The 59,013-nt window shown below is 49.5% G+C and overlaps 1 protein-coding gene across 1 annotated transcript; it reads right to left on the bottom strand.

Moving 5' to 3' along the window:
• Window positions 1-8,072: 8,072 nt before the first annotated feature.
• Window positions 8,073-37,091, bottom strand: RTN4R (reticulon 4 receptor). Its single transcript, XM_009282109.2, has 3 exons — window positions 36,839-37,091; window positions 10,446-10,484; window positions 8,073-10,112 (listed from the first exon to the last, which is right to left on the bottom strand). Exons 1-3 carry the CDS (start codon window positions 37,089-37,091, stop codon window positions 8,683-8,685), a joined length of 1,722 nt encoding a protein of 573 aa, XP_009280384.1. The 3' UTR covers window positions 8,073-8,682.
• Between the last annotated feature and the right edge of the window lie 21,922 nt (window positions 37,092-59,013).

Raw genomic sequence — 59,013 nt, 5'->3', positions numbered from 1 at the left:
GTAGATGAGGTGCTTAGGGACATGGTTTAGTGGACATGGTGGTGTTGGGTTGAAGGTTGGACTCGATGATCTTAGAGGTCTTTTCCAACCTCAATGATTCTATGATTCTATGATTCTATTCCTTCTGGGATGGCCCCTGTTTCACCCAGTGGTTGGAAATAATCTCTTAGGTTGTTTAAAGACCACGGCTCTGGTGGAAATAAGTAATATATTCCAAGGGTGGAAACAAATCAGAAGCTGAATGCTCCTCTGACTGCACTTAAATATTCCTGACCCCTCCAGGTTACAAAAGTTGGCCAAGAACAATCTGGTCAAAGACCAAAGCACCTCCCAGGTCCAACCAAACCAACAACGCTGCAAGAACTTACCCATGTGGAGTCTGGAGGACCTTGGTATTGAAGCTCTCTGGTGAGATGCCGTTGCTGGAAACACTCCTGAAAGTGACACACAACCTCAAAACACACATAGTAAATTTAAACATCCCAGTATACTTTCCATTCCCACCCCTAACTCATAGAAATTAGGTGTGCATATGAATGCATTCCCAGACTTCCTTGTTTGGGCGACTTCAAGTTGCTTTCGCTCCAACACCCTTCGTCCCCATGAGCCTCGTCCCCACAGTCCCAGCAAGGTCAGTCTGACAGCAAGGGAGGGGCAGTGAGGAGCAAAAAAAAAAGCATTTAGCAAAATACAGAATTTAATAGTCTTGCTTGGAAACCTTGTTAAAATTTCTATTTTTACTGCCCAAAGCAAATGGGAACATTTAGTCCTAACGTCTTGAAGTCAACTTGAAATTCGCATGAATGTCTGACATCGCTGGGTAAGGAGCGTGCCTGTTATCCAGCCTTGCTGCATCTTCTTTGAGCTCAGTCTCTAATTGTCATGCAGAAAGGGACTGAGCCTTCCAGATAACCTGGTGTTAATTTCACTGCGGGGCGGAGGGGAGGATGGAGACAGCTAATGAACGAGCAAAAGTGATTGATTCCTGTCTCAGTGTCAGGACACTGAACGGCTGTTTGTCAAGAAACAAGAAAATGTCACTGGGATTTGTAAGCGCTTGTAACTGTTACATAAAGCACTTTGACTAAGAATCACATAAGATAACTTTCCGAGACTGCTGCTCTGAGAGTGTGTTAATACAACCACTGGCTCTTCTTGACATTTCTGCAAACAACTTATAAATATTCCATGGGAGCAGCTGCTCCTGCTGCTGCTGTTGTTGAGGTTTGAATGGAAATATGGGGGGAGAAAAGAGCAGCTCTGCCCTTATTTAGCAAGCATGCAGCTACATAAGAGTCCTCAGTCAGCCCACTCCAGGGCTTTGCCCCAGTGAAAACAAAAAGCAGTCGAGCATCCTGCCCTTCTCCTGCTGAAGGAGAAGCTTGGACGTGTGTGAAGACCCAGCACAGTCTCCTCCCTAGAGGGGCTGGTGCCCCTCTGCACCCAGATGGGCGCTGGGAAAGAGGTTGAATGACTCACCCGAGGTCTCATATTGTGCTTGTGGCACTGCTGGAAATTGCATCTCAGGCAGAGCTGTCTCTGTTGCTTTACCCCAGAGCTCAGAGGCTAATCACAGAGTTCCTCAAGCAGGGCAAGGCAGCGATGGGGAGGCTGATGTCTGGGGGTCTGGGGGAGGCAGCTCCATGTGTATTTGGGGACTGTCCATGGTGGGTGCTGTAAAAGAAAGATGCCATGCCACTCCTCCCAGACATGGACATGCTAGTGCATAATGCGCCTTTCTGCTCACGGGCAGCAGGGAGGATCCCCGGCCTGTTGGGGCGATGGCAGGGATCACGCAGCATACCTGGTGAGAGATGCTGCTGTGCTCCTGGCAGCCTGCTCCAGGGACAGGCAGAACCACATCAGCTGTCCACGCCATGAAGCTTACGGTCCTTCTCTAGAGGTGCTGGATTAAACTGCACCCAACAAGCTTGTGCAGAAAGCAGAGCAGGATCTTACAGCTCAGGCAGCAGCAGGCACACATGCAGTGAGTTGCAGGAGTGCTGGTTTAAGCCCCACTGACCACAACCAGCCAATAGGTGCAGCTTCACTGTTTTAAAATGTTAGCTACCCACTCACATGGAAAAGTCCAGCACTCCCTCCTCATACTGGATTTTGCAGTCGTTCCCTTTCTGCTTTAAATGCAAGTGATAATACTCAAAACCAGCCACAGAACAACAAATGCAAGTGGGAGCCAGCCACAACCACACCACCACAGAGGAGGTGAGCCATGAACAAACCACTGCCAACAGACCCGACCCACAAATAAATCACTGCAGATGGACCCTGACACAAGCAAACCACTGCAGATGGAGCCACCCACTACCAAAATGCTGCGAAGAAGCCCAGCCCGTGACTCATCCCAGCTAGCACGCCTGTGTTGGTGCCATGCAGAGTGCGGCAGCCTATCAAAAGCTATGATTTCATCCCAAAAGACGTTACTGTTTTTATGCTTGATGACAGCTGGGCCTTTTTGGTACCTGCTGACCTAGAACAAGTCTCTCAAACTGTACTGAAGGTGGGTCATTTCAAGATTTGAAGTCCCTTATCGTTTAGTGAGTGGGCAGTGTATACCTTTATTTTCATCGTGCCCCTCCTTTGCCAAGTCTCCATTCTCCCTATTTATAGATGCCCTGGGAAGCAATTCCATTAAGTCTCACCTGCCTCAGCATTTCCCCATGCAGTGCCCTAGTTACAGCTCAAATCAAGGGGTCTCTAATTAGTGTTTCTGTCCCTAGCCAGATTCAAACATTTGGGCTTGGCTTTATAGGGAAGGTCTCTGCATAATTTCACAGATTCCTTGCCCTCACTATGGTTGTACCCAGAGTTCGTGCTATCTCTGGAGCTTCCCATCAGCAATCGTGACACTGTGGTCCAATACCATCCCTAAGAAACCTTTGCCTCTCCTGCCTGTTCTCTGTTCTCCCGCCCACCCCATCTCTCAATGACTCTGGGTTTTTTTATCCGTTTCTGATTTTGAAAAGGAGGCAGAACGGCAATAGCTCTTCTCCCTCACTAATGACAGGGAACTAACCCAGAAACACAGTTTCGAATTAGAAAACCTTCCGGCCTTTATTTTTTCTATGCATCATGTTTGTTTGTAGCAAAACTTAGCAGCTCATATAATCTTCATGTCAGGGCAGAGAGATGTGGGAACACCACTTGCTCACAAGGTTTAGGAGATCTTGTTTAGGAGCAGAGATCTCAGCCCTGTGGAGTCACAGGCAGTTGGGCATTTGCTCCATGATCTTCTATGAGCTATTGGGGAAGGATGGGGCAGAGATGCCATCTGCCTGCAGCCCAGGGCCAGGGTTACAAACAGGTACTTGTCCTCACAGGCAGGTAACTGCAGGCACTACTGCCAGAAGCAGGTTCCAATCCCTGACACAGCATTGCCAGCTCTCAGCACTGTCCTGAGTCTTGTGAGATCTGGTGTTTCTCTGATGGTTCCCCGACTCAGAGTAAGACTGGGGAGACTTCAGCCTCAGATGAGAAAAGCTTGGAAACATGGTCTCCAAAACCAGTATGCAGTAAGCAGAACTCAGATGAGCTTCATTAAGAAGCCCCACAAATTTAAGCTGATTTCAGTTTGGGGACCTGAGTAATGTTTTTCAGCAGTTGGAGAGTCACAGTGCTGCTGTCTGGAGGACCAGCTTGGAAATGGGAGTCCCCTGTCTCAGGAGAAAGGCAGAAGAGGCAAAGGCAACTTGCATGTCCTCTCACATCCAGTGAAAGAGGGGTAAGAGGGGAGGAAAGCAGCTGCCACAAACACATTTGAGGCAACTGTAGACTCCTGAAGTCTGAAGCCAAGAGAGACCATTAGCTCTGCCTGAGCTTGTCTCCCTCCAGGCATTGCACTTCTAGATCCCCTGCATGCAGCAAAATGACTGTTCCTGAAACACTGTTGAGAGCGCAATCTGCTGTGGGCAGAGAACAAAGCTACCAAGGTCCAGTGCCAGGCCATGGTCAGCTTTGGCTGGTCTTGTCCTGCTCCCAGCCTCTGATGATCATGGTCATCTGATGATGTGTTTCCAGCAAGGCTGATTCAGCAGCTATAGCAATGAGGTTTAGACCCAGCCCTGTGAGGGACTTTCAACGCACAGACCCAGACTGTTCATCTTTTGCAGGCTTGGAGGGGCTCTGGACAGGGAAAGTGAGCAATCCTCAGGAGACCACAGCTTACGCTAGAACCGCTTGAGCTACATGTGTCAGAGCATCTAAGTCCTTTCCAATCAACATCTAGGATTTCTTATGAACCAGGCCATTAGTGGGGTTTCTTTCACACTGCATTACCCCTCTCTTCCTCCCTGGCTTTGATCGAAAAGGTCTTGCTGATGGAAATGGCGTCAAAGCCACAGCATCCCTGTATAAAGTTTTGATCTCAGTGAATCACAGTTATCTATTAAAAAAGAAAGCTTTCAAAACCAGTTTGATGAAATTACTTTTACATAAAATGTGTCCATGTCAGATGTTGCACCTTGGCAGCATTAGATGGGGATGACAGAGACGGGGACCTTTGGAGTGAGGCTCACCATACCCGTGTCAGGCACCTCATTTAGGATGGGACAAATCACCACCTGAGGGCACACGCTTTTGGACTCCACTTCCCCATCCATAGGCAGAGGTACAGTCCCATCTCCCTGCTCTCTGCAGGAGGATGGCAAGATGGAGGAAGGGGGCAGAGGATAAATACACTTCACATGTTACCACGAGAAGGAGGGGCATAATCATTTCCTTGGCGCCTGGTGGTGCTTACAGGTGGACCTGAAAACCTGGAAAAAGTGTTTCTCTTTTGGTACTGTTCCTGCTTGTTGCAAGGACAAGTGTGGAGCTCACAGCAAAGTATAAGTGTGGATCTGTGGAGGCAAATGCTGTCACAGAAGCAAGCATGAACACAATGTCCTTCCACCACTGCTTGAAGGCCTGTGTTTTTACTGCACCTTCAATAGTGGGCACTGCATTATCAAGGGTCTATATGGTGACAATGCGTAGGGGACACTACGTGCTGAGTTGTGCAGCGCTGCGCTCTGTGATGGGGAGTCCATTCTTCCCAGGACGGTCTGGACTGCATCCCTCATCCATCCAGAGCCATTCTGGCTCCTCCCTGTTGACTTTGTTTATTTGATTTCACTCCTGGCATAAAGGACGTGAGCAGAAAATTGACTGTGACTTGCACAGCGAGAAAGGAAGAAAGAGAAAGTATCATGAGATGAGGAACAGTCAACAAGGTCCTGAGCCCTGCTGGGTAAATCCCATTTAACTCAGTGACATCTGAGTGTAAAATAGGTCTAGGAATAGCCGGAAGACTTGTGCCAAACCCAGCAAAGCACAAAGCAGAAGCAAAACTGCCTTTCTTTGAAGTCCTCAAACCCTCCCTACCCTCACCAATACCAGAGCTCACCCTTTACCTCTTCCAACCTCCTACAGGTGTTCCTGCTGTCCACTGCGTCCCCTTCGTCAATAATTTGTCATTCAAATGGCCTTCTAATGCCTGTAAACACAGAAATTGGCATCTGGACAGCAGGAAATCTAGGAAATTAGCACAAGGGACTCTTCTGGGCTTGTGGCCAATATATAGTCCTAGGAGCCACTGAAAGCACAGCAGACTCAAGCTCTAGAAAGCAGGAAGAGTGTCACTACGTTGGCATAAAGCGACTCCTAGCCCATGCAGGATAAGTGACAGTAATGCGCTAGTCTGCTTTGTGTTAACCACAGGGAGCATCAAAGCCAAACTCCCCGTGATACTGATTTGGGCATGGACAAGCCCAGATCTCAGCTCTGTTCAGGGCCCATTTAGTTGCTGTGGGGAAATGCCACAACACACAGCTGTTACCTCTTTTTTTTTTTTTTTTTTTAATTTCAGGTTCATCCTGTTTTTTGCCACCTCGTCTGGTTTCCTCATGCCCATAGAGCTGTGGGCACTGGTCCAAGCATTTTGACCACAAGACTCACTAACTACTGTACAAGGGAGACACGCGGTGTGCCCTGACACTGTGACCAAAACGGGAGTTTCCACAGCAGCCCGTCACAGCATCCAGCAATTCTCCTTCTGGCTTTTCTATGGGCTTTGGAGTGGTGCTGACCCCGTGGCCAACACAGGCTGAGCTGCTCTCTGCTACTGTGCTTCAACTTCAGGGGTAGGTTTGAATCCCTCAAGAGTCTGAATGATGCTTTTGCATGAGTAGGAGAGGACAGGTCCTGCTTTGGGCATGCAGGACCTCGGAAAATCCTTCAGCACTGGCATGAATGGGACAAATCCTAGCAAGTATGACAGAAAGCAGCTGTTAATGTACTGAACACTCACCTGCGTGTGTGGATAAGTATGCACACAAACTAGACATGCATGCAGGCATCAGGATTGTCAAGGCTGTCTAGCCTATCAAGGCACTTAGGAATCCCAGCACAGGGCACTGACTTCTTGCTTCATCCTTTGGGTGGGACAATGCATTTGCACCGAAACATGCCTGGCTCCTCTGCAGAGGCTGATGCTGGTCATGGAGCTGGGATGGCAACAGTCAGATCTGCTGGGATCCCAGGGCCATGCTGCACGGCATCTCCTGCCCAGCGATACAGAGGGTACTGACAGATCAGTCCCCATCTCAGTGCCAAGAGTGAGCTATTCACCAGTATGGGTCTATGCCACATCTTTTTGGCAGCCCCAGTGATGGATTTGGAGGAGACAGATCACAAATGCAACAGTTTGGGCATTGCCCTCCCTGACATTCACACAGGTGGAAACTGGCTGTGGCAGAGGTAGAAAGTACCCAGAAACACCCCATGAAGTTGTTGCAGGTGGGCCTCAGATACTGCCACACTGGCTGCCCAACTTGCAGCATCACAGACTCTCTGAGATGTGAGCCATCCAAGCATCCTCCCCTGCTTCTTCCCATGGTCGCTGTTCCCTTCTCGTGAACCATCAAGCCTAGAGCAAGGCTGGCACTCAGTAATGGCCCTGCTGATGTCCTTCACTCCTGGCTTGCGACGGTCCCTCCCTCCTCCACATGTGGTTGTTCTGTGAAGCTGAGCACCAGTCCCAGTGCTGTGAATCCCAATGGTGGCCAGTGCAGCCTGGAGACCCTCAGCCTGACTTGCACGCATAGTCCACTAGTGCATGTTCCCAGGACCTTGGTACACCCATGACACCGCTCTTACCCTTCTCTGGCCCACACTACATGCCACCGCATGTGACCAGCTGGTCTTGCATGCATAGACCTCAATACCTCAACAGTCTTCCTGAAGGGAGGAGCACAGAAGAAAATCTATAGTTTGATAAGGAAGAGCAACCTCCTGGCAAACTCTCTGCACAACCCTGCTGTAACCTGGAGTACATGCGGAGTGCACAGAGGGGCTGTCTGCAGTACAAGGAGTGCACAGCTAGATCTAGGCAGGTGCTTTATGGCCCACTGTGTGGTATGGGGACACCCAGACATCAATGGTTTTATTTTCATAGCATCCTGAGGTCAAAGATGGGGGTCATACAGAAGATGAAGTCACTTGCACAGTGACTCCATGAAGCACTGGTGGCACAACCAGGAATGGACACCAGCTCTCCAGCACAGCCAGCCTGAGCTGCAAGGCCAGGAGCTGCATGTTTGGGGAGATACACCCTATTTCATAAATCCAAGCCTGAGTGCTGCTCCACTCTGAACTACCTTCTGGTTCATTAATCACAGAGCTGAGTCTAGTTATCTGTGCATATCAGAAGAAAAATGGCCCTGCCTGACTTCTTGGGATTGCTTACTAACGTTCCTCTACCTGCAACCTGGAGTCCTCAGCTCCAAGGGGCTGGGCTAATATTTCCTGCTATTCTGAGCATCCTGAAATATGAATGATGTTGGGCGAATGCGTGGGACAGTTTGAAGGGAAACAGGAGCATTAGCAGAGCATGTTTCATGCAAGGAAACCCTTTGTTGGCACCAGTTAAAGATTGCATAACCATGCTGAGTATGTCTTATTTATTACTGTTGTGTTAAATGCTCAACCTGCCTTCAGATCACGGATTACTCAACATCCTTTTAATTTTTCAGCTTTTTAGCTGGTTAGCGTACTTCACCCCTTGCAGATGACAACCATTTAGGAAAAAGAAATCTTTATTTTATATTTTTTTTGTATACTTGTACACAAGTAAAATAAAATGCATATCTATATATACTGCAATCTCGTGAAGGAAAAGGTAGCATTCTTTAACAAATGCTGCCCGTAAACATGGTGTGATGGAATGAATACGGAAAAACTGCAATATTCATAAACATAGGATTAAAACAGCATCAAATTCATTACCTCTGCAAATGGGAACCTGCAATATTGTTCAGTGTGATGTCAAGTTACAAACAGATTTTAGACATTCTTTTCAGAGCATTTCTTACACTTTTTTTTTTTTTTCCTGTAAATAAACCATATTTCTTTACCATCTGCTGTAGCAAAAGCTGCTTTTTGGGCAAGTGCAGTTCCGAAGACCAAAGGTATAATTCACAGGATTCAGGACAAATAAATTATGTACATCTTGGTGTTTGTCTTTTTTGTTTTGTTTTGTTTTGTTTTTTTTTATAAAGGCATCCAGTTAACTTTTGTGTAACAAAGCTTTCTCAGGGTGGATGGTAGTTTTGCTTTTGTTTGCAACATTTATGGAGGTCAGCAAAAGTCTAGTATTAAAGTGTCATCAACCCAGGAAAAAAGTTAATTTTAGCAGAATAACAGTAAGCTCCACACCAAGGGGGGGATCAAAAGGCTTAGGCTGAGCTGTAACGTGGAGCTGTTTCCTTGCTGGGTGAGGCGGCACTGAGCCTTTGATTTGTTCTTTTTAGAGCAGCCCTGCCTTTTTTTGGTTGGGATTGTGGAAGGTTCAATAGGCTCTAGAAATTCTGGTTTCAACTTGGTCAATGGAGGGTCTACAATGCTGGGGAAGGTCCCAAAGGGGGAATCGTTTATCTGCTTGTTGCTGCCATTTTTGGAAGGGTCCGTCTCAACATACTTGGTTTTGGACATGTTCTCCTTGTCCTTGAGAGGGTTGTTGGAGGATGGCCGGCTGCTGTGGGAAGAAGGACCTGCCTTGCCTTTAGCTTCATAAATAAAAGATTTATCCGTTTCTGGCTGGCAGCACTTCGGGGAGCCATTGTGGGAACCAAGAGGGGGGACCCCAGTTGGCAGTTTACCAGATCTGGTCTTAGTGCTAAAAACGCTTGTTCGTATCTGGTTGAAGGAGTCGACGCATCCTTCCAAGTCGGCGCTCTGCAGCCTTTTGAGGTCTCTCCCTGCCAAGCGAGGGGGAAGGTGGCACTCTAGCTCTGAAGACGATCCTTTAAACTGTTTAAACCAATTCCAGAGAGACCGAGCCTGGCAGTCACAGATCCACTGGTTACCATTCAAGCGTAGGTACTGGAGGGACACCAGGGGAGCCATGGTTTCCCCCGTGAGCACTGTCAGGTTGTTGTTAAACAGATACAAGGTCATCACTTTCCCAAGGTCATGAAAAGACCGGCGGTGAACCAGGCTGACCCTGTTCTGGTGCAGAAGCAGCCGGTCAAGGTTGATTAGCCCACGAAAGACATTCTCGGACAAGCTCTTGATTTTGTTACCATGCAAAAACAGGTAGGTGAGGTTTGCGAGATCTATGAAGGTGTCATCCAGCAGGTTCTGAAGATTATTATCCTGAAGGTAGAGATATTGCAAGGAGAACAAACCTCGAAAAAGCCCTGTGGAGAGCTCCAGGAGCCCACAGCGATCCAGGTGTAAGGTATGGAGGTGAACAAGACCCCGGAAAGTGACAGGGTTGATAGATTTCAGGTTCGTGTTGTCGCTGAGATCTAACTCCTCCAGTTTGTTGAGCCCATAGAAGGCTCCAGGCTCAATGAGGCTGATGTTGTTGGAGTGGATCCAAAGAATTGTCATATTGCGGCAGGAGGTGAAGCTGGTGGACCTCACAAGGGTTATCTTGTTGTTGTGCAAGAAGATGCGCTGGCTCTGGATGGGTATCTCAGTGGGGATTGCTGTCAGTCCTTGCTGCTGACAACTTATTGTAATCTTCGGTTCACTGTAGCATACACACGCCCCGGGGCAAGACTCCACTTCTGACTGGATGTTCAAGCAAAGCACCAAAATCAGCAGTTTGCTTCCTAAAGGATAACAAAAATAGTATGCAAATTAGCCAGGGTCATGGGAGAGCGCTTTCCTTTGCAGCTAATAGATGAGCCTGAAAATCACCCTTCTAAGTGCGTTGCCACTAACCACAAACAACATATGCCAGGGGAGCCAAACAATTAAAATGCAGAATTAAAAATGCTCTACTGCTCAACACAATAGCTAAAATCAATATACACTTGTAGTGACAAAGTCTGAGCACCTCCTCAGCCTTTCACACTTTGGTGGTGAAAGAGAGTGATCGTTATGTATTTGCATTGTGGGTCCTGAATGCACATCTAACATAAGCCCTGTTCCAAAGAGCTTACCTCTGAGCAAAGGGGCTGTCTTCTGGGGGCCATTTGTCTCTGCCACAGGCACATTTAGCGCAGTTCAGCCTATGGGAAAGCATCTGCCCAGCTGTGGCTGATGCCTGCAGCCACGGGGTTGTACTAGGCAACTCTGCGTCCCATTCCAGCAGTGCCACCAGCTCCTTGCTTTTCGGGATCATTGAACAACTCTCCAAAACAAGCAGGTGTCCCCAGATTGCGTTCAAAACGTAAGATGGAGATGTGGCTTTTGTGACTTTCCATGAACAATTTCTGACTGACCTGGTCTTCCTGTAAGAAATAACTGTGAGGATTCCCAGAATAACTTACAGGTCAGACCTGCCTGTAGAGGTCTCAGGGCCAAAAGCATCCTTTCCTTCTCTCGGTCAAACCTTTACACCACATAGTCTTGCTTTCCCTTCCTCTGTCACCTTTTTCCCTTTGAATCTGGGCAGCCACCAAGGAAGAGGAGAAAACAGCATGTTTTTCCACAAAGGGCGGTACTGTTGTTGGAGGAAATCATGTGAAATGCTTGATTCAGGGATTCCTCAAAGTTTGCAAGGCAGAAGTAGGTTTCGTGTGTCCCAAGTGTTCAGGCATCCCATTGGGGTTGAAAAGCCCCTGAGAGGAACATTTTTTCATGGCGATGACCACCTCCTTCCCAGGAGCTGGGCTGCACAGGAATCACAAGGAAGCATTTTGATTCACCAAATTCACCAGCCCCAGCTGGGCTGCTGGGAAAGGGCCTGGAGGATGGGCAGGGATGGGCAGAGGCTGTGCAGCCAGCATCGTCTTCTGAAAGGGGACCTGCGAGGGAGGGTCAGCATGAACCTCCAGCTGAGACACCTGCAGAGAGACCTGCTGTTTCCTACCCAGGGTGGGGAAGGCAGGGAGGAGAGGCAGTTTCAGCAGTGCTTTACCAGCAATTAGCAGCAAGTAATTAGATTGCTTCCTCTAAACCACTTACAGGAGCTAAAATGAATGGGCAGCAACTCTAGCAGTGGGAGGCTCTGTTTGTGAAATACCACGTGCAAGCAGGGACACGTGTGTCTCCTTCCCAGCTCATCACAGCACCTCTGGCAAAAAGGCATGTTCCTCCCCATCACTGGGGATCCCCAGCCCAAGGACAACAGCAGCTTTCCCTCTTCACTGTTGTGGGAGGTTTTTTCCTTCCCCGAAAGACTGAAAATGTTGTTCAGGCATGTTGATGCCTCATTACACCTTAAGGTAAAATAGCAGAGTTCAAAAAGTCAGGAATGAAGAGACAATGATGCAGACTGGGGCAAACTGGGGAGACTGGAGAGAGCCCGGTCGCTTCCAGCCACGTGTGCGTGGTGCAGCATGCTGGCTCCCATGGGGCCAAATCCTGGAGACAGCAGTTGCATCTCACAGAAAAGCCTGAAAGGCAATCACGGAGCTAATGAAACCACATCATCTCTGCGTCGAAGTAGCAACTTCAAACCCCAACAATAAAGGAGTAAATCATACGGAAATCTTACCAAACTGTTTACTGAAGCAATAACAAAGGTATTGGAGAAGCCGCTTTTCTGCAATAACAGGCTGGGATCCCAGGCCTGAGTTTCACGCTAGTCAAAATAATTCACCGTGTGCAATTAATAAATCTGTGGTGATCCAACGGTCCAATATAGGTGGGAGACTCCTATATATCATAGTCCACATGGGAGAAAAAATAACAGCTCGGCATGCAGAGATAATTTGAGTCTGTTATTATTAGCTGCTGAGCATCCCTGGAAGGCAGTGTGTTGAGTGCAGTATTATGACACATTCTGGCTGGCTTGTCATGTTTTGACATATCACGTCCCATTGTATGGAGCAACTGTAACAACTGTATGGAGCAAAGTAACACGAGACAACTGAAATCCCCTGCTGGAGACATGTCACACCAAGAGGAGCCTCCTGGGAAATTAAAACAATGCTGGCAACTCTCTGACCAGCACGATTCCTCTCCAGCTGATAATGAAAACCTGTAGCCAGAGAAATATGACTTTCTGGAGCCTCTTTCTTCAGTTTCGTGATGCAGATGATGTGGGCCGGGGTGGCACTGGAGCAATGGGATTCACCTCACTACGCAATACCACCTGCTCCAGCAAAAGAGCGCTCGGACTGCAGACAATGCTGCAGGCTCCATGGCTCTTCCCAGCTGCTCCTCCCTGCCTTGGCAATACCGCAGGGGCTACAGCCTACTCGGGGAAAATCCAACCACAACCCAGATGCATCCCACATGCCTTATAACTATGCGACACGCTCACAGTGGAGTGAATGCAAAGAACCATTCCTATGGGAGAGGAATCACAATGACAACACTCCTGTTCCACCTCCAGCCAGGGGAGGCAAGTGTAGAATAAATATAGGTATACACGAGGAGAGAAAGAGAGAACATGAAGCAGCCAGCAGGGAACAAGCCATGCATATGAATACCGCCCTGCCCTGTGCCACCCCCTCCTGACAGCCATGCTCCTGCACCCTCTGGATCACTTGATTGCTTGTGCCCTGAGCGTGCACCACCAGCCCTTTCCTATGGACACAGCCAGGCAGCAAGGTCCTGTCCCAGCCTCTGGGCGTGTGCAGAGCTGGAGGCATGCTACAGCTTCTCCCCAGCACAGAGGAGCAGAAGGGAAGGGGCAAATCCTGCTCCACTCTGAAAAATGGTTTTTCTTCTCCTGCTGCCGATGCGTCTGAGGCTGTTGGGAGCTCTGAGTCAGTGGCACTGATAGCTGGCTGCCAGTGGAGCAGCATAGGGAAATTAATTACAGGCAGGGCTAGCCTGTGTGCTTTAATTAGCGACCTGGTGTTCTTGAGCTGCTCGGATTAGCTCCTTCCACCAGAGACAGTTACTGTCAATCATCTCCCAAAGCTTTTTTCCAGTTAGTTTCCCACCGTGCAGCTCAACCATGTCCTGACTGATCCATGACAAAGCTCAGCACCCAGCAGTTGTCAGAGAGTCTCTGGCCAGCACAGAGCCTGAAGCAAGTGCAGGAGTGGGTGCAGCCCACAGACAGCCTTGGGAAGTCAAGGTGATGCTGCAGACCCTTTCTTCCTGAGCCAGATTGGGGTGTGCTGTGACAAAGACCAGAGGGACCATGCCTTGGCCTTCCCCTGTTGCTCTAAGGAGCTTCTCTGTCACTGGTGTTCAACCAGTAACTGTGCCTTGTGCTCAGTGTGTCCCAGACCGCAGTGGTCACCAAGTGCCATAAGCCATCCAGACCTTGCACCAGGACAGTTTCATCCATCCAATTCCAGCCAGATATTACCTTGCTTTTTCTGACCAGGTGCCAAGTGACTACTTTAGGACAGGGATGAGCACAAGGCAGGGTCCTGGGACAGGAAGGTTGCTAAGACCTGGCATCAAGCCACATTAACACAGCCACACAGTTTTAGGATGGTTTGAAGCACAGCAGACCTTGTTCCTGTCTGCCTGGAATACACCCCCATATTTTCAGGTAATCTCTTACTCTAGACCAAGTCCGGCAAGATTGAGACAGGCCAACTGTATCACTGCCCTGTGCCCCCAGGGCTGGAGCCCATCACTTGGAAACAGGCATCTGTTTTGGGGCCCAACGTCGTGATGCAAAGCACAGACACAAGCCCTTTTATGCTGAGCTGAGCATCGCAACAAAGCCCTTTTATGCTGAGCTGAGCATCGCAGCATGGTGTGGACCATGACCTCACTGAGCCTCATGCTCTAGCACAGAGCTGGGGCCATAACACAGAGAAGGAGCTGGAGCACTGATCTGAGGACTGTATTGCAGCGATGGGCAGAGGAACCAGGCACCCCAAGACCCATCAGCCGGGCACCCTGGCACAAAGCCACGTGCTCCACCTTCTTCTGTTCTCCTCTCCACCTTCCCTTGTTCCTCCCCCTCTTTGATTACCTCCTCCTTTCCATTTTCCTCCCCTCCTTCACAACCACCATGTCCCACGGCTTGTCCAGCTGAGGTGAAGGCAGCACCCAGGCAAACCAGTCCGTCCCCAGAGAGGCTGGGACACATCCTGGCAGTGCCCAGAGCCTGTACACTGTTCTGTACACCACACTGCAGCTTGTTTCCCTTGGCACAAAGCAGAGGGGAAGGATGAAGACCTTCAGAGGGTAGCCAGGCAAAGATCACACAGACACAGCTTAAAACTTGCCAGGAATAGTGTGAGTGTCGTGGGCTTCTGCTCCTCTTGGAAGGCACCAAGTATCCATGATGCTGAGGGGTCCCAGTGGGTGCTGCCCTGAGGAGAAAGGTCAAAGCCCTGGTTGAGGGCAGATGACAACAAGAATCCAGAGGACCTGGGCAGAAAGAGCCCAGCTGCACTGCAGCCTGGCTGGCACAGGCAAACGCCATCGTTTGTTTTCCTGGAGTGCTGGGTTCAGCTCTGGCTGTGGGCTCCTTCTTTTTCCAGGAAAAACATACCCTGCCCTTAGCCAGAAGTACAGGAGATATTCACTGGTGGCACAGGGAGGAGGGAGGTCAGAAGGTCCACTGTGTGTCCATTCCCAGAAATATGTGCCAAGACCAGCTCCCAGTGTGGAACTACAGCGTCCTTCCCTTGACCTGCCAGATAAATCCATCCAGAGCTCTGCCTACGCAGTGTGCTCCCACCACCACTGCCAAGTGATTGACACCGGACCCTCCACCACCTGCTGGACTCTTCCACCTGCAGGACTCAACCTTAGTGCTCATCCCTGAGAAAAAGTGTCTTGGCATAACATCCATTCCCTCATCCCTTAGACGAGAAGCCATTCCTACCCCTTCCAGAACACGATTAAAACTTAACTGGATAGTTCCAGTCAAATGCAGAAGATGAAAGAAAACCCAGTACCTGGAACCTTCAGTCCCTCCAAGACTTTGGCTTTGAGTTTAGCATTTGTTCCTCCAGAGCTTTCTTAAAAGCCAGATACCTCCTTCAGTCAAACTGCCGCACTTCCCCTTTGCCATCTCAGAAGTGTTATGACTCATGGAACTGGGAAGCAATTAAAGTGGGTCCATTATCTGTCTTTCCGCTAGTCCCCTGTGCGATCGCATTGTCAAACATGGCAATTAGAAAGAAAAGGCTCCGGGGGCCTCTAATAGATGCTTTGCAAACTTTTTAAGAGGCCAAAGCAAAATGCAATTTTCTGCAGTTTGCAGTGCCGTGGCCTTTCTCTGCCGCTCTGCACTTGTCTCTATTGATTTGGAGATATTATAATGCTGCTTTCCTACAGTGGAGGGTCAATAATCATTTGAATTCTCTCCTGGTTGGACATAAAGGGAGTACTTTACAATACAAAGCCTTTTGCTGATGCACACAGCATTTTGCCTTTGTTTATAGTACGGAGACACTATAGCTGCTATAATTCCCTGTTCTGAACTGATATTGTTTGAAATTCAGCACATGGCTTTGAAAGACACTCTGCAAAGCAGCTTCAGTGTCTCCTGCTTTGTCCTGTGGCCAAAGGTGGGTCTGTGTGTGTGAGTGTGTGTGCGCCAAAAGGAAGAGGGCAGCACTTTTATGCATTTCAAATCAAAGGCGAATCGAGAGGTGAATGAGGAAGGAGAATTGGTTTGGATGAGTCTCACCCCAGGCTGGAGTTTCTCTCTCTTCTGCTGCCTCCTCCCTCCACTGCAGAGAGGAAGGCTGGTTCAGGATGGTGCAGCTGGAGTGGCTTTAGGGTGAGGAGAGGAGAGGAGTGATGCTCTGCCGCCACACAAGCACCTGGGAGAAGCAACCAGTGTTACAACTCTGGGGAACTGAGGACCTGACGCGGGTACGAACAGAGCAGGTCCCAGCACACAGGTGCCCACTGCCGTGCAAGCATCCTCAGGCAGTCGCCTGGCAGCCAGCTGCAGCAGAAAATTTTGGGACTGCTGCAGGTCCTGTGGCATATCTGCAGCTCCATGGGGATGTTGGGGTGTCAGGCACCCCTGTCAAGGTGAATAGTCAGTGTGGTCACTGGAGCGAGCCAGCTGACCGCAGCTCCGTGTCTGCTCCAAGGCACTGAATTGCTCTCCAGGCTCAACTGACTGGGTCAGCTCCATCTCCACGGGCTGTTGCTGGAGCTGAGTCCCAGCTCACACCAAAACACCTATGTCTTTTTCCGGTGCCGAATCCCATCTGCCTAAAAATAGCCAGCTAATTCTCTTCTAGACACCGTTGAGGGTCTGAGACACCAACACGAGTGCTGGCAGATTTGACACAACTCCTCTAGGAGACCTCTGCTTTTCCAGCAGCTGGAGCTGGGTGTGATATAAATGGCAGCAGGCAGCAATGTTTAGGCACCTGAACCCCACCCCTAACTTCTATAGGTACAGTCTCTGATCCCACATGCTCTGGGACTGCATCCAGATCCATTAACCTTTGGGACTGCGATGCTCTTCATTCCCTTTGGCAGTACACCCTCAGTCCTGCTCTTTGGTATACCCAGCCTCTACCCTGAACGAGACAGGATTTCAAAAGAAAAAATATCATATGCGGTGAGAAATGAAAGGTCATTTCCGTAATGCATCCAGGCAGGGGATGGAGGCAATAGATGTGCCATTTCCTAACTTCTAGGTGTTCATCTTTTTCACCTAAATCATACTCCCTTAATGTGATTTTTGGACTTAATATTGCAGGGATATTTTTAAGGGAAGAAGGTAAAAGAGAGTTATATCATGTGCAATTCTTAGAATCCATCCTCACAAATCTCCAGAGGGGTTTGAATGCTGATTCTTCAGCATCGCTTAGGGCTGAACTACATGACTCATTACGTGAGCTGAGTGCAGCACAAACCTTAACCAGGGCAGCTCCATCCGTTCACGGGCATGTGCCAAAGCAGCTCCCGGCCGGCGGTGCTCCCCATCCCTGCCAGAGACTCTCCAGCGCTCCCAGCATTTTGGCAGCAGCATCAGTTTAGCCTAAAAACATTTGGGCAGGGTTATACTTTTGGTGGTTTGCCAGCACTTCCCTCAGCAACATCAGGGAGAGAAAGGAAAAGGTGATAGTTAACAGTTTATATTTCAGCCAATTTGAATATGAATTTGATGATGAGAAAAAAAAAAAAAAAAGCCTCTTCTCTAGCCAGAGGGTTTTCCTTTCCTCCTGCTGAATTTCAAAGGCTTGCTGCAAGCCATAGAGATGTGAAAGAGTCTCAAAGAAAAGGTCATGAGAAACCTTCATAGGGGAATATATCAAGGGATTTAAATACAGGAGTCATTAGGTCCCTGTATAACAATAACACTAATATCAATTATTATAGCGTAGTCATGCCCTGTGAGGCCAGGAAATGAGAAAGAGAAAAGCCTTCGTTATAATACAAGAACGTGACAAGAGCTGCACTGAGTCAGACAAGGGCCCATTTGGGCTGGTCCGACACAGTGGTCAGGAGCAGATGTGTATTGAAAGGCAATACTAAACGGTGTGAGCATTGCCTTGGCATCTTCTCCAAGCTCTGGGCAAACAGGAGCTGCCCAGGGCCTGCCTGAGGCAGAATTTCCCTGTCTCCTTAACAGACTATGAAACCTTCTTTCCACTCCCTCAGGTTTTCTCCAAGCCCTAGGTCACTGTATGAATGCTACTCCAGACTTTTTTGCTGTACTTCTCTGCATCTTTTCCAGGTCCTCTTCACTGTTGGGGTGGGAGGACAATACCCGGGATGCAACTGCAGCATGGACTTAGGCAGAGGTTTAGGTGTCCTGCTCTGTCCCTTACAGCTCCTGCACAGGTTTAGGTGTCCTGCTCTGTCCCTTACAGCTCCTGCACTCTGCCTGCCATCATTCAGCATCAAGCTGAGCTTTTCAGAGAGCCCTCCACGAAATTCCCAAGATCACTTTGCTGAGTGGCAATAGCTCATTTAGAGCCCATCATTGTGTTTGTTTAGGTAAGGGTCTGGGCTGTTTGCCAGTGTACATTACTTTGTATTTATAAATGCTGAATTGCATCTGCCATCTAGTCTGTGGTTATGAATTTTACCGTGAAACCCCTTGCTGCAACAAATCACGTGCCCAGATATCCACTTTCCTTCAAGCAGAAATATTATCACAGTTCACTGTTGTGCCCAAATCTTAAAATGTAAGCTGGTTGTAGCAGTGACATCTTCCTGATCCAGCAGCCAAGCTGCAGCAGTAGTTCACAGAAATAAGGACTTGGTAATCCCTACCTATCAACACAGGTTAAAGATGCTCCTTAAAATGGTTTGCATAAAAAGAGGAATAAACTTTGCTCGCATCTTTGATACGAGGTTATTCTCTTAGGCATTAAAAAGCTGACCTAGTTATCACTGCTTCCTATGGATAGGCATAGGAAAATCCTATGGATATCCTAGGCCATGCTTCAATGAGCGCTCTTGCCAGCTCTGTGTTCTGCCACCTCACCTGGTGGGACTAAGTCTCTGCCAATTCTATCAGCAGAGGCAGAATTTTCAGCTGTTCTTGTGTAAGATGTAATAAATCTCCATGTTTTCCATCTGTCCTATTTCCAGCTATCTATCCCATATCTGGAAGGGAAAAACTTATGACCTTTTAAAGGGGAAAGCTTATGACCTTAAAGTGAAAACATGGAGAACTGTAGAAAAGGCCTCTTATGTGGGTTTATACCATTCAGTCCCGGGCCTGATACTGTTCAACCCTGGCCCTTTCCATGCAGACAGTGTAGATCCCAGATGCTGCTAGCCTATCCAAGCTCTCCCAGTGTTCCCTTTTTCTTCCTCAGAGGCAAGCTGGTTTTCCTACTACATGCAGAAGTGTGTCCCCTTTCAGGATGTGATCATGTACGGTTGCTTAACACTGGAACAACCATGGCTATGTTCAGCTCTCCTAAAGGCATAACGCAAAGTCTTGGTTTTGCCTTGCTCCTGGCTCTCTCTAGTGTCCCCTCCACCAGTGTGACACCACAAAGGTCCCTGCACCACAGCTTCCCCCAGGCCAATCTCAGCATCAGCCTCTGTACCCAGTAGGGCACGTGGTATTTGTAGGGATCTGGCTCTGAGCAGATGGGTTTGACATGATACCGTGCCAGTTACCAAATACTATGGCAATAGCTGGGGGAGAGGCAAAAATCTCACGCAGATACCCAATGCAGGGGACTGTCTGTGACAAAGGCAGAAGTCCAAGGCAAATATCTGATGTGGAAGTCAGATGAGAGGCAAGAAGTCTGGGCAGAAAATGCCCAGTGCCCAAAGGGAAGGTGAAAGCACATGGTCTGGAACCAGCATTTGGAGCAGCCGGTGGCACCCCTGGAAAAAATGAGCACGAAGGAGGGAAAAGGAGGAGGATGGGCAGGAAGGCTGTCGGCTTGCTGCAGGAGAGCCAGCAGAACAAGCAGACACCCATGAAAGCCTGCAGGTACAAGCTGAACTCTCCGAATCCATGTGTCATGAATTCATCTTGGTCGACCGCTCTGAATAACTGTTGTGATCCTAATCCACCACGCAGAGCTGCAGTGGTGCACTTATTGCAACGCTGAGCTTGGCCAGACTGAGCACAGTACGCAGAAGAGGAGGTGGGCTCCTTCCTCACAACCTGGGAGAAATGTCACATCTGCCTTTTTTCCAAGTCATGGCCACTAATGTCACGTATCATCATAGCTGTCCCTGCCACACTGTCTTTTGCAAAGTGTCATATGACTAAAATCCGTATCCATCCCAGTAAATCCTAGCAGATCCCAGGCTGCCTAAGAAAGCAGACTGAAAGAAGCTGTGACTGGTCCCTGGCACCGTGGGTGACGGCATCATAAGTGGTCACGATCCTCATTTCCATCTTATCTGGATGGGACGCACCCAGCACATTGCATGAACAGGATCATCTATGATATTGCCACCATTCAATCCTCACACTGTGAGGAATGAAGTGAGAAAATATGCACTGTGAATCACAACTAGCTCCTACGGAAGTTAGTATTATCTGTGCCATATTTGTAAAAAATCAGGTACAAACAGGTGTCCAAAGGAAGTAAACTCTGCTTCCTGAGATGACTTAGATCTCCCGTGGAGCCCGAAGTATCTCAGGAATGCTTCAAAACATTATTACTAAGAAGCAGAGTTTCCTGTGTATCCGAACCCGGCACTGGTGAAAGCACTGTGTGCGAGTGACTCACAGAAAGGAGAGGTAAAGCTCCAGATGGCATTTACACCTGCTCTCCCCCAGCCATCTGGGACTGCACCCCACCTGGCAGCTGCGAATCCCACCCCCACATCTTCAGCACTGGAAGTGCCCCATTGCACTAGGCAGCATTTTTCTTGGTTTTCCTCTAAAATGACATTTATCTCAGCTTTTGCTTACAAACCCAGCATCTGCAGATCATGTGTAGTGGAGGAATGAATTCTAGGAAAGAGCCTGGAAGGAAAAGTTGCTCCAAAAATTTCCCATGACCTCAGTTTGGTTGTCTGCATGGACACAGACAACCCTTGCAGCTGAAGAACCAGCTTGGGAGCCAATGCCCCAGGCAACACAAGTAGGACAGGGAGAGGGAGAACATTTTAATTTCGACTTTAGACAAAACCACTTTTTCAAGGAACAGCTAGAAATGAAAACATGAGAGCAGACACGGGTGACTGAAGATCATATTTCTCTACGCTGCTCACAACTTGATGCTCTCCTTTCTGAGCCTGGATAACCAGAGCTCTCCACACCACCCCGTGAGTTGTCACCTTGGATGGTGGAGTAGCAGAGCCATGCAATGAAATGTAAGGTCTCTACCATGAAGTTCCCTTACAGCGAGATCTGTGGTGCAGACACAGGGCATTTCTCAGCACCCCCCTGGACACCCGGCCCCTCCATCCATGCGGTGGGACAGAAGCACAGTCTAGCCATGCTCCCCCCTCTGCCTCCTTTCCCCTGTCTCTCTTGGCATCCCTCCCAGCTCCCTGGCACGCATCCCCGCTACGTTCACATGACTCAGTCTTTCATTCCCAGATAAAAGTTGGGACTGATTTTTAATAAGTGTGCAAATTCAACTGCCATTGTCTTTATCAGGTGTTGGCTTTGTCTCCTTTGCAGTTTCAGCATTAGATATGCTTGCCTGCCCTGCTGCAGCTCTCTCATCCACTCTCACCAGATAAGAAACATGACACCCACAACTCTATAAACATACTGCTCTGTGATGTGCAGACTCTGTGAAACCAAGCTAAACAAGAATACAATAGGACGCTAATGATACACTTTTCCATTTGCATGGAAACTGGGAAGCGAGCAATGGGGAAAGGATCCCAGCCTGCAGCCAAGACAAGGCTTGAACCTCACTGAAGGCAGCAGCCCCTGGTGGCTGGCTGAGCTGCCCACACCTCTTACAACAGGTATCCCCCATGAGTTCAGAGACCCCATAGTATACCGCCAGGAGTTTGCACCAGATTTCCACGCCAAAAGCCCTCAGTTCAACTTCCAGCCTTTGGGTCTCATTACAGCTACAGTAGATTACAGCACCTTCCTGCTTTTTAATCAAGGTGGATAAAAACTCCCTAATCAGACTTTGGCTTCCCCTCTTTATCCAGAGATCATGTTAATCCATTTCACCACTACAGGGCATTAAATGTTCATAATCACCTGTTATCCAATATGGCCCTTAAATCAATTTTAGAGTTGCTGCCCTCAAGCAGGCAGTCTCCCAGCCTGACGAAGTGGCCTACATTCTGTGCTCGGAGATGGATGACCGAGCATTTAGCTGTATTAAAATTCATGTTGTTTCACTGTTGCCAGTCTACCAAGCAATTGCAATTGCTCTGCATTAAAGACTTGCCTTCATCATTATTTATCATGGCAAAATTCGAGTCAGCTGCAAACTTTACGGGCAACTAATTTATATATATTTTCCGGATCATTCATGAAAATAGTGAAATACACCGCGGTGAAAGCTGAATCCTGCAAAGCTAGTATGCAAGCAGCTTGTTCGGCAATGATCCTCCAAAAACAAACGCATTTTGGGAGCTTTTAGCTGCCTGTTTCTTAATCCATTTAATAACTGTCCATTGATTCAATAGAGACTATACTTTCAACCAAGTAAATCAAGTGCCTGACATAAGTCTAAATATATTATGAAAATCCAGATACACGAGTAGAGACTGGGTTTTTTTTGTCCACATCTAATACACCAGAACATTAGTCCATGCCTGGGGCTTGTTGGCATTGTGGCAATATGATTAATAAATAATAGTGACAGCAATATCTTTAAAAACAGCATCAGAAAAAAATGAGAACTCGACTGGGTTTAAGAATACTTTCTGGGAAATCTACCAGTTGAAATTAATGATATTTCTATGCCTTTGATCTTTAGCTATGTTAACATTTCCTCTTTCTCCTGCAGCACTGAGATCGAACCGACGAGCCTCTCCTTACCTACGGGGCTTTCCCACTTGCTGCTTTAAACAAGTGGTGGGCACTGGCCTTCCCTGCCTCTGGGACTCCCCTGATTTTCTGGTACTTATAAGGAATTAGAACTGGGACCTTGTCACCTAATGTTGACAGAGCTCCCATGCACACTCCTTAGGAAAAGGCTTGCACCTCCATCCACGGCTGGATTACTGCCACTCTCCATAAACCACTCCTGATGGATGGTGTCTCACCGCAGCCGGGCATCCCTCTCTGGAGATGCTACTTCACAGCCTCCACAGGCAAGTTGCTTAAGCACTCAGGATCATTTCAGAGAAAATAAAAGATTTCCTTAGCACTGACTCTGTGAGACTTGTTTTTCTCCAGGACCGGGTATTCACGTCACTCTGGCATCGCCCTCTCAAACCAATAACCTTTCCTTACTCTTCCACAGCGGGCAAGGTAGGCATTGCTGTTCCACTGCCAGCCTTGTCTGAGAAAGGGATGTTGTAGCAACACATTTTGCTTTAGCCCCTGAAGCATATTACTTAATTAAAAGAACCAAACCATGAAGCTTACTGAAGGCAATCTTCATCCTATAGTCAGGACCTGCAAATCTCCACAGGGACACAGACTTCACACCCTGCAGTTCAGTCACTCCATGCAGAGCAGTTTTAGTGCAGCAGGACTAATTTCCCCTAATACTAAGTGGCTATTAATATTTCATGATACTAAGTGAACTTTTTTCCATTTCATTTGCCATCTTTATTTGTTTAATTCACCTCGTTCAGCACTGGGAGGGAGACCAAGGACCAACTGCTGATTTGGGGGAAATAGGAACCAGGTCATCAAAGGAATTAACTGAAGTGAAAAAAGGAAGAAATTGGTCAAATTATGAATAGGAATTACATCAGAATCACAAAAATGCACCTGGGAAGCTCAATCCTGCAGGATACCCCCAAGGTTAAGAGCAATAACATCAGGCACCAAAACGTGACCTGATAGGAAATATATACATTTACAAGGAGAATATCCCATCTCTTACAGCCTGGAAAAAGCTCATCCTAGCATATTCACTGTTACTTTCTTTGGGATTTCTCACACTTGACGCAAGCCAAGGAAAGAGAAGAGTAAATCTTGTGGATTTGAAGACAGAAAAAAAAGACTCCTCATTTCCCCCTGCTCTCTTTTCCCTGCCAAAGTGGAAGCAAACTCTCCTTTCTCTGGGGAAATAGTTTGTGCAACTTCTGACAGGAGCAAGGACAAGGAAAGCAAACCCTGCCGGTTCCAGCGGGCACTATCCAGACAACACGTTTCAAAAAAGTGTGCTTTATGCCAGCCTTGGCATACAAACCTCTTCAGTACTCTCACCTCCCAAAACCAAAACTCCACAAAAACTGCCCAGCAAACCATCTCAGCCCAGCAAACCCCCTCCAGCCTTGTGTGAGGAATCAGGCCAGGGATCTCACACAGGGAAACCACGAGTACTTCAGAGTAAAGCTAGGAATTTCGGATTGTCTTTTTCTTCTGGTGCCTCTGTCTCTGCCATCCCTCCCCTAGGGATTTTTTCAGAGATGTAGCATTAAGCAAACTCGGACAATCTCACCTTGATTACAGAGAGCCAGAAGAGTCAGAAAGGCTCCTGCATTACTACTTACATCCTCATGAAAACCTACTTCCACTCAGGATTTAGATGCTGCTGTTTCTGCTTCACCACCCTTGGCCCCTGCCTTGCTATTTTCCTTCTAAGATGTTATTTGGGGTGACATCCCCTTCACCCCCACCTTTTGCTGAGAAAACAGTCCAAAACAGCTTCCCTTGTGGGACAGCTTGGTCAAACCAGCACCATGCGGTAGCATTGCGTGACAAGCAGCAGCAGCCTGACACACCAAGCAACCGGGGAAAGCACACAGAAAAATCACGTTGACAACAAAGGAAATTGTGGACAAATTCTGCATTGACTGATAAAATGTCACCTCAAGGAAGGGTGTCCTCCCAGTGCTTCGAGGACCAAGCCTGTGCTGTTTCCAAAGGAGGGCAATCTCTTCTTGACTTTGCACCACTTTTACCCTGGTCTCTGCTGATGTGTATACACAGCATCTCCTGCCTGCACCCCTCTCCTAGTCATCACCTCAGAGTAGCCTTTCTTCTTCACACTGCCACAAACCTAAGTCTTCCTCTGCCCTGAGCAAAGCCTTGCGCTTCCCTTTGCTTACCGTTTTCTACTTCTGCAGGGTCCGGCCATCGGGGAGGTCTGTGTCCTGCCCCAGAGCCGTCCACGCTCCCTGTGTCTCCAGCCATGTGTGCTGCTGGGTTCAGCTGGTGGCTTCAGCTGGTGGCTTCACATAGGCCTTGCACCGATAAAATACCTTCTGGACCTTTATTCTTCCCAGGCGATAGCATCCTTTGCTGAAGCCACAGTGTGTCCCTCATCCTTAAGATAATGCTTTCTGAATCCCTAAATCCCCTTTACTACCAAAATATTCCAGCTCTTCTCCCGGCCGTCTAGAGGTCACCTTAGTTTTTTTTCCATTGCCAAATGTATGGTTTGACATTTGCTAATGTTAAAATCCAGCAGCTATTTCTTTCTCCTCTCCTCTTACGTGTTTAAATCCTGCTGAAGGTGACGCATGCCTCTTAGCCCTCATGTTAGTTGCTGGTGCCCAGAGGCTATTATCAGGGAACCGGCTAATCCTAGATTTGGAAGGTCCCTCTGGGGTTTCCTGTGATGGGGTAGAGGGTGGGGGTGTCTGATGGCTGGGTTTGTTCAAAATCGCTGCCTGAGTTGAAATCAAACAAGTTCAATGTCCTCCTGTTCATCTTCCCTGGTACTCTGGCCAGTTCCCACAGCGCAGCATCCCCTCATCTCCGGCTGGTCAGAGAGCAGCAAAGTGAGTGAAACAGCAACAGTGGCCGGTCGCTGGGACAAGGGTAGCTCTTGCAGTGGCAAACCTCCCCAAGAGCTGTCACCACCTAAAATGCAACTGCCACAGCAGTTCTCAAACTCATCTCAGCTGCCTGCAAAGCTGATGGCACATAAATTTTCTTGCCACCTACCAGCGCGAGGGTGCACGCTTCCATCTCCAGGTGTCGATGGACCTCAGCATACAGGGGTTTGCTTGGCCAGCTGAGTATGGAGAGGCTTGCAGGGGTGCCCAATGGTGCATAACCGTTTCACCCATAAGCCCAATGTGGTGAGAGACCTGGTTGTTGTATCCCCCCAGTGCCTGACTTGAGGCAGAGACCTACACCTTCATCTCCAGTTGGCTGGGCAAGGCAGGCAGATGGGCAACACACGGTACAGCATCAACCAGCTCACTCCTGACACATTACGTGAAACAGCAATTTGTACTGGATTGGAGGAATGACTACTACTGGCTGAGACATCCCAACTGAAGCTGAATGTTAACTGGTTGATATATCGAGAGGAGGACATGTGCTGTGATAGGCCATTGGGACCACTATTAGACCCAGACTCATTAGGCACTCTCATTAATGATCTAAATGAGAATGGGAGAAAATAGCAGGTTAATTAAATTTGCCCCTACTGAGCTGGAGAAGCTTTCAGCATTAGTGGGGATAGATAAATGACAGGGAGGGTTGTGGAAAAAAAATGTCAGATTGATATAGGCTAGAAAAATGCAGCTACTTCTGGGGAAAATGATCAGCGTTCCAACTAATCAGTGTGAAGGGGAAAGACTATAGATAAAAGAGCCATATCTGAGGAGCTGCCAGAGAGCTGCAAGATGACGGCTGATAACGAGTGAAGGCAAGGTGGTTTACTTGGGAGTGAATTTTTGTTCTGTGCTTGCATTGCCAAATGTTAGTTCCTGCCTGGGGCTCCTAGAGACTATCAGAAAGAATACAATTGTTATTATTGATCGCCGTTACAATAGCTCTTAGTTTCTGATATTCTTGCTTAACCAAAACACCAAGAAACTTATGGAAGTGGTGAGAGAAAGATTATTATCCACAGCTGAACTTGGAGGACCAGCTCTGTGCACAGGTTGAAATGTCTTAATTGTGTGTCCTAAGGGCTGCAGAATCCTGAAAAAATACAGGAGGAAGCAGTGTAGCACAGTAAATTTATTGAGCTGAAGGAGGAGCAACTGCCCTACCAGGCATTATAGCAAGGCTCATCAACAAGGAGATATGGAAAGACCGCAGGGAAAACATGTTGTCTGTCCTCTCTATTTCAAAGCTGAACCTCAGAAATGAGCTGTGCAATGGCACAGGTTGGTACCCACATGAAGACAGAGCTGCAGAGAGCCAGTGAACCAAACACACACCAGGTCAACTCTAGGCAGGTTGTTTGCAAAGAGCTGGAAAAAAATAAAACCGGAAAGTTTTGGCCAAAATAGTCCCAGCTCAATTTCTGGATTGGAACAGAGCATCTGGATGTAAAACCATCACTCAGACCAGCACAGCACCACAGGTCAACGTTATTAGGCTTTTTTTTTGTCATCCTTATGCAAGGGAAGGGAAGGACATTTGGTGCTCCACAAAAAGAAATTTTTCAGGAGAAAATGTTTGGAGAAAAAGGGACATCAAAATATCACCTTTTAGAGGTATAAATACTCCCAGGTCATGACAGATGGTAATAAAAGTCAGCCCCCAGCTCTGCTCCACACATGAGTCAGAACATCACCGAAATCTGCCAACTTAAACCAGCTGCAGTCCGAAATAACAGCAATGAAAGTCAGGTCCCATGACACACAAGAAATTTCTCTCCAGAGGGGAAGCAAATGAGAGACAAAACTCTTTGAGAAAGAGGGAGACTAAGTGTACTTAAAACCATTTCTGAAGGGAGTAACTTCAAAAAAGAAGGAGAAGATATTCAAGGCAAGTGTGGAAGTCTGACTACTTAAAACAGCTACTGAAGAACAGGGACAAGGCAACATGGCAATCTCCGGAAAAAAAAAAGTTAAGGCTTGATAGTAGCATTAATGCACAAAACCAAAGCAATTTCTCTAATGCTGGCAAAATAATTTCTGCATGTCAGGAGGAGCAGACCCACAGCTTTCAGAACCACGGGAGCCCTCACGCCTGGAGGGGAGTTCAGCCGTTCCTGATAATCACAACAGTACAAGGGAAGCCCACGGCTGACAGACATTTACAAGAGACTGAGAAGAAAATCTAAATGAGAAAGAGAAAGAGAGAATTGAAAAGCACTTGCAGCAAGGGACACATAAAGTTTCTGCTAAGATGCTTGTAAGCTTTGGTGCATCTGAGACTTGCACGACCTTGCAGAAATTAATAAATGGGTGATGCAGGGTACTGATTTAAAAAAATAAACATATATATAAATAAATGGTTGTCAGCTATAGACCACTGATTTGAATACAGATTGTGTAACCACTGATCAGATCACATCCAGACACAAGTAATTCAGCAGAGGAGACAAATGAAGAGGCATGAAATCAGCATTTTTAACTTATGAGCTAGTTATAAACTACCTAATCCGAGAGAAGAAACCCTCAGGATAATAGGAATAGACCAAAAGGCTTCAATTTAGTTCTGTGTTGGTGTATATGGAAGATACTGAGAATGTGTGGCACTGAACATCCTGAATTGGCTTTGATGGAGCGGAAGATCCCACCTGGCCTTCCACACCAGTGACATATCCTCTAAAGGGGCACATCATCACCTGTGGCTCTTCTGCATTTGCTTCATGCACCCTTCTTGTAATAGGTCAGCTGGACCTCAGTGTGAATTTACCATCAATCACCCTGTCTCTGTGGACTACCTGAAATAACATGCAAAGTCGAGGAAAGGTATCATAGCTTTGTCTAAGATCATTAAGAACATTTCAAATCATATTTGCATGAAATTTGAACTAATGAATGCACTGATGTGACATCGAGAAGGACCAACCTTTAAGAGAAATGGTCTCAGCTGAACTTCAGGTGAAGTCACTGACCCGTTATCCCCAAAAGAAGGTACAAATAGTCTGACATTTTAGAGCATGGCCTCTCCAGTGACTCTGACATTAGAAAGAGAAAACAACTTTAGACTACAAGAAGAGTTTACATCAGCTCCAGAAAACCAGGCTGGCTGGAAACAACCAGGTCCAGTGCCATCCCAGTCATGTTCACAGCACTGGTATGCCAGTCTGGACTCTGGAAGAACTGAGTTAGAGAGGGTGGCCAAACACAACACTTCCCAAGCAAAAGCAGATGTTGATGGACTGCCTACCTAAACAAAAATGAAGAAGTAAATTGAGATATTCTTGCATATAAAGAGTACTATATGTTTTTAGACGCCTTTAACAACAGTGAGTTAGTGGACGGAGCATGAGAGAGATCCTAGGAAAATGGAAAGACTATTTAAAAGGGTGGAAAGCAAAGCCCCTGTGTATAAATCGTGATCTTTTAACAACCAAGAACACCCTCTTAAGACGATCAGCTGAAGCTCCCATTACAGTGTCACAAGATTATGCTTTTCACACAGACTGTCTAGACTGGCCAGGCTCTGAAAACTAGTGAGCTCCCACAGCAAAGTGGTGGCCCCACACATCTGCCCAGAGAGAAGAGCCATTCCTCAGCAACTACTCAGGGCTGGTCCAAGGTGCATATATCCTGGGAGCAGAGCTGTCAGATCCCACGTGCAGGTTAAAAATCATCAGTTTCTAGCAAAAGACACCAGTGGCATCAATTCATAATGATGATGATGACGCAGGAGCATCACAGCACAAGGAGGGGCTCCTTCATAGACCTGGTGCCCTATGTAACTTTAACGTGTCTACCTGCACCTCACTGGCAAATTCACAAGCTTAAAGCTATCCCTGTGCATCAGTAAGCAGCATCTCAATGGTTGGTGGGAGACTCCAGAGAAAGGGGGGCAACTTCGGGCATCTGAACTCTCCAGATCATAACCACATCCAAGTGGATTCAAGAGGAACCAATAAGCATGCTGAAGGGCTGGATCCGTAACCTTAGCAGGAAGGACTGAAAAATGAAATGTGTTGAGCACGGGTCTGCCATGACAAATACAACAAAATCTTGCAAAGAATGAGGCAGGAGATGAACCTGAGACCGGGACAGGGTACAGAAGGGAGAAGGTCTATTTCAGTCCCTGCTCAGAGGACTGCTTTTGTATTTGACATGACACATCCGGGAATTAAAAATCAGAAATGCTCCACTGAGGAGCGATGAGGAAAAAGTGCTCCCTCCCCTGCTGTGTGCTCAGGCAATAAGCTCATGCTGTCCTCTGCTTGCTCCCTCAGGATCCTTGCACTGCTGGCTGCATCTGGGCTCAGAAGCAGAAACTGCAGAGCACCACTCCCACCCCAACATCACTTAGGGGTACCTGTTGAAAGCCGGGAAGCCAGGCAGCATGGACCACGGGGCTTTCTGACTCAGTCTTGGCTCCTAAACCTCTCTTTCACCCCTGATCGCAGAAGCATAGGCAGGCTTAACCCTCAAGCTACCATGAATTATTTGGAGTTCATTCCTTGCTGGCCTGATTTTCAGAGGTATCCCAACCCCACAGCTGCAGATGGGTGCCAGTAGGATTGACAGAGGTGATGAAGTTTGTTACGTCTGCACTTGCAGTCAGAGCTGTAGGGGAGAGGAGCATCCTGCACGAGAATGCCTCGAATACCCAACAGCAGCCCAGGTGCTGCAGCCCTGCATGTCACTGTGCCGTGGGAACATACCCTCCCTCACCCAAGACTGAAGAAAGTGGTGAGATTCACTCAGTTCAGGACTTTTCATGTTCACTGAATACCTAAGCTCTAAGACTGCAGCACGTGGATGCCACATCCCCTGAACAGCGAGGATAGCTGCTCTGCCCTATTATACAGCAGGGTCATATGGCTCAGCACACTGCAGGTGGCGGAGCTGGTGTTGGTAGAGTGACCATGGCCAGAGAGGTATCTTCAAGGTTAGGCACCAAATATGGCAGGCTTCGTGTTGAGAAATAATTAGTAAATGCTTGAGTGAAAAGATGTCAGGCCCCGGAGAGAGGGAGGTCATCAAGGGTTTGCCATCCTTTTCTCCTAAGAATGCTCCATCATTTTCCAAACAGCTGTCACACAACTGTGCACTGCGACTGCTACTGCAACCTTTCCCCCATGCTGAACTCCAGCCCTTGCTCCACTTTCTGCACCCAAAAATGCCCCAGACTCACTCAGAAACCAAAACAGCTCTCATCTGCTGTTTTGGGGGAGGGACGACATTTTATCGTGACTCCCTTGACACTAACATTACAGACAAAACAAGAGGGAACTCTGAAATGCTTTTAAACTAGGACAATTCAAAGAAGGAAGTCAAAACATTACCTGTGGTTTCCTAGACAGAATATGACCCACATGATGACTTCCCTGAGTGAGATTATAGAGCTGTCACTCACTGCCACCGCACAACACAGAAATTAGCAGATCAGGCTGATGATGAATGTCTTGTCTTCACGTTAAATGTAGGCTGCTCTGATCCCATTGCCCCCCTCACTTGTACAGTCTAGGAAAGGCAAGGGGAAGGGGGGCAAGGGGTAGGAGTCCCACCTGAGCCTTAGCCCAGCCGTCAAAGGCAGGGAGATGTGTGGGCACTCATGTGCTGCAGGTCTTGCTAACTTTCAGGATTTTATCACTGATCTTAAGATATTTAGCAAAGTTTTTGAAGTCCCAGCTTCTGGATTCAGGAGTTCATCACAGCTTTCTTTCTAATGCTATTTTTTTTTTTTTTCCTGGCAAAGAAGATTAAAATGCTAACTCATCTATCTCCTCAAACCTCAGAAAGAAGGAGGTGAATGAAATGTCCCAAACTGTGTGTTCTCTGAGAATTTCCTTCCCTATTCAAAGCTGAGGTTTGTAGCTGCTGTTTGCAAACATGATGGATGAGGAAAGCCTCAATGACAGGCTCACGAATCACAGCATCCCCTGAAGAGAGTGACACCCCTTTCCTGAGCAACAGGGTACCATTTTCCATGGTCTTCTGATTTTAGCTGGGCTCCCTGTGGCTCCAAGCAGGGTGGTGTGGAAAGAGCTTGAGAAGGTCTCAAAACCAGCCGAAGCCTGAGTACATGCTGTCCTCAGACTGAAAAACAGTTAGCAAAAGCGAGTTTGAAAAGAGGGAACAGAACGCACAGGGATCGTATTGAAGAGGACGGTTTGAAAGGACAGCGGGGAGGGAGGAAGATGCTGACAACCCATCAGTGCAGACTCTGCTCAAGGAAGCATGGCAGAGGCATTGCTTAGTCCAACCTGTGGGTTTTGATTTAAAGGGCTGTGCCTTCTGGAGTCCAGATGACCAATAAGTGCTCGTCGCTTTTAAGAAAGCCCTTGTGCCTTGCAATAATTCACCACTGATTGCCTGTATTTCCTTAAATGAGCTCATTTAGAGTTGATTTAAGTACTCCTGGGGAGGGCAGGCAGGCAGAAGGGGGTGAGGTGATTTATGGACCTGGTGTCAGCTGCAGAAGCAGCAGAGGCTCTCCTGCCTGCAGCAGCGATGCTGGGGACTGGTTGGAGGGTTACTGTGGTGAATGTGAGGGCCAGAGACCCCCCAAAAAGGGTCCTGGAGATGATCTATGGCAGCCATAAATCTTATGAAATCCTGTTTCCCCCTCTTTAAGGGCCAGCTCCGATGCAAGCATGGATTTGCTGTGTACCAGAGATCCCAGAGATTAGATGATGTTTGCAGTTGCATTTCACTATTTTAATTTGGGGGAGGGGATCAGATCAGTCTGGGCTACAGACTCTGGGACACAATTCAGCTGAGAAAGTCCAGGTGTTTAGAAAGAGAAACATCATGCTCTGGACTCCATTGACTGTAAAGAGTGCAAAATAGACTTGCTTAGATGTAGACATTCAGGTTTGGTCAAATAAATGCCACTGGACAACCAGATCAGATGTACATATCCATATGGGGCTGATCGGCCTTTTTTTGAAGTGACACCTCCCGCAAGGGCCTTCAGTGACAACTTGTGTGGAACCTGAGTGTAGTAGATTTTGCCCCACTAGATGCCTTGTTGCTTTACAGACCCTCCTCTCTGATGTCTCCCGGCTCGGCAGATAGCTGCTCGGCCATGGACAACCTTGGAAGCAGAGGCAGGGGCTCAGTAATGTGTATAGGCAAACCCCAGATGGCTTCCTCTGTTCCTCACCATTGCGTGGCATCTCTGCTGAGCATCACACCTGTGACAGAGATGTCTGAGAATGAGAGGCAAATGCCCTCCAGGACTGTCCTGCTCTTCATTCTCGCCCACAGCCCACTGCAGAGCACAGTCATCCCCAGGAGACGGCTGGCAGGTCCCTGCAAAGATCTGTCTCCTGAGAAGTAGAAAAGCAGGAATAATCCAACAGAGTGCAAACTTTTAACCACATATATCCTTGTTTTGTAAGTGTGCTGCATCTTTAAAACACTGTGGCTTATATTTCTATACCTTCCTATCTGGAAGGACTGAAAAAGAAGAAGAATAGAGAATAGGAATAGCAAGGAAGAAAAGGATCAGTTTAGAAATGAGCAGAATGGGGAGCTTTCTGCTGTGCTTCCCTCCCTGCGTCAAGTCCCCCTCTCCATTACTGCCCTCCCAAATTGAGAGCAAGGCCAGCCAAGCAGGGAGTTACTCCACGCTTGCCCCAGCGAGGTGTAGAAGAGGATCGGTGCCTCTCTTGTGTTCATTGTTTCCAACCCAAGAGCCTTGTCTCTGATTCCTCCCTGGATGAGGACTGGAGAGCTGTCATAACAGGGACTGGTTTCCATAGCAAACCTGGCGTTTTCAGATGGAGAGGCTCAGCCCTGCATTCACTAGAGCTGAAAAGAAAAGCATTTATTCCCCCATAAGCATGAAGGACAGGGAGAAGTCTAATGCCATGTGAGGTTTATATTTCATGAGCTTCTATAGAGAAGAAGAACTAGCCTGCTAGTGAGTGCCTGCTGGCAGCTTTTCTCTCTCTAACTCAATACATGAGTTGAAGTCTTTGTGATTCAGAGCTGAGTCTTGCTCCCTATTTATCGGTTTGTTGGTTTCACGCAGTATCCGAGGGTCAGCGGTGGGCTACGCTGTGCACAGAGGGAGGATATGCTGCTCTTGGCCCACGTGCATTGCTGAGAAGCAGAGACAGAAACCAGCACAAGGGCAAAACTGAACTGAAGCCACCATAACCGCAACAGCAGGCACGGGAGGACGAGATAGAGGGGCAGCCAGTGGACATGAGATGGAGATGACCAAGAGGGCTGCATCCAATAGCAGGCAGGAAAACAGAAAGCAAGGGCCAGGGACACATGGGATTAAGAGCCAGATTCTGGAAAGCACTTGGGGAGGCGTTGGGCATTGCCACAGCCAAAAAAGATGAAAGCCCATGGATTAAGAAGGGTGGGGCACGCTCATCCTCAGAGCTATTCTCAGCTCTGCTCTGCACCACCCTGCCTGATGGCGGTCATGCTCCATGATCCCAGGGAAGCTGAGACTGGACCGTCAATGCTTTACCATCCTACAGCAGCCATGAAAGTAGCACAGGGGCCACGCCCACTCTCCAGCATCTCTGCTTCTCATGCGAAGCTGCTTGCACAGGGACATGCCCATGTTTTAGGCTCTGGCTGCACGGCTGCATGGAAAATGGTGGAAAGGACACTTTCCACATCCAGCTCCCCATGCACAAGTCTATGCGATACACAAGCGCTAAAACAGCATATGGCATTTCTTACAGCTAATCAGCGTTGTGGATCCATTGATTTGTGGTTCTGCTGTGTGAATCCAAATGGGTGAGTTATTGCATCTTTTTCCACAGCCGTCATGACTATAAACTACTTTAAAAATTAAACCCATACTCCCAGAAGCTAGGGTTTTCAACAAAGGGATGGTGTTACAGAAGGCTGGGAGGGAAAACTTGTTTAGCCAACAAAGGAGAGTGAGAGAGATACAGTGCCAAGGCCATAAAGGGTTACAGAAAGCAAGAGAAATTATTTCTCTCCTCCTCTCTGACTAGGGATCCACAGCTCACTTCAAGTGTGCAAGTAAGTCACTGTGGTGTCATCTGCAAGGTTTTGGGGACTGGGAAGAGCTGGAGGATGGTGGGGGCATCGTTGCCTGCACAGGGGCCAGGCCCATGCTCCCAGGGGCACATAGGAATCAATCCTTTTCTGGACTGGTCCTTGGCATGCAGTACTGAAGATCACCCCAGGAGAAGAGGGATCACCTGTCCAGCCCTCACCCAGAGCAGTGAGGGTGTTCGCCTGTAGTGGCAGTCCCGTCCCCAGAGCCCTTTGGCAGGACTCGTGCAAGTGCTGCACAGAGTGATGTGTCCCTGTCCTCCAGAATGAGTTATCACTCCTATGCAGAGCAGACAGTGCAGGCGTTTATTCCTCCTCCAGATGGAGAGATCTGCATTTGCAGTGGACATTAAATTCGTAGCAAAGAAAAAAAGAAAAACTATGCTGCAGCCATAAACCTCCTTCCCTCAGCTGGGGAGCACAGTGTGCTTGTGGGGCAGTAGAAGGGACGTTGTCCAGCCCATAAAAGACAGAAGGGAACAAAGGGTTTGTCCTCTGAGAGGTCTCACCTTTCTCGTAGCAACATTAAGGGGAGGACAAGCATGTAGCTCTTCCTGTGCCTGACCTCCTTGTGCAGAAAATGCACCAAAGCATTTGTAAATGTGCTGGCAAGCGTCGCCTCAACCCCCCCATTGCTTTTTCCTGGCCACGAAATGAACATCTTCAGTCACAGATCGGGGCTAAGCATTTTGCAGGTAGAAGGGAACACTCTGTTTCCCAGCTTGGTGCCGGCAGCTCGTGGCGTGGCCCCATGCCCAGCTGCATTTCGGGGACGGTTTGCTTCCTCCTTTCCTCTGCCCCATGACATTCCCTTTCCTGTGGGAGGCGAGAACAGCCCATCCTGCAGCCCTGTGCCCAAGCCCTCTTCCATGGCTGGGAACAGATCCCCGTGCCCTAGTGCAGGAGGAGACTTCCAAACCCATTTACAGATGCCCGTCGGTTAAGGAAAGGTGGTAAAGGAAGGAAGATGCTCTTTTATGTATTAATTACATGTCAACTCATTTGCTGTAGAACTACACCGGGAGCACATGAAGAATTACTGCATTAATTAGAGAGTAAATGACCCCTAACTCATAACAGTGGTCTCCCAGCTTTGGCAGCCATTTGTTAACAGCAATGAAAAGCACCAGATTTCATTACAGAACATAACGAGAGACCACACATTCAGGGCTTCAGTATTCCCCCGCCAGAGCACAGGGAAGCTATTTGTCCCATTGAAATCAGCAAGAGCTGCTGTATATAACGCTCCTAGCATCTCACGCATTTGATTTTGGGACCAAGATCTTTTTCCTCCAGCTGAAATATCTGTAGTGTGCCGTCGATGCAGCACATCAGAGCAATGACCAGGGGCAGCTTTCACTCCTCTGCGGCTCTTCCCAAGCCAGAGACCCAGCAGCCTGTGCATTCTTAATTGACAGAATTAGGAAGCTTATTTGAAGAATACTTGAGTCCTCAGAGTCTAATTTCCTGCTATATAAATAATACATCAGCAACAGCAGTCTCCAGGAAAAATAAATAAATAAATAAATAAAAATAAAAACTAAGAAGCCCAGATGAATATTCTAGCTTCCATCACACTGTGAAAATCCTTTGCAGAGGTTTTTCACAATAGTCCCCAACTGCATTGTACCATTTCTCGCCTCGTCTGATTTAACGAAGGGGATAGGAGCTGAAAATTACACACACGGGCCTCGCCCCTGCAGGCGTGATCACACCTTTTGATGAGCACAGCGAGAGCCGAGGCTCTCCAGAATAAACGCTCCAGCCCCCAGTACGAAGCCTTCAGCTGTATATCCAGTGAAGCCCACCAACAGCATCGCCAGGAGCCCCCCCAGCCCAGCTCGGCGGGCGGCAAAAGGGCCCACGATAGCAAAGCACCGCGAATCTCCTGCCCGGTGCCAACCCCGGCGTTCCCGGTTCAGCCCCCACCGCTGCCTTTCCCTCCCGTGGCAGCCTCGGGGCTGGCACAGCTCCAGGAGATCGAATAGCAAGTGCTTATGTTATTAAAAGCCACATCGCTGTACGTACATATTCATGGGTGGGGAGAGGATGAGAACTGCGCAGGCATCTTGCAATTTTGGCAGATCGCAACTTTTTAGGGCTGAATTTTCAACTGCAAACTCCCTCACTCCCTCACCAGGTCCAGGTCCAGGTCCAGGTCCAGGTCCAGGTCCAGGTCCAGGTCCAGGTCCAGGTCCAGGTCCAGGTCCAGGTCCAGGTCCAGGTCCAGGTCCAGGTCCAGGTCCAGGTCCAGGTCCAGGTCCAGGTCCAGGTCCAGGTCCAGGTCCAGGTCCAGGTCCAGGTCCAGGTCCAGGTCCAGGTCCAGGTCCAGGTCCAGGTCCAGGTCCAGGTCCAGGTCCAGGTCCAGGTCCAGGTCCAGGGTGAAACATCAGTCTGGCGTATCAGACTGGAAAGCGCAGCTCTGGTCTCGCTGGACCACTCCTTGCCCCAGCATCATCCCATGCTCGGGTGTTCCGTCCTCAGATCATTTTGCACCACTGTTTAGCAAAGCTGTATGCAGCAGCTGACACCTGGACTTACTCTGATTTACTCAGCACTGGGACCTCTACGTTTTGATTTCATTCCTGCTTCGGCCCCACCCTGCTCTGCAGATATTGCTGAGAGATGCAGGGACAGCAGCTGCATCTTTGCCCATCTTTGCTGGGCAGTGCTGAGCTCCTGGTGCTGTGGATTCTGCCAGTAGGGAGCCATTGCAGCCATGGGACATGGAAGCAGCCGCAGCATTCGGATGTTCAGGGGTTTGCCTGCCAGAGCCACGCTGTCTGCAGGGCTCCCACAGACCGAGAAGCAAACAGGCCTCCGAAAGGCTAAAAGGAATTGAGAAGGGGAGCTCCAGGACTTCATCAGAAGTGTTTCCACAGCACAAATATTTGTATTCCTCTGATGTGGGATTTACAAGCACACACTCGACTCCAGCAGGGAGAGCCTGCAAATATGAGCGACGTCTCTATGTACTTACCACTTGCTCCTGCCTTCCTCTGTCTCTCTGGCTTTCTCTCTTGTGTTATCTGTTACTTTTTGTGTGCCTGAACCAGGGAAATGTGGTTTCTGGCAAGCAAACCAGTTAATGGATGCTCTCACTAGAGGCAAAGCGTCCCGGGAGAAGGGGAGCACATGGGAGAGCTCAGGGTGCCCGGCTGCAGTGTAGCTGCTCACAGACTGCCCCTTTGCTTCCCCATAGCACACGGGGCTGGAGAGGTATTGCAGCCTGTCCCACGCAAAGACCTATCATCCCACGCAGGGAGAAGTGGGCAAGCGCACAGGGGCAGAGGTGCCAGGCACCCTGAGCCCCTCCTGATGATGCACCCAGAGGTACGAAGCAGTGTGGAGACTGCAGCCCCAGCTGCAGGCTGTGGCTGCTCTGCTACAGGCAGCTCCACGGGAATCTCTGCTGCCTGCACAGGAGTTCCCTTGTTCTCACCTGATGGGCAGAGTAAAAGGAAGGGCTGTGGCAAATGGAGTTGTTCCTTTCCCCATGCTGTGCCTCAGAGGACCACAGTATCGTCTCCTCCTTGGGGAGATGAAATCCGGAGCAAACGCAGCAGACAAAGGGGCCCGTTTGAAACAGTGCTGCCAATAAATAATTCATGGGAGAGAAGTGGTGAGTCTCAGGGGAGCCAGCACAGGGATCTGTGAATCTGGTTGAGTTTGCAGTGCTTTAATTATGCAAATTGACAAATGTCTCTACACTGAGAAATTCTGCTGGTCCTGCAAAAGAGCAAGAGCTGGAAAATGGCAAGAATTTCCCAAGACTACATGCCTAGCCAGCTGCCAGCCACAGCTGGCAGGGTGAATCTTGCTGAGGCCTCTCCAGAGTTAGCTCTGCTCCTTAAAGGGCAGCCAGCAGGATCCCCCATGCAGTAGATAGAGTACAGTGCCTTGACAGCTTCAACTGCTCTACGTAGCCACGGCCTCAGCCCCAACCCTTCTCTTGCACCAGCACCCTTTGCTCCCAGGATGAGCCAGCTCAGGGAGTGGGAATGAATAGCCAGCTCAGGGCTGTTGCGGGATCACAGATTGTGAGTTAACATCAGATAACTTCAGCAAGGACAGCTGGGGATCCCTCGAAGACCTTTCCCACTGATTAGCTCAGCTGTGATAAAGACAAAGGGTTGTGTGGGGAGATGCGGTCTCTGCCCCCCAAAACACATGGGTGGGAATGTGGGACGCTTTCTTCTGCATGTCTCAGAAATTGCTGCTTCGTCCTCTGGTGCTGTCTCATAGCCGCAGCCCAGGCATTGGGCTTTCCCGTGCTGGTCCCAAGCCCTGCATCAGCAGAGCCAAACACCCAAAGGATGGAGGACCCACAGTCGCCTGCTGAGGGATGCTCACTTGTGCCCAGGCAGATACAGGGGCTATCCATCATGGCTTGATGAAGCAAAGCCTTTGCCTTTGTAAGAGACTTTTGTCACAGGGAGCTTTTGGAAAGCCGAGCCTTCCTCCGCCTGTCAACAAGCCAGGCAGAAATAGGGCAGAAGGAAGCCGAATCTAGGGCACCGGGGGCTGGCAATCTCCCCAGCAGCAGCTAGCCCACATGGCATGCGTGGAAATCAGCTCCATTACAGAGCGGGCATCCCCCGGGACCCCAGATACTGCCTCCTCCTTCCTGTGCACAACATGCTGTTTGTCACCAGAGTAGATTAATTTGGTGCCTGATCCAGCCTCGTTAGGATCGAAAGCAGGACTGGGCACAGCCTGCTGAGAGCAGGGAGATGGTCGCAGTGAATCCCATCAGAGAAAGTCATCCTGGGTTTTTGGCCATGAGCAAGAGGAGGGAACCGAGGCCACTGATGCTCTTGTCCCCACTCCCCCCATGGCTCTGCAAGGTCAGGGCTGTAGAGCCGAGGGGCTGGGTGAGACACAGCACCCTCCTCCTGTGCTGTAGGCTGGCCAGCTACAGAGACCAATTTCTCTCTGCAAACTATTCACCAGATAGTTATAATTTCCCCACTACGTTAACAGTTGTTGGTTTCATTTCTGAAAACTGACTTTTTTTCTGTTTTGATGAAAAATATTTGATTTTCTCTAAAAATATGCAGTCCTCTGTTACCCAAACCCAGACACTTTCACTGAAAAATTAACACTGCTTCTGAATTATTTTTGTGCTTGTCTCTTTGGAAGAGGGTGGGAGAAGAAAGGAAGGGAACTGTATCATTGAAAAAAAATGGGAAAATGTCAACGCAAACAATATTTTATGCAGAAATGCCTGGTTTGATTGAAAATCCATTTTCTCACAAAATAAATTTTTCATGAAAACTGTGTCAGAGCCAAATCCAAACAGGGACAACCTGGAGCAGAGACAAGCCACCTCATTCCACTGATGCTGATTTATGCTAGGCTGCCTGGAAGCAGGAGCTGGTGGCAGCTGTCTTGACCTGTCAGGTGCAGAAAAAAGTGGTTGAACTTCCCAGTCCCAACGCAAAGCAGGGAACCACGTGGCTCTGGTTTTTGCTCAGGTTCTTCCCGGCACCTTGGCAGCCAGAGCATCACGTTGCTGCTGCCCTGCTGCCTCCCTAAGCAAACTGTCCTCTCCCCTTGCATTTTTGGCAGCCTGGTGGTGGGGCAGGATGAGGGCAATGGTTGATGTGAAATGCAAGGTCTGTTCAGGGGTGATCTGCTCTGCTACAACCCAAGCTGACACAGCTCAAAGCAGGAATAGTGGGGCACAGCCCAGTACCACGTGGTCCCCAGGAGCCCGCTGTTTATCAGGTTCTCCATCCCCAGAAGAGATGGGAAACGTGGCACCCCAGAAGTATTGTCCTCCACTCTAGGGCTGCAGAGCAACTCATATGAGGTTTGTCCCTTTCCAAACGCACCCATCACTCTGTGGATGGAAAAAGCTGCTCGTGACTGCCAGCTCTCAGGGCTGCATCAGCAGCATGTGACACATCCCCATCTGCAAATGCAGAGCTGTTCAATCCAAGCAGGATGAGCAACTGGCCCTTCAGGGGACTTGGGATATTCTGGCACCAGCTCTGTGCTGGAGGCAGGACACTGGCAGCTGGACAGGGTACCCAGATCCCCTCTGTTTCTCAGACAGTCTCCCTCAGGGGTTTGCTAAGTGACCTGCTGGTGTCTTAAAGACTCATCACTCACTGCAGGCTCGGTGCTCACATCAGTCACCAGGTCAGAAGCTGGTGTCTTGGAGGTGCGGGGTCTGCCGGCTGTCTGCCACGCACATTGCACGGGTGGCTCCACGCCAGGAACAGAGCCGGGCAGGAGCACACACCTCCCAGCACCCCGGGCACAGTCACTGGAGCTGCTGCTCACATGGAGAGCAAGGAATGAAGACCAAGAACTACATATGAGAAATGTGTTCTGGCCACAATCCCCTTCCTGGCGAACTGCTCCCATACACAGCGGGTTATCCCCTGCACCTCCAAGCAAAGGTTTGGATACCGCACTGCACTGGCAGCAGCAGGATAGCTTGCAGCATGCAGGAGCCTTGGCTGGACTTGGGTAATTCTTGGATAGATTTTTGGGTATGTCTTCAGGTCTCTGCGCTCCCATTCATCTGCCACAGTCATCAGCTCTGGGAACACATCAACTCCAGCCACCCTTCCAGCCGCCTTTGACATTACAGTTGTGCTCCAAGATCAGAGCTGAGACCTCCCCTGTGCCAGCAGGACACACATCCCCACGTGCAGAGAGCAGCAGAGGGCAGAAAGGGGCCAAGAGCTTCTCACCATGGCACCTCCAGCTCCAGACCTGCCATAAGAGCAGAGGAGCATGGTATGGTCCTACTGCAGAGCCAGCATTTGTCAGACACATCAGCTCCTTTGCCCTGAAACCAGGTAGAGATGCATGGAGCATGGCCGGCTTGAGCCATGCTTTTGATGCACTGCAGGAGCGGGTCCATGCCGGTAGCCACGTTTCTCTGGCTTTGCAGGGTTGCACTGCAAGCTCTGGCTCTTCTGCAGCACAGCCGGTGAGTCCGTTCCCCTCCTCCTCCCTGGGGAAGAGACTGTAACGATCTCTGCCAGGTCCTTGGGTGAGCACAGCCTTATTTTGCAGTTCTCTTTTTGGACAGCTTGGCCAGGTGGAGAGAGAAAGCTGCATCTGACCTTGAGTGGGGATCAGAGGTCGGTGCAAACTCGCTTCATTCGGCACGGCCCAAAGAGGCGAAGGCCCCATTATTTTCTGCCTCAGCACTGGAGACAGACAGCAGCGTCTTAAAACAGGATTCTCTCATCAATCATTTATTGGATTTATGCAGCTTCACTTAGAAACCTGATTTATATTTCCTCTCAATTTACTGCATTTGAATTGTTTGCAGATAGGCACGTGAATCATTGGTTGGAGCAGAAAAAAAGCTATTTTCAAGCTTCATTTAGGCCGTTTGCAGCATTAATTTTTAGTTGCAAAGGCTATTTTTTGCTAAATTGGTTTTTAGATCTTGTCTTCCTTGTGCTGGGTTATAAATTTAGTGCTGCTGGAGCAAAAATGATCAGAATTGGATTTTTCAGCCTTCTGAGGCAGGTGCAAGGGCCCCATTCTGTGCTGGGTTGCACTGCGGCACCAGAGAAGATAATTTGGCTCTTGCTGTTGAGACAGAAATACCCGTCCTCTCCCTCCAGCACAATTTAGCACAAGCTCTTGAGGACAAACTGAAGCCCTGTGCACACTCTCCCGTCTTTCTTTGGCATCAGGATTGGATTTTTCCTTCAAGCATATTCTGAATCCTTAAGCTACCCTCCAAGGCCATCTTTGGTCTTGGAAAATCACCTTTGAATCTAGCACGGGAAAAGCCTTCAGCTCAGCTGTTTTAAAGGTGAACTTGTTTCAGGGCCAGAGCATCCCAGCAGCATGTGTGGGTGGTTGGTGGATGATGTTTTATTTAAACACAAAGGCATGAGATGCCAGCTCATTTCAAACAAATCCTTCGGTGGGAAAATATGCACATATTTTTGACACAAATCTGTCCGTGGCTCCATTAATTCTCTGCCAAAGTACTTTACCTGCTGGAGCAGATGATAATTCAGCAATGTAAACAGAGCCTTTTAATTTCATTTTGGGATCACGAATGGAAACAAACTGATTAACAAAAGCAGGGTAAACAATGGTTCTGTCTCCTCCTGTTAGTATTAATATTCACCTAGAATTGATGCTGTTCTCCCAGGAGCCTGTGTCAACACAGCGAGCTGGGTGCTGCGATGCCTGCGCATTGTGCTGAGCCATTCACGTCCAAGGACAAGGTTCAGTGCCAAGGAAGATGGCTTTTGCAGCGTGCACGTGGGGAGAGTGCCTTCTCCACAGCAAGGTACACCAGCAGAGAGGGGAATGCATCCCCTTGGCTTCTGCTGCCTTCCAGGGAGCTCCATCTCCCTGCGGCCAGGGGCTGCCCCACCATCCCTGGGGTCCACGTCCTTGCGCACCTGGTGCTAACACTGCAAGGGAGGGACTCTGAGGTGGAACGTGAAGCTGCCTGGCAGGTGAGCCTTCAGGCATCCCAAGGGTTTGGCGCAAAGGCAAGGGGAAGGGATAAAACTGTGACACCACAGAGTCCCTGACAGCAGCCCGGGTGGCACCCCCAGCCTACATGCTGACGTGCATGCTTTGTAGTGCTCTGGCAAGGCAGAAAGCAAGCAGTGTTTGGGAGGTGACATAGCACGTATAAATGTGTCGGTAATCTGCTGTAATTTATTTAAGCGCAAGCATGGGGGAGTGCAAAAATGTTATCCCAGCTTGAGCAAGGGCAGAGGGAGGTGTTCAGAGCTCTTGGTCGGAACACCTCCACCCATGTTGGAAACCCAGGAGAGGCTGTGCACCCATCATCCACAGAAGCACGGGGAAGAGTTGGCTCTCTCCCAGGGTTGGCAGGGCACACAATGGGACTGGGGACAGGGGTACATTACAGCTGGTCCTTCTCCACACCACCTGATACAACAAATGCATGTTCAAGCAATAAAAAATAGCCTGCCTGGACAGCAGCTCCACCACAGACAGCTAGCTGGAATTTGGCCCATGCACACCAGAGGGGTGGCAGACGGCTTGTGGTAAATGTGCCACCGGCTCCTGGGAAAGGGGAAGGGCTGCAGGACAAGCTACACAGATCATGCCCAAGCCACAGGCTGAATTAAATCTTGATCAGGTTTGTGTGCCATTCCAGCTGCCAGAGAAGAGAAACCTAGAAGGCGGCAGCAAAGTTTTGGTGCTACAAACACAGCTTTTACTTGTTTTACTTCTGTGCTAAACACAACAGCTGCTCTTTTACTCTTTGCTTTGGAGAATGATAGGCTGGACTTCTGCAAGGGACCGGCACATGTAGGTCACTGGAGGGACAGAGTAGGTGAGCATCTTTTAACACACCTCTCAACCTAGTATAAGTCATGAGCACCATGATGAGAGAGCTGGTTTGGGGAATGCAAACACTGGCATCAGAGGATGCCATCTCCATCGGTAAGTGACGCCTCAGGAAGCCCTGAAGGAAGTGCTCATGCCCAGCCTGGTGTGTTTGGGGACAAGAAGGAGAACAGAAAGAGAACCCTGCAGGTCTCGTAGCGAGGTGGTAGATCAGGGAGGTGAGAAGAATGCACAACATCCATACCAGGCTTTGCTGGGCCTGGGAGTTAAGAAGGTGATGTCTAGATCAAGAACTCACTGAGATTACTTGTACAGATATCTGTACACATATCCTAAAGCCCATGACACTTTGGATCCAAATTTCACTGGCTGTTGTAGACCACTTACTTAATCCTGGGGCACTCCCAGATGTTGGAGATGTCAAGCTATTTGCTGACCTGGGTCAGAAACCTGGGAGAGATCAGCATGCCACCTTCCTGCTCAAACTGTGGCAAGGCAAGGTCAGGGGGACAACACATTCCTGCTGGAGGGACTAAGGAAACGGGTGGAAGTAAATTCAGGGTGAGTGCTGAAGTGCAGGGCTGTAAGGCAACATCAGAGCTTTGCAACAAGGGGGTTATGAAACCATGAAAAATACAGGTTCCAGGAGGTAATTTAGAAATTGTGTAATAACACCGTAACCACCTGTGTGCTAGTTTGTTGCAACTTAATTTGAATTCCAGGGTTGTCATAAATATTAAATAAACAATGGTTTCTGAAATACTCTTATTGCAAGTTCTTTGTGAAGTAGTGAAAAGGTTCCTGTTGCAAGATGTACTAGTAAGGAGAGGGAAAACCGAGCTCAAACTGCGAGAGGACACCAAGGACCTCCTGTAGTGTGTAATCTGCAAACTGTTACAGTATGTTCTTATGACTGCAGTTCAATTAACTCTTACAAGAAGAGGTAAAAGGGTTGAAAATCAGCACTTGAGGGTCCTTTTTTGTTCATCAAAGAGATTTCTTCTCAAATCAGCTTAAGAGCATTTCGTTAGCAGGCCTGCAGATGCTCAAAGGCTAGCGGCAAGACCCCAATAAAAGGAAGCTCCAACAGTAGTAGAATAAAAAGATCCTTGAGATGATGTCTCTGATGTGGATGGAAATGACTCCAGAGTCCCCGGGACATCTTTGGATCCTGCATTTGAGCTCTGTGGTTCCTCCCGCCAAGGGCACATCCGAGCAGTCAGCCAGCCCAGACAGGCACCTGGCGTCTCCACTCCCATTTTGTCCAGGAGGACACGCGAGGAGGGGTGGTGGCGGCAGAGCAGAGGCCAGAGGGATTCATCCAGATTGAGAGCTGGGAGTGGAGCTAGGTTTGCTGGTTGGCTTTACCTATGTGTTACGTTAACTTTTTGTAATGGGTTATGAAGGCTGTCGTTAGGAGGATCCCTTTGACTTTCGTGAAATCAGCCAAACATACTTTTATTCTTTTAACCCTGTCAGGAGGTAGGTGTGGTCTCCAGGCCAAGCTGGCACATGCAGGACAGTGGTCCCATGGTGACAGCATCTTTGCTAAAGGCGCCTGGTGGTCCATCCAGAGCGACTCCCACCCCAGCACACACAACGAGAGTCTGGAAAGCTGGGGCAGACACTTGTCACCATCCTGCAAGGGGCATTTGTGAACAGGTAACATCAGATGTCCTGATTTCAAAGAGGGAGGAGATAGCCAGGCCCCTCCAGCTTGATGACAGCTTGAGGAAGGTGAGTTACCGTTCCCATCACACTCGCAGCTTCCATCTGATAGATCAGAGCACTACAAACTAGGAAAGCAAATACAACTATTATTTGGGAACTTTTGTTTAAAAATAATTCATACTGTTTCAGAACATCTGCAATGTTTTACGCTACTTATGTTCGCTCTGTGATTTATACACGTTTTACCAAGCAGCTGCATGGTCTGTCTGTCTTTGAAAACTAAGCAGTTAGCACCAATGTGCAATGGATTTTCACGCACACACACACACAGAGAATAAAACAACCAGAAAAAAAACATCCGTGGGATGCTTTATTGCAATTTTAGAAAACCGTTAAAAAAAAGACAGATAAGAGAGCGAAAGAAATCTCAAGCTTCTAAAAGTTAAATCCCTGTTTCTGCAACACTGGAGCAGATCTGAATCTGGGTCTTAGCTGCTCCTGTGAACCTGTTTTTTAATTCTTTTTTTATACAAGAACTGGCATATTGAACCAGAACAAAGATCATCAGAGCTTTCATCCTGTCTCTGACACAGCCAGCAGCCTCCACGTAGGTCAGAGTAGGAGAAACAGGGCAGGAATACGACAGCCCTTCCTCTGACACACTGTCAGAGGTAACAGCCAGCGGTTTGGAGACTTCCAAAATCGGGATTGCACAGGAACCATCCGCTTTATGGCCACCAATGGATCCCAGAAAGCCAGTTTGCCTTTCCCCCCTTTAAACTCTCTCTTTTGACTGCCACAGCATCCTGGGGCAAAGGTTTCCACAAGCGATGGATGTGCTGTGAGGCTCCGGCCTGACCATTTTACTGAGTGCTACCAGTGTTAAAAATAGCAACTAATTACTCTCTGCTCATCTGCCCTGCCCCACTCATTGCTTTGGAGACCTTTGTGTAAAACCTCTACATGGATCCTTCCCCATCTGAGACCTATTTTGTACCTCTGGTCATCCTGGCTGCCCTTCTCACAGGCTTTTCCTTTACTACAGCACCTTTTCTGAGGCAGGGCAACAAAATAGATATGGATTATTCAAAACACGGACAATACCATAGGCTTATTATATAAATATTAAAAAATCTTCTCTCTTAGTGGCGTAAAATCTTTGCGCATTCAAAGCAAATTGATTCCTTGTTAACATTAAAAAGTGATCTCAGTTTTCAATGCACGAACAAAGTTGCTGTAAAATTTTTGTACACACAAGTTGACATTTTCAAACGAAGCAGTATAAAATTAGCCTCAGACTCCCAGCCGCAGGGAATTAGTATGGTTTTTCTAAAGCATCTAACTGCTTGAGGAGCCAGAGTCCCAATAAATGCAACCTGCAAACTCTGATGATGGGACATGGTCAAAATCAAAGCCCCTTGGCTCTCTCGCTGGGAGACTCCTCAGTGCATCAGAAAGTGGAGTTTGTTGCTCAGCAAATGTGTCTGTATCATTCCCATAGCAAAGTTCTTCCTTGGGCTTTGGCGCTGCTTTTCAGTATGGACAAGCATTTTAAGGACTAACCTTAAGAAATAAACTTCTTCCGAAGAAAAAGTCTCTATGGAAAAGCTGGGAAACTGCTAAGAAACTAATCAAAGGAACAAGCACAAAACAACTGCTTTAGCAGCACAAGCCTGTAAGACTAAAAGAAAATGCAGACCCGCAACATGAAAAGAAATAAAACTAATTTAAATTTTAAAAACATCTCTTTTTTTCCCAATTGCTTTGTGCTTACCCTGATTTCTCTGCACGTAACAGCCCCTGGCCACAGCTCAGCCATTGCCATTTCACACACACATCGTCAGTCCTCTGCAAAGCTGGGTTTGAAGCGGATTTATGTCCATTCGGACCACCAGATCCTCCAGCAGGGTCAGTAACAGTGTCCGGGGCAATGTATGTGCCTTCACCAAGGATCTTCCTCCTCTTAACGTGCAGTCCACTGCAATTTTCTGCAGGGCAAGGGATGGAACCCACAAGTCTGGTTGCTGATCTCCAGCAACTGTGTGTGCCATGGGACAAGCAGAGGGGTCTGGCCATGCAGGAGACAGGTCAGGGAGCTGAAGGGAGAATAAACCTGCCAGTAAGGTAGCATCCCTTCCCGGTGCACAGTCACTAGCTGGAAAGCCCTAGGAGACAACTGTGTTCTCTGACCTCCTGCATTGCAGAGACAAAAAGACTACCTGGATTTAATTCTGCTTCAAGCTCAGAGCTGATCAAGAGGGAAATGCAAAATCTGTCCACTGGACCTGCCAGTGACACCAGACCCACCATCCCCCTTGGCACAGCAGCTAGCTTCTGTTCTTGTTAAACAACATGTGCTTTAGCTCCAGCTACTGACACCAACCCTTATCTAACATTTGCCCACCAGTCTGAAGAGCCCTTTTCACTCAGGCGCCATCTCCTGCGTGGGCCTTAGCAGCCATGAGCCACTCCAGCAGGCAGCCAACTCAAAGATAGGTATCTGAGCTGGGGTTCGTGTAGCCACAGTGGGCATGGGGACCCACAGCTCTGTGCAAGACCCTCTGCAGGCAGACCACCCTGCTGACTGCCCCTCTCGCCTTCTGGGAAGGAAGTCTGCCCCACGCAGGTCTGATCTCCTGCATGGTGCTGGTGCGACCTTCTCCTCCAGTTTGGAGTCCCTCAGGTCTGCTCTTGCGCAGACCTAGGGTGCCTTCTGCCTCCTCCAGCTCGCACTGTCTGCATTTCTGGTGCCACTTGGCTCAGCTGACTTCAGCCAGAGGAACTTACCGACCCAAAACTTAAAACAGCAGCACGTCCCAGCTAGGACCATCACGCTGTGTCTTCCCAGAGTAGGAGCAGCACAAGCACGGCACACGTGGTAGTAACCATGTGTCGAGGCTGTGGTCTGACAGCCCTCTCAGGAGGCACGGCACTTTTCACCGCCACCATCCATGCAAAGGCTGGTCCAGGTCTCCATGAGCCCCATCACAAGCACCAGTTGTGGATGGCAGGGCAGGTGCCTTGGGAGGCAGCCGTGGCTCTAGTCTCTGCTGAGGAGAACAGGCTGTGTGGGGTCGGCGGCTTTTCCAGCCACTTCACAGCCTGAGCCTCACGCTCAGAAATTGCAGCAGGATGGGAAAGGTCGAGCACTAAGAGTCCTTGATGCAATCTTTGCAAAACCACTCTGCAACCTAAAAACACTCACCCTGCTATATAAAGAGGGGACTTTCCCAGGAGACAAGCTTGGCGCAGAGAATAGGAGAGGAAGGAGTTATTACCCTTCCTATACATTGTCTAGGAGAGCTTTGCTGCTAGCATAGCCCTGGCCTGGCTTCACCTGAAACCCATGGAAATGCCTGAAATGGGTGTTGCAGACTCTGTGGAGGGGACAACTCCTGCAGAAAGTGTGGCCAAGCATGGAAAAGGAGGAGAACAAGCAGTGCCTGCTTGGAGGTATTGTGCAGACCCAAGCGTAACTCCCCGTCTGTCAGCTGGAGTAGGAACAAGCTCCTGGCTAAGGGAGATAGGGACCTGAGCTCCCTCCAGCTGAGCTCAGGCTCATTCCTGCTTTCTGCACCAGCCATTACATTGTTGGTGCCTCTACCCACTGCTGCTCCCCGTGCTGATGAGGACGACGGGGAGAGCTCAGCATGAGACCATCCATGTAAGGACATGGACAACAGGGCAAGTGAAGCTCAGAGAGCTTAGAGTCACCATATGCCTTGGGAAGGAGATAGACACAAAGAAGCTCGGCATAGGAGGACAGCAGGACCAGGCTCCTGTGGGTGTACCATGGGTGGGCGTCATCCCTCCCGGGATGGAGGTTTTATAGGATCTGAGCCCATTCCGTCCAAAATCAAATACTGTTGCCCAACTGGCTGAGTTTCATCTCCATTCAGACACCTGCAAAGACATCACCTCTGCACCTTCATGCTTCTGCTCACCCTCTGCAGACTGGGAACTGTAGCCTGGCCTATCTGCTGGGGGCCAGCAAGGACAACAGCAGCAGAGGAAGGATCAGGTCACAGGCAGGGGTCCTGCCTGTCCTGGGAGCCCCAGGGAAAGCTGTCTACCCACTGAATTTTGCCACAGGCAGCGTTTGCAATCTCAGGAAAGGGTCCTGAGCCAAAGAAGAGGTGCTGCCCTGTATTAGCAAGGCTCCTGGTCCACCCCCAGCCTGCTCATATGTTCACCACCACCACCCTGAGTGCTATGCTTTTTCACTTTGCCTGTGTTTTTTCAGAGAAAGGGAGTATTTCTGCAAAACTCACAGAGATCAGTATGAACAAACGAGGAGGAGTCAGCAGAGCCAGAGGGATTTCCACTAGACAGATTTGCAGGGCAGAGAAAGAAGAGGGAGAAACTTCTGTGCACATGTATATCTGCTGTTGCTACACGCCACGTGTGCCTGTTGTGCACGCACACCTGCAGTTCCTTCTATGTCCCTGCAATTTAATCATAGAATCATTAAGGTTGGAAAAGACCTCTAAGATCATCGAGTCCAACCGTCAACCCAACACCACCATGCCCACTAAACCATGTCCCTAAGCGCCTCGTCTACACGTCTTTTAAATACTTCCAGGGATGGGGACTCCACCACTTCCCTGGGCAGCCTGTTCCAATCTTTAACCACTCTTTCAGTAAAGACATTTTTCCTCACGTCCAATCTAAACCTCCCCTGGCGCAACTTGAGGCCATTTCCTCTCGTCCTATCACTTGTTACTTGGGAGAAGAGACCGACCCCCACCTCGCTACAACCTCCTTTCAGGGAGTTGTAGAGAGCGATGAGGTCTCCCCTCAGCCTCCTTTTCTCCAGGCTAAACAACCCCAGTTCCCTCAGCCGCTCCTCATAAGACTTGTTCTCCAGACCCCTCACCAGCCTCGTTGCCCTTCTCTGGACACGCTCCAGCGCCTCGACGTCCTTCTTGTAGTGAGGGGCCCAAAACTGAACACAGTGTTTGAGGTGCGGCCTCACCAGTGCCGAGTACAGGGGCACAATCACTTCCCTAATTTAGGCACCTTCTACTTAAAACTGGCAATTAAAACTGTCACTGCCCTGAAGGCAGGCCCAATGAAGGACTCTGATGGTTCTAGCTCAACATCCCAGGATAACCATGTCCAGCAGGCTACTGGGAATTTCTCCTGGACCTACCACAGCTCCCAGTGATGATACAAAACAGGGGGACCTGCTAACCCACTGATCGGATCCTGCAATCCCCACAGCAGAGTAAAGGGCAGTCATGCTCTGAGAGCAAAACTGAGGAGTGATGACTGGCTTGGGAGGGAGCAGCAGGTATCTGAGTGCGCACCAGGGCAATCCCTGGTCCCTGCAAGTTGGAGACAGGTCCCAGGTCAATTCTGGTCCAAGTCTTGGTGTTGCTGTCCCTTGGCATTGGCACATTATCCTTGTTATGCTAGCCTCAGCTGCCTTTTCTCTGCCAGCAGGAGAAATAAGCTGGGACGCTGGGCTGCTGAGAGCAGATTCAGCCCAGCAGGACTATCAGAGATGCACAGTGCCAGCATGCAGGGTCATTGCCTTACTGGCTTGGGCTGTGCAAGTAGTTCCCTGGTTTGGCCACAGTCTCCAGCTCTCTTGGGAGGTCTAGGGCCCTGGCATGTCTTCTTTCTCCAGCTGAGCCTGGATTTCTGACCCCTCCTGGAGAATGACATTTCCCTCTCTTTGGAGGGAAAGGACGTGTAGGAGTAAAGCCAGTTCACCTCTGTTTTGACCATTTTAACCACCTCCATATAACGCCTTGGCCCAGGCATTAGCTACACCTTGAAATCTCCAGTGAGAGAGTGGAGGCTGCAGGCATCGCCTCCTTCCAGGCTGGGAGGAAACAACGTCGAAAGCCCCTCCATCCCATGCGCCAAGCACTGGCATTGAGCAGCAGATAAATGCAGAGGGAGGAGGGAGAGAGGCTGCTGCTGTCCAAGCAGAGGAGGGGAGAGGATGGGAGAGCTGCTGGCACAAGGCCAGCCAGCTTCACACAGAGAGGAATAAAGTAAAACAAAACTTCATTGTCCGTATCCAACTCTTCCTGTTCCCCAGGTCTGCGAATCTGCCAGGGCATGTCCAAAAACAATAACTGCTCATCAAAAATGCAGCATCCAGCCAGTGTCATAGCTCAAGTCACAAGTGCTGGGATTGAACGCCAGCAATAAACGTGATCACACATCGGTGGCCTTCCGCAAGTCCAGAAAGCAAATGGCCCATACTGCGACACAAGGAAGGCAGGATTACAGTATCACTCCAGTGCAAAACCATCCCACGTGAGTTCAGAGAGAGGCACCAGCCTGGTTACAGCCAGGGGGATCCACCCCGCACTGAAGAGGGGAAGCAGTTGCAAAGACCCTAAAACGATACCAACAGGCAGGAGAAATGGTGTGAGGTTGAAGACATATGATCTGCCGCTCTTCTAAGGAGAAGCTAAAAGCGGTGACCTGATAACAGCACCTAAGCACTTTCAGGGAAGAGAACTACAGGGTACTCAAGGGCTCTTTAATCTAGCAGAGGATGGCAAAGCAAGATCCAGTGGCTTAAGGTTACAGCCAGAGAATTCAAATCAGAAATGAGATGAGTCACAGTGATTAACCACAACCACGAACAGTGGAGGGAAACAGCAGCTCCTCCATCTACTGGTGCCTTCAAAGCCAGACTGTCCACAACACAAGCTGCATTTCCACACCCATTCTTGCAGGTGTAGCAGGGCCAAAGACCTGTACCAGCCCGCAGTGCATCTCTCGCATCCCTGCTCCCGAGCCTTATCAGTGGGAAACACGAGATCTTGCCCTCAGAGAGCTCTTGCTGATGCACACAGCCTTGGCACAGAGGCAGGCAAGGCTCTGGACCTGCCTTTGCAAGTATTTCCCATTCTCCCACGGCATGTCTGGGGCACTCCACTGCTGGCCCCATGCACCACCTCTCCTTCAACAAAGCCCCACAGGAAAAAGCCTCGACTGACTGATGTGAGGGATGTGGCAGCCAGTCCCTGCAGCACGGAAGGCCCAGGCTGTACTTAACACTTGCAATTCTTTCAGTAGATGTCCCAGCTCGGGGTCCTCAAGACGATCCTACAGCCCTGTAAGTCCTACAGCCAGTGTCTGACACCACCAAAACTGTCTCTTTCAAGGCGGGACTTCTATGTTCATGGTCCTTTCCCCTCCTAAAAGCAGATTATAACATGCATACTCATGCAGGGACACACAGCAAGCCCCAGCAATGCAAACAGCGCACAGCTACTTCTCCCCAGGGCCTGCTCACTCTTGCTGCCCTCTCTGCTTCCAGGTTTTCAGGATTTTGCTGTGAACAGTGCCCTGAACTCAGTGCAGCCAGCGAGAGAAAGTGATGCAGATGCACACAGCTTCCCCCCTGCTCGAGGAGGGAAGGAAGGTTTTGCAGCACGTGCGCCATGTGGCAAATGAAACCTGCCACCTAACCTCCTGAGCACACTCTTGCCTTAGCCTTCATTGCTGTTTCGTTGCCAGCTTTGCCCTTGGCCATCTCTGTCCTGGGCCATTTGCTCGTGAGCTGAGCGTCACCCTATTATGCCTGATTTTCCAGCCTCTCCCAGGCGCTCTGCATCGCACACTGAACTGTTGTTTGCAACACCTCCCAGTTTAGCACCATCTGCGCCTTTCATTACCATGCTGCGTGTGCCTGCCTGCAGCTCACTAATGAAGCTGTTAAATAAGAAACACCAATTGCCGTGTGTGTCCCCTGCACCCCACGCACAGCCTCAGCACTCCACTCTGCGCTCTGCCATTACCCATCATCGCCCTCTGTTTACAACCCCCCCAGGCAATCTTTGCTCTTTATGACAACGCTTACAACCCAGGCTGTTAAAACTCAGCCTGAGACAAAGATTTCATGTGAATCTGCACCAAATGCTTTAGTAAATCTCAGTCTTGCACAGTCTCTTCATTTTGTAATTCCAGTCTAAAGGGTAGAGCCAGCTGAGATGCTTTTGACAGAGCATTTAGAAAATGCAGCACTCCTGAAAGGGACCACAATGAGGAATCACGTCTATTTTGGCAGAGCTACCCAAACAAACACCTCAACACAATTTGCTTTAATTTCTTTATGTCCTGAACATTCAAACATCTATTCCAAAATGGATCTGTAGCTTCATTTTTATTGGTGAAAAGAATATATATTACTCTGTTTGGGAATTACAGAAAACAAGATGCTCCCATGTTTGCAAAGCAGCAGGGATTGTATTTCCATGGGAAAATTTAAGATTTATTTTTGTTCTTCTTTGGGAAATCTGGGGCAGGGAAAAGAGGGGCTAACACTGAAATCTCCCACAGAATACAAATGCTGTTTTTTCAGCATCTCTCCTGAATAGTAGAACAGTTTTCTTAGCAGGATTAATTCCTTATAATCCTAGGGTACAGTTTGCCCTTGTGTCAGCTCTTTCCTCAGCCCTTGTTCCTGAGCTTAGCAGTGTCAGAGTAGCTCTGCCATGAGATGCCCCTGCAGCAGGACTGGGTCCCAGGTGGCCGAGAGGTCTTTTGCTCCAGTTACCCCTTGTCTACTGGAGTTGGCTTTACAGGGGAAGGGCCCCATACCTGTCGGGAGGTGCACACTCAGCACCTGCACAGGTTTGCTGAGGTCCAGTTGCTGTGTGCCCAGTCCCACTAAGCTGTAGACACCATGCTTCCCTCTTGCACAGAACTCCCGTGCAGGGAAGCTCCGGTTACGGAGCTGGACCTACCGACCGCTTCCAAAGGAACGTGCATCCAGTGGGGCTAAGGGACTAAGCAGCCCTGTTTGTATCACCAGGCCAGGTCCCTGTTTCAAGGACACAGGTCTCCCCTTCCACACCAGGGAATCATTTAGGGAGTCTGGGTCTCAGATTCAGCAGTGGCTTCCCCAGAGGGGGCCACAGTAGCTCAAAGCTGCATTGGAGGAAACTGTCCTCCGAGACCTCATGCCACCACCCGATGTTTGTCATGGAGCCGTTCAGCAGCTCAGCAGCAGCTCTGCGCTCGGAACCAGCTGGGACACAGTTGACTTTGGCCCATGACACCCAATTTCTTCCCCCGTTTCCTGCTTCAGCAGGGGTGAAAGTTGGCACCCAGGCATTCACTGCTGCCATGGGCCATCCTGGCTGCCCGGCCAGATCAGCGCCAACTTCTTCTTGTCCCAGCCTAAGGGAGACCTCTCCATCAGAAAAAATGCATCATCTTCACCTGAAGACAGCAAAATTACAAGTCAGGGAGAAAACACAACTGAGGCTGAAGTAACCACCCTGGCTTCCTGCTAGGTGTAAAGGGAAGGGGTGATCCTACAGTATTCTCCGTGGCCAGGTGAGCATGGGCTCTGCAGCAATACAGATATGTCCAGGACTGGCCATGACCAGCTTGGATTCCCAGTGCGGGATTGCTCCAAGACACAACCAGAGAGGATCCCTCCGTCTGGAGAGGGAAGGTGAATTCACAGCTCAGCAGAACACAACAGGCATCCAATTGGCTAGAGCACACCTTCTGTTAGTCAAAATAAAATGTAGATGCTTAATTATTAATCAGCTCATATGCAAAATAGGTATCATAGCAGAATGGGGGAGGGGGTACACGTTGTTCCTTAAGAATAAATATTTAACATGATACAGAACAGCATGAATTTTTAAAGAGAAGTTTTTGTAACTGCTGAAGCTCTTGAACTGCTAAAGAAGCAGAACACCTTCTAGCAGCAATGCCAGCTTCTAGAGTGGGCACAGGGACTGCAGAGGAGGAGGAAGAACGCGAGAGCCTGGGCACCAGAAATAGCAGCTTTGCAACCATCATCCTCCTACGCCCACAGCAAAGCAGCTCTAAAAGTACAGCTCCAGTTGGTGGGGTCAGCTGAATTTCAAAGGGCTCAGCCTGCCCTGCTGTGTCCATGAAGAAAACCCAAGTGATTCCTCCCGATTTCAGGAGTCTGCACGCTGAGGGCAAAGGCTCAGGGAGCTGAGAGGCTCCAGCCATTTATGCTTTTGGGATGTGTGAGGAAGGCTCGTGCTCTCTATCCTGTGGGGCTGGTGGTGCTGATGGATGCAGCACCCAGTGTCTGGGACCCTGCTGACACCCACCCACACTCTCACCCTTCCCTTTCCCCACTCCTTCCAGTGCCTCAGCACCCACCAGCTGCTTTAGGCCCTGCCTGAAGCCTCAGGAATGAGTCAGAAAGGGAGTTATTCTGCTGGTCCTTCTGCAGGGAATAGAGTCTGCTCCAGCCCAGCTCAGTCCACACAACTCTCCCGGCCCCAGCACTGCCAGGCACTGAACCCAGAGGAGCCTTTCTCACCCCTGTGCTGCTTGGGGCTTATCCAGCAGCTCCTGTTGGGATGCCGCTGCTGCAGTCAGCAGCTGCTGTGATCCCCAGCTCCCAGACAAACTTCCACCTATGAATACCTGGCACATGCTAGATGGGGCTGACGCCCAGGACCCTGTGTTCCTGCTAGGTAAAGCAAACAGAGCCGGAGTGATTCCACCCACCACCAGCTCAGCTCTCTCCTGCCTAGCACACCTCCACAGCCAGGGCATCACCTGGGGCAGCTCTGGGTGGGGGGCAATCGGGCACTGCACCACGGGACAGAGAGGAGGAAAGGGCTTGTGCAGCAGAGATCAGACCCCACAGCTCTATCCCCACCCTCCTAAGGGCTCACTGGCTGCTTAGCAGAGCTATGGGGAGCAAAATGGGAGCTAATCTGCCCTTTCAGCTTTCTGCTTGTCAGACGAACCAAGGGACACTGAAGCCATTTTCACAGGCAGAAGCACCAAGAAATGATGCTGGCTGAAGGGACACCTTGGGGCAGGTGCCCAGTGCTGGGCCAAGGGGCAGAGAGAGCCCAGCAACAGCAGTACCAGCTCTGGGTATGGATGCAGGGAGGGACAGGAAGGCCAAACATGCCCATGGTGGGGGGCATGAGCATGGAGAAAGGGTGTGCACAGGACAGGGCATCTTCAGGAAGGTCGCCCAGGCAGGGCAGGGAGTCTGGTTGGAATCGGCGAGATCTCTGGCCCCACATGCTGTGTTGGATGAGCTTTGGGAAATCTCCGCTTCTTAAGTTTCCCATCCACTGCCAGAAGCCAAGGGGCTTTGGATACCACCTCCAGCTTCCTCCCAGCACAGACTCAACACCTGCTTGCAAGCAGTGCGTGGAGCAAGCTGCAACACCACTGTGAGGCAGTGGCAGAATCATCTCTTCCCTGCTCCTGAAGTGACATAGTTAAAGAAGCTACACTGGTGAATGATCCTGCAGCTGTCCCTGCTCCCAGTGACTTCAGGATGGTCCTCCCTCTGCTGATGGGCCACATGAAAGCTATTATGCTCTCCCTTGATATATGCCTCCCATAAATCCAGGGACTATAAATTAGGTAACCTTTTGCTTTAAGGGCTGTCTGAGTTCTGCAAAGACATCCCAAAGTCAGGCAGAGCCTCACTGAAGACACAGGTACACTTGTCCTCACTTCCCTGGGGAACCATGGCCCTGGGACGAGGAGTAAACGCACCCCAGCTCAGGGGCACAGAGCAGCCGTGCCAACTGCTGTATTTGCTCAGGGCTTGGGGAAAACCCCGATTTCTCTCCTCAGAAGGGAGGGGAGACCAAAGCTGGTCTCTGTGCTACTCCCACTCTCCCCAGGACCTGTCACCCCTCCTTGCAATGCAGCTCCTCTCTGCCACTGTCCCCGTGCCTTCGTTTGGATGAGCAACTGTCTCGCTGTCGAACAACAAACTGCCACTGCGCTGAATGCATGGGAATGAGCACCAAGTCCTCACCATTGCCTCTCAGAGGTCAAAGAAGAGGGCCATAAAAAAGATGCAGCACTTCCCTGCTCATCTTTGAAAGCACGTTACCCTGTAATGACTCTGCACCGTGTCTTGGCAAGAGCAGAGACAGCTCTGGTCTAGCACAGAGCCTGTTCCTCCCCTCCTCCACCAGACGTAAGTGGGTCACTGTGGCCTTATGCCATGTGTCTGTGCTCAGGTTCTAGCCCCAGAGCTGACCCTCACTCCACCAAGACTGCCTGAGCTCACTCTGCCCTGTATCATCCTCCCCACATCCCAAACGCCAGCCCCGCTGCCCGCCTGGATGCTCCAGGCTGCGCTGGGAGCTCCAGGGTTGCAGGCAACAGAAATGGAAACAGAGAGACCAAACTGGGGTTTACCTTCCTGGATCCAGCTCCAGGCTGCTGGCAGGAGTAACGTCGCTGACCGCATCCTCACGGGAACAGGATCCGCCGGTCACCCACTGCCCTGGGGCAGCAGAAACCCCTCACAGAGTTACACCCCTTCTACACAAGACTTTCACCTTCTTCCTTCTCACTTTGCTCTTTGCTTCCCCTGGGGCATCTCTCCTGCCAGGCACTGAGTCAAGCTGTGGGCAGCAGCACAAGAGCTGGACCCACTTTACAGAGCCCACCTTAGTCTACATGAACCCATGTCTGTGGGGACACAGCAAACTGAGCCCTCCAAGCACATGGCATGTAAGGTTGATTTGCCCACCCTGGGAGGTTGGACTTGCCAGACTGGGGGGAGCAGAGGGGTGCAGACACCCCTGGGGGGCTGCGCTGCAATGGGTCTGAAGTTGCCACCCCAGTGGAGATGCAGGTTTCAGCTGCGTGAGGCTGCGGCAAAGCCAACTCGGGCAAGAGCAACAACGCACACATCTGCAGACAGCTCGAGTCCCAGACCATCTGCAAATGCACAGGTGACAAATACCTGCAGGACTTTCTGAAGTTGCCACCCCAGTGGAGATGCAGGTTTCAGCTGCGTGAGGCTGCGGCAAAGCCAACTCGGGCAAGAGCAACAACGCACACATCTGCAGACAGCTCGAGTCCCAGACCATCTGCAAATGCACAGGTGACAAATACCTGCAGGACTTTCTTCTCCAAGTAGTAGAGGAGCCAACGAGGAGGGGTGCTATGCTGGACCTTGTTCTCACCAACAAGGAGGGGCTGGTGGAGAATGTGAAGCCCAAGGACAGCCTGGGCTGCAGTGACCATGAAATGGTGGAGTTCAAGATCCTGACGGCACCGAGGAGGGCGCACAGCAAGCTCACTACCCTGGCCTTGAGGAGAGCGGACTTTGGCCTCTTCAGGGATCTGCTTGGTAGAGTGCCATGGGACAAAGCCCTGGAGGGAAGAGGGGCCCAAGAAAGCTGGGTGATATTCAAGGGTCACCTCCTCCAAGCTCAGGAGCAATGCATCCCAACAAAGAGGAAGTCAGGCAAAAACGCCAGGAGGCCTGCATGGATCAACAAGGAGCTCCTGGACAAACTCAAACACAAAAAGGAAGCCTACAGAGGGTGGAAGCAAGGACAGGTATCCTGG

Source organism: Aptenodytes forsteri, unplaced genomic scaffold (assembly GCF_000699145.1).
Source record: "Aptenodytes forsteri isolate BGI_AS27 unplaced genomic scaffold, ASM69914v1 Scaffold85, whole genome shotgun sequence".
NCBI classification, from domain to species: Eukaryota; Metazoa; Chordata; class Aves; order Sphenisciformes; family Spheniscidae; genus Aptenodytes; species Aptenodytes forsteri.
The sequence above is the reverse complement of the archived record's forward strand: the minus strand, read 5'-3'. Positions and strand labels throughout refer to the sequence as shown.

Bases quoted from the DNA above. Each gene is read 5' to 3' on its own strand.
- RTN4R (XM_009282109.2), bottom strand. From the start codon at position 37,091: ATGTTTCACCCTGGACCTGGACCTGGACCTGGACCTGGACCTGGACCT. The intron at 10,485-36,838 runs GTGAGGGAGTGA...TGCCTGTGGCAG, and splicing joins TGGACCTGGACCTGGACCTG to AGACAAATGGCCCCCAGAAG. The intron at 10,113-10,445 runs GTAAGCTCTTTG...GTTATCCTTTAG, and splicing joins GACAGCCCCTTTGCTCAGAG to GAAGCAAACTGCTGATTTTG.